This window comes from Citrus sinensis, chromosome 6 (assembly GCF_022201045.2).
Source record: "Citrus sinensis cultivar Valencia sweet orange chromosome 6, DVS_A1.0, whole genome shotgun sequence".
NCBI lineage: Eukaryota > Viridiplantae > Streptophyta > Magnoliopsida > Sapindales > Rutaceae > Citrus > Citrus sinensis.
Genome location: NC_068561.1, coordinates 14,250,982 through 14,323,070, shown reverse-complemented (window position 1 = coordinate 14,323,070; position 72,089 = coordinate 14,250,982). Strand labels below are relative to the sequence as shown.

At 32.5% G+C, this 72,089-nt stretch overlaps 2 protein-coding genes, 2 long non-coding RNA genes and 1 other non-coding gene across 9 annotated transcripts; 3 read left to right on the top strand and 2 right to left on the bottom strand.

Annotated features, from left to right (window-relative positions):
• Window positions 1-29,971: 29,971 nt before the first annotated feature.
• On the top strand, window positions 29,972-32,983 carry LOC102619220 (transcription factor AS1). Of its 2 annotated transcripts, XM_006480766.4 has the most exons (3): window positions 29,972-30,275; window positions 31,280-31,365; window positions 31,618-32,983. In XM_006480766.4, exon 3 carries the CDS (start codon window positions 31,668-31,670, stop codon window positions 32,718-32,720), a length of 1,053 nt encoding a protein of 350 aa, XP_006480829.1. In that variant the 5' UTR covers window positions 29,972-30,275; window positions 31,280-31,365; window positions 31,618-31,667; the 3' UTR covers window positions 32,721-32,983. The 2 variants fall into 2 exon arrangements, with proteins under 2 accessions (XP_006480829.1, XP_006480828.1); XM_006480765.4 differs by lacking the exon at window positions 31,280-31,365 and having other exon boundaries at window positions 29,974-30,275.
• Window positions 32,984-34,057: 1,074 nt separating this feature from the next.
• On the top strand, window positions 34,058-37,379 carry LOC112498598 (uncharacterized). 3 transcript variants are annotated; one of them, XR_008055608.1, is made up of 5 exons: window positions 34,058-34,427; window positions 35,523-35,645; window positions 36,415-36,488; window positions 37,011-37,078; window positions 37,193-37,379. It is a non-coding gene; the product is annotated as an uncharacterized LOC112498598 (long non-coding RNA). The 3 variants fall into 3 exon arrangements; XR_008055607.1 differs by having other exon boundaries at window positions 34,059-34,427; window positions 36,421-36,488; XR_003065923.2 differs by having other exon boundaries at window positions 34,061-34,427; window positions 36,421-36,488; window positions 37,011-37,040; window positions 37,193-37,346.
• A 101-nt stretch (window positions 37,380-37,480) lies between these two features.
• On the bottom strand, window positions 37,481-39,940 carry LOC107177403 (uncharacterized). The gene is made up of 2 exons (XR_001508488.3): window positions 39,193-39,940; window positions 37,481-37,914 (listed from the first exon to the last, which is right to left on the bottom strand). It is a non-coding gene; the product is annotated as an uncharacterized LOC107177403 (long non-coding RNA).
• A 2,542-nt stretch (window positions 39,941-42,482) lies between these two features.
• Window positions 42,483-47,752, bottom strand: LOC102618715 (uncharacterized). Of its 2 annotated transcripts, XM_006480764.4 has the most exons (9): window positions 47,594-47,737; window positions 47,164-47,227; window positions 46,361-46,433; window positions 46,197-46,267; window positions 44,652-44,806; window positions 43,226-43,384; window positions 43,022-43,138; window positions 42,822-42,946; window positions 42,483-42,666 (listed from the first exon to the last, which is right to left on the bottom strand). In XM_006480764.4, exons 5-9 carry the CDS (start codon window positions 44,796-44,798, stop codon window positions 42,657-42,659), a joined length of 558 nt encoding a protein of 185 aa, XP_006480827.1. In that variant the 5' UTR covers window positions 44,799-44,806; window positions 46,197-46,267; window positions 46,361-46,433; window positions 47,164-47,227; window positions 47,594-47,737; the 3' UTR covers window positions 42,483-42,656. The 2 variants fall into 2 exon arrangements, with proteins under 2 accessions (XP_006480827.1, XP_006480826.1); XM_006480763.4 differs by lacking the exon at window positions 47,164-47,227 and having other exon boundaries at window positions 47,594-47,752.
• A 19,894-nt stretch (window positions 47,753-67,646) lies between these two features.
• LOC112498711 (small nucleolar RNA R71) lies at window positions 67,647-67,753 on the top strand. The gene has a single exon (XR_003066129.1). It is a non-coding gene; the product is annotated as a small nucleolar RNA R71 (small nucleolar RNA).
• The last annotated feature ends 4,336 nt before the right edge of the window (window positions 67,754-72,089 follow it).

Below are 72,089 nucleotides of genomic sequence, written 5' to 3'. Positions count from 1 at the left end.
GGTGCCTCTTAGAAAAAGATTTATCATAGTGAAAGTGATTTAGGCGTGGGTTTTCCTGAAATTTTTCTGACTCAATTCTAATTAGAGCTATTTATTGATTAAATTTGTGGGGGTTTAAGGAATGAATGGATTTGCCCCGAGATGAAAGAGCGGTAGCTGTAAATTTATCTAGGCTTTCATCTTTGATAAATTGTAGTTTTCAGATAATGTATAAGCTTAAATGCTTAAAGATTGAGTACGAAAATTGAGGGATAAAAACTTTAAACTTATGTCTTCATCTTCCTCTACTAGGTTTTGGAAACTATTTGCATGAGTATATAATATTTGAGTAGAAATAACCATTAAAGATATTAAAAGAAATAAAGGTTTGTAAAATTAAATTATGTAAATTAGATAATAATATAAGCTAATTATCATGCGGGTGTATCTAAAAGCTATTTATCCTTTTAAGTAATTTCACTAAAAAGATAAAATGAGCATTAGCATCAAAATGATTAGTAAGGGTTATTGATATAAGATAAGAGGTTAAATATCACCGTTTTTTAACTTTACAAGCCATTAAGTCTAAGTTTTTATTGGATTAGATATCCAATAATATGCTTTGGACCAAGCAATGAAATCTTTATTTATTCAGCTTACTGGTTCATAAGTATTAATCAAAGAGGTGGACTATCGGCACCCTCACACTCAATAAATCTTTTAATACTCTTATATTCATATATACCATTTTAATATTTAAAAAATATGAATTTCTTATAACACCACCATAATGATAAAAATTACCTTATTTTAAACTATTTTTCATGAAATAATGTAACCCAGTCCCCAAGTCTATAATTTTCCTCTTCAAACCCCAAATCAACGGGATCTTCATTTCTCTTGCTCGCAATTTTTTTTTCTTTTTTATCACTGCTCTTATTTATTTATTTTTATTCTTGCTTTCTCACTCTTGTTTAAAATAAATTTATTATCGTTGTTATTATTTCTAATTTTCAACTCTTGAGAGGAACGAAAAATCCTTTATAATATAGCAATTTAATTTGTTGCTCACCTGAAAATAAGAGAAATAAAAAAACTTAATCAAAAGTGTTGTTGATACAAAAATTTTGGCTATGTAGGAAAAATTAAGAAAGAGTTGTTTTATTTAGGGAACGATCTGTCAGAGAGCTTGATGTAATTGGGATTGCCATTGTTAAAAGTAAAGAACTCGATAGTTGAAATCTTATATAACAATAACCTATCAGGGGTTGTCAGGGGTGTTATCAACATAAAGCTTTTGATGTTTAAGTAAGAGAATGGGAATGACATGATAACAAATAAATAATAAGAGAGAGAAGAAAAGAAAAAAAAAACATGGAGGATATTGTATCTCTACCTCCATTATACCTCTTTCTCCCTTATACCTTCAGGTGGGGGCAATTTTATATAAGAGAAATCTGTAAAAGTATAATTAAGTTAGGAAACTCATCTTATATCCTGCAGGATTTAAATTTTGTAATGTTATTTTGGACATGTTATTGTATGTAAGTCATTGGGCTCGAGAGCTCATTCGTTTATGTCATTGGGTAGGTTTGGTTAAAAATATGGGTATAACAAATATTAATTATTAGTTAAGATTAACCTTGATTAAAACTATTCCTAAATGTTTCGTTTCATAAATAGATTGCTGTCATCTTTTTTATTGCTACTAGTTAATGGCTTTTGAAACGTATTACAAAGGTTGCCCTTCATGGAATAATTTATTTTATTGCACTATAAATACTGATTAAAAATTCAATTAATGCTAATGAAAACTTACAGAAGCAATGAAAAGAGATAAATAATTACTTTAAAAAGTTCAAAAAAAACTTGTTAGATAATTGTACTTTTTTGTAATTTCGATGACGGTTAAAAGTAAAATAAGGATGGTAAAAACTTGGGTCTAGTCCAGGTTTGGATCTGGCTGGGATCGACTTAAATTGATTCAGCAACTACCTAAACCTGAGTTTATACCCTACTGTTGTTAATTTTACTTCAATTGCTATGGTGTCAATGTGCAAGTGTACACAGCAAGTAATAAAATGACGAGTATTCAAGATCGTTTCCACATGGATTGATGCTATCGGACTTGCTACAACAATTTCAACAGTGCAATCTATGTTCTAAATTAAATTAATACAACTGAGACTACCACATAACTTAGTAAAATAAAATATCAATAATTAAAAATGCAATGAATACAGTTTGCACGTTAAACACAAAGGTTAAATTAATATGAATGGAGTAATTGAGTGATTAAACTCTCTTGATGGTGTTGATTATTTTATTCATGTCAAGTTCAGTTGCTGCAGCATCTACTACAGTACTGGGCATAAACTAGTTTTATCCTCAGCGGTAGCATATTGGATGTTTTATATCTTAATACATTCTAACATTGACCAGTTGCTATGTCAAAATAAGATATAGCGTTACACGTTTAGATTCTCTTTACCCTACAGGGTGAATCCCTATATCTAGTTCATCACTAATCTTAGATTAAGCATGACCCTTTTAGGACTCAAGTTAAACTCAATCCAGAAAACTCAATTCAAGACCAAGTATTGCTATAATATGTTCCACTAAAATAGATCATTTTGTGGCTATTTCCTAACTTGTACCATTAAATGGGTGGTAAGTCAAAATAATAACTTTAAATGAATGCTATCAAAGAAAAATGTTATAGCAAACATGCGGCAACATCTATATTTAGTCAATTAACCATCGAGTAAGTTTAACACTCAACCACAAATAAATTTAGTTCATAATTTGTGAAAGATAAATAAACAACCAAGTTCTAGCCGTCGAATACATCTTCAATGATCAATGAATAACAAATAAACAAGAAAAGAAAGAGAAAGAACATATTCTAATCGATTCTGCAAGTTCTTCTACTGGTGCAACCTTGAATTCTGATCGAGAATTCTGTATCTTTGTTTTCTCTTTTCTGTTTTGATCTTACTTGAAGGCCTCCTCCTTTTTCTTTTCATGTATGCCTACTCCTTTTATATTCGCAAATTAGGGTAACTGAAAACTTTTAGGGCACGCATCTTCAAATTACGAAACTACAGATCACAATATTCTAAATATATTGCCCATATTTTTCTGTCAATGCTCGAGAGATGCTACAACAATGGCTACAACATCTTCATTGTTCCAGACTTACTCCAATTCTTCTATAGTCATGCTTGTTTGTCCTTTATAAGCTCATTGCAACAACATCCTTTCCATAAAATTCAAGTTTTCAATTACCTACAATTAAGCATATGTTTTAGGCATACAATTATTCAAGAATCACATAAACTTTATCAAATTCAAACTAAAATGAATGTAATGTAAACTATCATTAAAGTGCACTAAAACACATCAACTACTCTCTAAGTAGTCTTGATTTAAGTCTAAAGGTCTAATGATAACTCTCATTTCATAGAGTTATCACCTACATTTCCACACATGGGTAGATCAAGCGCAACACCTGTTGTGCAAATTTTATTGAACTCGCAAGTGCACGAATCTATTGTAGTATAGATTAATAGTGACGAGTGTCGATCCCACGAGGAGGTGAATTTTAATTATATTTAAAATTAATTTTGTATGAAGGTGGTTGGATTTGTGGTGAAAGTGACTTAGGTTATCCTAAAATTGGAATTGAAATGATATACTTGGGTATTTGGATCCGTATCAACATGCACCATGGGCTAAATATTTCTTATTAATGCCAATTAAATCATGAGGGGGGAATCCACACCTCATGAACCACACTCTAATCAATATGGTGCTAAGGGCTTATCGTGCCAAATAATAATAACCTTGTACTAGGGAGCCGGTGAAACTAGGGCGGTATCTAGACAAGTTTATTATTATTTGTCGACGAGAAGTCAAAACATCCACAAAAACTAGAGGGGAAGAGAAAATAAATTTACCAAATAAAGCCCATGACACATGTTGAGACTTCACCTTCAACCCAAACTTGAAAGAAAATTAACTACTCATAATTGAATTAGGGGCAAAATGAGAATTTATTAAAATACGTAGAAAATACAAGATAGAGAAGGAATTACAGAAAATGGAGTCCAAAAATGGATTCAGAGATATCCAATTAAGGGGGCAGAGCCCCCTTTTTATAGATACATTGAGTAAATCATTGCCATCGGATCAAAAACATTTCGGACGCTCAGGATTGCGCCACGTCATTTGTCAATAGTACGCGGTTTGACCACGCAGTTTGAACAGTAACACAGTTTGACCCGGCTTGAACAGTGATGCGGTTTAGTTAAAAATAATTCTGTGTAATGCATGTACCGTACGCGAGATTTTTAGTCCACTAATATGCTGCCACATCATCGATCAACAGTGCATAAGAATTTTAGTCCAACAGGATCGTGACACCTCATCAGTCAATGCCACATCATCGATTAGTGCTGAAATACAAGTTATGCAACTCAAGAGGGGGGGTGAATTGAGATTTTAAAATTATGCAATACAATTCGCACAACAATTTAATCTATTGCCTTAATCAAATAAAAAACAATAAATTCAATCAAGCACAATATTAAAAGAGTAAGGGAAGAGAAAACAAACACAAGGATTTTTACGTGGTTCGGCTATCCCCGCCTACGTCCATGCCTCCAAGCACACCCGGCTTGAGGATTTCACTATCCAAGCCTCCCAAGGCTTCAAATGTTTATAATTGACTTCCAAAGTGTCAATGGACCTTTACAACAAGAGATTATTTTCCCAATCTCTTCACCCCAAGTGTTTCTCACACTTATACACTCACAAATTGATGAGAAATGAAAATCACAATAATGAAACTCTCTTTCAGAGTAGATAACAAATTATAGCTCAATGATGATTCAATCAATGATGATTTATGAAATGGACGCTCAATATATGTTATATGATCTTGTTTTTCCTTGTATTAGATCTTAGAATGAAGTTTGAGTTGAGTTTTTATAATGAAAGCCCAAAAACTAGCAGTTATAGGCAAATTCCCATGCTCAAGCGGTTGACCGCTTGATTATCCGGCTAGCCGCTCAGGAACAGTAATGTTACCGTTATTTTTGAATTTTGCTACAGTAACACTGTTCACTGGAATTATACTTTGACCTAAAACTTTCTATAATTATATTATGGCCCAAAACGTCAGAAAACTTTACAAATAGGTCCAACTTCAGAACTTCCTCAAAATAAATTTCTTTCCCAAACTTTTTAAAATTATGATATGACCCCAAAGAGTTTATTATTTCGCACAAAGGTCCTTTTCAACATAATACCTATATTTCTCAAAGTTCTCAAAACCTTTCACTTTAGTCCAAAATATTCATAAATTATAGTATGGCCCAAAACATTTAAAATGTTTGTAAATACGTCCAACTCTGAAATTTAATACTTATTAAAATCAAAGATTTCAAATCTTAGCATTTAAGTCCAATTTACTCAAATCCACAAAATACTTTACTTTATAAAAATAAAACCTTTTAGTTTATGAAAAGTATTTAATTAAATTAATCTCTTAGGCTTCTCAAATGCTAAATCATGTATCAATTAAATCATACCGACTTTACAAGAATTTATCGCACTAATTTGTTCGTTGAGCTCTAGACTATTCTTGATGTCGCCGTTGTCCATTGAGTGTCTTCAATCTTGATTTCACTTGATTCACTTGCATAAATATTATCCTTAAAAAATTAGTGAAAATGTGAAATACAATATTTATTAAATCACTCAATACATATGTTTGTTATCATCAAAATTACATTATGTATAGCCCTTTAGGCTAACAAATGCCACGTCATCGATCTGTCTATGTGAACAGTGTCGTGAACAGTAACGTAGACAGTACCATACATGTGAACAGTGTCATTTTTCCTTTTATGCTCCTCCTAAGGTTTTTGACCGTCCTGAGTTCAAAAGTGATGTTCGTTTTGCCGTCTAATCTCTCGTTCATTATGAAATAACTATGATGCCCCTAAAATACATAAAATACTTAATTATAATACAACACACATAATTAAATGATAAAAAGTTTAAGTACATAAAAGTAAGGGTGTTAGTAAAACTTGAAGTGTAAAATGACGATTTTCTCCTTTATAAATATACATTTTCTAACACTCAACACACCCCCCAACCAGCTTATTGCTAGTCTCTAGCAAATAAAACGAAAACAAAATTCAAATCCAAAATGATTTTTTTTTTTAACAATCATGTTTATTCAATTAGACTAATGATAATAATCAAATAAAAGTATAAGCATTATCTCCAATCTAAAGAAACATCACACTCACGTCAACCATTCACATGAATCAGCCCAGTAAACTTTATCATAGCTACTTTCAAGAATGACATGTCAAACCCCAAAATCTCACTGGAAGTAGTGACACTCTCACAAAGAAATTAAACCCAATAAAAATAGTCACTCCAATGAATGGTAATTGAGAGAAAATAATAAAGAAGTGATATCATATGCTCTCACCAAGATGAAAGAAATATGCCCTCAGCTTAGAAATAATACAATCTCAAGTCAAATAAAAATAACAACTTTTTTTTAAGGGTTAACTCAAAAGAAATCTAGAGATCATGTATAAAATAATAAACTGCTAAGTTTTATAAAGAATGGGTAAAAGGGTTACTCTCCAAGAAAAATGATAGGCTCAAAAACTCACTTGGTACTTATTATGACATGTTCATTCCTTCAAGCAACTCATATTTGTCTCCGACATCAACATGTAGAGTAGCAAACATAGCGTAACATCACTTATGACCAAAGATAATACAAATACTAAAATTTGAAATTCATCATGTCATCCAATGTTAAAACAAATCACACAATTTTTTTTTCTTCTTTTTTTTAAACAACATTCTACCCCCCAACTTATTCTAAACATGAAAGGAAAATATGCATGCAGAAATGTGAAAATGATTTAGAAAAACTAATTAGAAAAGCTACACTTAAAATGATAGAAAAAGAATTTGTTTTTTAACTAAGAAGATGCGTCTCTAGAGGCACTACACTCCATATTCAGTCATCTTCGACTCAAAATATTTGAAAGTGTATATTTATAAAGGAGAAATTAGAAAGAAGAAGAAAAATGATTGTAAAAAAAATTAATAAAGAAAAAGAAAATATCTGAATTTTTGTTTTTTTTTAACAAAGAAGATGCATTTCTAGAGTGACTATACTCCATATTCAGCCATCTTCAACACAAAAAGTTAGCAACAGTTAGTTTCTACAATAAAAAATTAGTAAAAATTTAACCAAGATTCAACAATTGTCGACTATTCCCTCCGCCCAACTAGAACAAAACATTGTCCTCAATGTTTTAAAGGAAAGAAGTAGAGTTTAGAAGACATTACCTGGGTGGTGCAACATAAAAGAAAATATTTACAGGTGGAGAGTTAAATCTAATTTGTACTCCTTACTGCGACTACTGTTACCGTCATTATTTGGACGCTCCAACACAAAGGTCCAGAGGTCTGGCTCCGGTTTATAAGCTTGTAACACATCAAGTAGCTCATTAGCAGTGTGAGCACAAATAAAAAGCTTTTTCGCATTGGAATGAACAAAATAGTTTTTTATTGCATGGTTAAGAAATACGATAAAACAATCATAAAAATTATTGACATTTAACAAATCGATGAATTTCTGGTGAATGTGCAGATGGGCCCAAGGTGCTAGTGTGATATCATAAAAATTATTGACATTTAACAAATCAATGGGTTTCTGGTAAATGTGCAGATGGGCCCAAGATGCTAGTGTGATAAGTGTCTCTAGTGTTGCAAGATCTCTTGGAAGGAAAATAAAAGCATCAGCATGATTAAGCATTTCCATTATTCTTTCTTGCATACCTGAGACGACTAACTCTTCTCCAATCGGTGGGTCAGACAAATTGCCCAAAGATTTTAGGGCTCTTGGGATGATGCCTAACACTTGACTTCCTCTGACAAAAGTAGCTTCTGAGACCAATTTTGATAACCCTCGGTTACCTCCTCCATACACCAAGTGTAATTTTCTCTCTGCTATACTTCGACCAAGATCTATGGCTGCCTCAACGAACTCTTTCTGTTTGCCATAGTTAAATCCAGAAAGCACACAAATGTTCTTGAATTGTCTATTGGGAGTAGCTGCCATTGGAATATTTCTTAAAAATAATTTGTGAGTGCTTAACAAAAAGTCATATTTAAGAATCTTGGTGACAATGGGTCGCAACTGTGTATGAGGTGGCATGTTAGTATCAAATAACGCTTAAAGCACATGGATCGCAAGTTAAAAAGGAAACAGTAAAAAGAAAAAGAAACAATGATAAAATAGAATTATTAAAGACAATAATGGAAAGATAAAATAACAGTGAAATAAAAGAACAGTAAAGTAAAATGATATTTACAGGTAGTTGCAACTGTGGGTCACATCTTCCTCTGGTTTTACGTTCAGAAACGGCTTGAACACCCTCTATAGGTCGAGGATAGGCTTCCCATCTAGTTTTCTTATAAACTGGCAAACATGGTCGTTTATAGTCAGATTTCCTAGACTATATCGTGCATGCTCTTTCTGGAATAATGGCCATAACTGAAGAATCTCTCCTTGCACATATCCACTGGGATGCGTTTCAAGAGACAAAAGGATATCATCTAATGACTCCTTATTCTAGCCATTCCTAATGAATTGAATCTTATCTTTCCTATTATCAGACACTATTCCTAAAGAACATGGATTTTTGTTGCATCTCATTCTAATACATTTATAACAAGCAACAGAAATTCTTCGAGCTCTTCATTTTCTTGCATAATTTCCTTTACCACAACCATGTATGTATGCAATAAATTTTGGAGGTAACTCACCTGCCAATCGTACTTTAGCTTCGATTAACCAGCGGATATCAGTAGGTATATTATTCCTTATGAGCAATCGCATGCGTTCGGACTGAGCTTTATAGATTGTAAGGAGGGCATTCTGAGGAAGTGAAGTGAATTGATTGTAAAGCTTTGCTAGAATCTCGTTTCGGTCCATACATTCGCCTCAGAATATCAGTTATTATGGGAAATTGAAGTAACCGACTTGATTGTCACAGAGTACCGTTATCCGCCACTTCATCGGGATAACAAACTAAAGCACACAAACAGAAAAATAAATTAAAACACACAAAGAAAATTAAAATCGTCCTCTTATTGAATTTACCTCAAGCTCCAACTGGATGTTGTAGACACTTCTCTCAATGTCTCTGAGTTAGCTTTCTAAATCTTCAACATCGGATACTAACTCTGGTAGTTGTAGAGCCCAAATACGATGTATTTACAAAATCGAATCTACCTTTTGAGATGAGATTTAACACGTTGAAGTGGTTTAAGAATGTTAAGGAGGAACTGTTTAGCTATGTTACTCATGATTAACAATGATAAGAGAGAATTTAATGGTTAAACAAACACACTTATCCAAAAATAATTTTAATTAGCAAAAGAATAATAAAAAGAAAGAAAAAAATCAAATCACCGAAAAGAGAGAAAAAAAAACTCAATTCAAATCTGGTGGGTCACTCAAATTTATTTCGGTGTCTTCTCCATGTGGTTGGTACTCTAGATATGGCTTTAATCTTTGACCATTAACTTTAAACGTGACACTGTTCTTTCGGTCCTTAATTTCAATTGCCCAATGTGAAAAAATAGTATGAACAATAAAGGGACCAGACCATCGAAAGCGTAACTTACCTGGGAATAGGTGCAAGTGAGAATTAAATAAAACCACTTTCTGACCTGGAGTGAACGATTTTCTCATAATTTACTTGTCATGGAAGACTTTCATTCGTTGCTTGTAAATCTTGGCATTTTCGTATGCATCATTGCGAATTTCTTCAAGTTCTACCAGCTGTAATCTTCTTTATGAGCTGGCTTGCTGCATGTCAAAGTTGAATTTCTTGATGGCCCAATATGCACGATACTCGAGTTCTACAGGTAGGTGGCAAGCTTTTCCATACACTAGCCTGTAAGGTGACATCCCAATCGGGGTCTTGAAAGTCGTTCTATATGCCCATAATGCATCATCAAGTCTTAATGACTAATCTTTTCTGTCCGGCTTCACCGTCTTTTCTAATATGTGCTTTATTTCTTGATTGAAGATCTCAACTTAGCCACTGGTTTGCGGATGATATGGGGTCGTCACTTTGTGAGTGATGGAATACTTCGTCAAAAGAGTTTTGAATGCTTTGTTACAAAAGTGGGCACCACCATCACTGATTATTGCTCGAGGGAATCCAAAGCGTGAAACAATGTTGCTTTTCAAAAGTCATATCACCACCTTGTGATCATTGGTTCTACATAGAATTGCTTCTACCCATTTCGATATGTAGTCAACAGCAACCAATATGTATTGATGGCCAAAAGAATGGGGAAAGGGTCCCATGAAGTCGATACCTCATACCTCAAAAATCTCAACCACTAAAATTGGATTTAGTGGCATCATGTTCTTTCGTGTAATGCTCCCCATTCGTTGACACCTATCACATGAAGAACAAAAAGTGTAAGTGTCTCGAAATATAGTTGGCCAATATAAACCACATTGTAAAACTTTAGTAGCTGTTTTCTTAGCACTTAAATGGCTCCCTCAAGCTTGTTCATGGAAAAATGAAAGAATATTATGAATTTCACTTTCTGGGACACATCGTCTAACAATTTGATCTGCATAATACTTGAATAAATAAGGGTCATCCCAAAAAAAATTCTTTATTTCCGCAAAAAAAATTGGCCTTATCTTGCTTGGTCCAATGCTCTGGAAGTTGACATGTAACAATATAATTAACAATATCAGCATACCATAGTAATACTTCCACACTCATCAATTGTTCATCTGGGAATGACTTATTCAATGGTAATGATTCCATAATTGTGTCAAAATGGAGACGAGAGAAATGATCAGCCACAACATTCTCTGTGCCTTTCTTATCTTTAAATTCCAAGTCGAATTCCTACAAAAGTAACACCCAACGAATTAGTCTAGCTTTTGCATCTTTCTTTGTGAGAAGATATTTAAGAGCAATATGATCTGTGAATACAATTATTTTACAACCAATGAGATAAGATCGAAATTTTTCCAATGCAAACACTACTGCTAGCATTTCTTTTTCAGTAGTTGAATAGTTCAACTGTGCATCATTCAATGTCATACTAGCATAGTAAATAACATGAGAAATTCGATCAACTCTTTGTCCTAACACTGCTCCTACTGAATAATCAGATGCATCACACATGAGTTCAAATGGTAAGCTCCAGTTTGGGGGCTGAATGATGGGTGATGATGTCAACAACCGCTTTAATTTTTCAAATGCCACAAGACATAAATCATTAAAGACAAAAGGTACATCCTTAGCAAGTAGATTGCATAAGGGTCTAGAAACTTTACTAAAATCTTTTAATGAAACGTCTATAAAAACCAGTATGCCCAAGGAAATATCTTACTTCTCTGACTATTTTGGGTGGAGGAAGATTAGAAATGAAATCCACCTTGGCTTTGTCAACCTCAATACCTTTTATCGAAATGATGTGACCGAGAACAATACCTTGTTTTACCATAAAATGACACTTCTCCTAATTTAAGACTAAGTTCTTCTCGATACATCTCTGCAGTACTAGTGTTAGATAATGTAAACATTGATCAAACGAGTCACCAAAGACAGAAAAATCATCCATAAAGACTTCAAGGAATCGTTCACCCATATCAGAAAAAATGTTTAACATGCATAGTTGAAATGTAGCAGGTGCATTACATAATCCAAATGACATCCTCCTATATGCAAAAGTGCCAAAAGGGCAAGTGAAAGTGGTTTTCTCTTGATCTTTTAGTACTATAAGAATCTGATTATATTCTGAGTAACCATCTAGAAAGTAATAAAATTCATGGCCTGCCAATCTATCAAGCATTTGATCGATAAATGTTAAAGGAAAATGGTCTTTACGTGTGACAAAATTTAACTTTCTATAATCAATGCATACACGTCATCCTGTAGTTACTCTAATTCGTATTAATTCATTATCAGCATTGGTAACTACTGTGACTCCTGACTTTTTAGGGATAACTTGTACAGGACTGACTCATAAACTATCAGAAATTGGGTAAATGATACATGCATCTAATAGCTTAAGGACTTCAGTTCTAACAACTTCTTTCATATTAGTATTTAACCGACATTGCATTTCCTTAGTAGATTTAACATTTTCATCAAAGTGAATGAAATGTATGCAGTCTATTGGGTTTATACCTTTGATGTCTCCTATGGTCCATTCTAATGCTCCTTTGTTCTCTTTTAAAACATCCAACAACTTATATTTTTGTTCGTCATTGAGGGATGATGAGATGATTACCGGCAGAGTACTTTCTTCTCCCAAAAACGCATATTCCAATATGTTGGGTAATAGTTTGAGCTCGAGTTTCGGTGGTAATTCTGATTACTGTAACTCCTGACTTTTTAGGGACAACTTGTACAGGACTGACCCATAAACTATCAGAAATTTGGTAAATGATACATGCATCTAATAGCTTAAGGACTTCAGTTCTAACAACTTCTTTCATATTAGTATTTAACCGACATTGCATTTCCTTAGTAGATTTAACATTTTCATCAAAGTGAATGAAATGTATGCAGTCTATTAGGTTTATACCTTTGATGTCTCCTATGGTCCATTCTAATACTCCTTTGTTCTCTTTTAAAACATCCAACAACTTATATTTTTGTTCGTCATTGAGGGATGATGAGATGATTACCGGCAGAGTACTTTCTTCTCCCAAAAACGCATATTCCAATATGTTGGGTAATAGTTTGAGCTCGAGTTTCGGTGGTAATTCTGATTATGGGATGAGTTTCTTTTCTGATGGTGCTAGTTGTTCAACTCTTGATTTCCATTTATTAGTGTCCATGGATGGTGCTGAGTTAAGTAGAGTGTTGACCTTATCGATCGATCTGTCAATATCAAAATCCAAACCAAAGTGAGTTAAACATGTTTGTAAAGGGTCATCACTAAGGTTTGAAACAAAAGTATTATCAACTAATGCTTCTATTAAATCCATATAAATAATTCCATCATCTGCATTGTGAGGTTGTTTGGCAATGTTGAAGATGTACTGCATATTTCCAGTTCTGCATTGAATGTGAGCATCGGTAGTTGCCAAGAAAGGTCGGCCTAGGATAATGGGGATGTGCTTCCTTGAATCCTGTATTGGTTGAGTGTCAATTACAATGAAATCAACAGGAAAATAAAACTTGTCTACCTGGCTAAGCACGTCCTCCACAATACCACGAGGTATTTTTGTGGTCCAATCTGCAAGTTGTAACACCACTAGAGTTGGGTGTAATTCTCCCAGTTCAAGTTTCACAAAAACTGAGTAAGGTAACAGATTTACACTAGCTCCTAAATCCAACAAAACATTCTCAATTGTGTGGTTCCTTATACTACTGAGATAGTAGGAGAGTCTCGGTCTTTGTATTTTAGAGGAATTTTGTGTTGGAGTATAGAACTAACATTTTTGTTAAAAATGCATTCTTTTGAACATGAATATTTCTCTTTTTAGTACAAAGATCTTTAAGAAACTTGGCATAAGATGGAACTTGTTTTATAGCATCAAGTAAAGGGATGTTAACACTTACCTATTTGAAGATTTCAAGAATTTCACCTGTGGATTTTCCCTTCTTTCCTTTAGCTAACCTCTGAGGAAATGGAGCTTTGGGAACATATTCTCGTGGGTTGGTTTCTTCTTTCTCTTCCGATGGTGAGTCCTCAACATTCACAGGTACAATTTGATTTTCTTTTGTCACCGGCATCTTCACTTTGTTGTCGACTTCTTTTCTTTTTCGCAAGGTCATGACTGCTTTGACCTCTCCATGCTGTTGTGGTGAACTGATACTTGCTTCATGTACTCCTTTAGGATTAGGCACTGGTTGACTTTGAAACTTCCTTTTCTCAACAGTTATTGCCAAGGTCTGAACTGAAGAAGCAAGCTGTCCCACCATCTTCTCGAGGCTTGAAACTGATTGGGCTTGTGAGTTAAAGCCTGTTCTCATCTCATTTCGTAGTCCATCAATGGTGCGGTTCTGTTGCTCAATCATAGAGTAAGTAACATTTTTGAAATTCTGGAATGCATCCTCTCATGGTCTGGGTTGAGAGTAGTTCTGGTTCTTATTGTATGGTCTAAATGGTGGCTGAGAGGCTTGAAGAATTTGAGGAATTGGTTGCATTGGTGAAGCTGGAGCTATTGGTCCATTCTGTTGGAATCCTTGAGACCATGAAAAATTGGGGTGGTCTCTCCATCCAGGGTTGTATGTGTTGGAGTATGGGTTGTAATTCGATGGTTTTCTCATTACACCTATGGCTAGCTTGATCTGAGTATGAGTCATGGTCATGTGGCTCTGTTGATTTAGCAGTCGATAACGATGTTATTTGTGGAGCGAGACCTTCAACAATCTCCTTGGCTTCTTTGATTCCCGAAGTTGACTCGTCAATGTGAACCTCATTCACTCCTTTAATTCTTTTAGTATTCATGAGTGACCGACTCTGTTGTTGGGAATTATCCGCTTGTCGCTGGAAGAATTCCCAAATTTCTGATGCACTTTTTGACATTAACTCTCCTCCACTTGTTGCCATTAGCCATTCTTGCACATTCGGCAATAATCCCTCCAAAAAGTATTGTCATTGGTGTTATTTCTCGTACCCATGATATGGACACTTCAAGAGTAGCCCATTGAATCGCTCCCATGTTTCGAAAAACTGCTCATCCTCTCTCTAGGTAAACTCTGAGATTTTCCTGCGAATAACATTGGTTTTATGCACTGGAAAATATTTATTCAAAAATTTCGTTACCATTTGTTCCCATGATGTAATGCTATTAGTAGACAATGTTTTAAGCCATGAACGGGCTCTATCTTTTAAAGAAAATGGGAATAGTCTAAGTTTAACATCATCATCTGAAAAATTCTCATATCTAAATGTTTGACAAACAGTATGAAAATCATTCAAATGATTATATGGGTCCTCATTTTCTAGGCCATAGAATGTTGGGAGACAATTTAGCACACTAGATTTTAGTTCAAAACTCCTAGTAGCTACATTTGGGTATCTTATGCATGATGTGCTCAAATTAGTTAAGGGACTAAAGTAGTCCTTAAATGGCCTCTCCTGTGGTGCTTGTTGTTGTTGTAAATTTATTTTATTTTTAACGTATTTGTGTGTGCGCAATGTTTTTTCTAGTTCAAGGTTTATAGGTTCAAGATTAAGTAATAATGACCTACGACCATGCATGCAAAAAACAAAAATAAATGGGAACAAAAGGAATAAAAATAAAAAAAGAAAAAATTACGATACTAACCTTATTGCGCTATTACAACCTTACTATAAAAATACATAAAAATACGTGAAATAAATTAACTAAAAAATTAATAAGATAAACAAAAATCACAAAGAAGAAATAAAAAAAATAACTTGAAAATTAAATTACAGAATTTTAAAGAAGAGAAAAAGAAAAGAAATATTAACCTCTAAATGCAGATTCACTTATTTTCCCTTTTTTTTAATAAGAAAAAAATACAAGAAAATAAATAAAAGAAATTATTCACAAAAATTAATTCTACAAATTAAAATAACTTACCTCCCAGGCAACGGCGCCAAAAACTTATTGTGCAAATTTTATTAAACTCGCAAGTGCACAAATCTATTGTAGTATAGATCAATGGTGACGAGTATCGATCCCACGAGGAGGTGGATTTTAATTATATGTAGAATTAATTTTGTATGAAGGTGGTTGGATTTGTGGTGAAAGTGACTTAGATTATCCTAAAATTGGAATTGAAATGGCGAGAATAAATTGAAGAGAAATTTATTAAAATGACATACTTGGGTATCTGGATCCGTATCAACATGCACCATGGGCTAAATATTTCTTATTAATGCCAATTAAATCATGAGGGGGGAATCCACACCTCATGAACCACACTCTAATCAATATGGTGCTAAGGACTTATTGTGCCAAATAATAATAACCTTGTACTAGGGAGCCGGTGAAACCATGGCGGTATCTAGACAAGTTTATTATTATTTTTCGACGAGAAGTTAAAACATCCACAAAAACTAGAGGGGAAGAGAAAATAAATTTACCAAATAAAGCCCATGACACATGTTGAGACTTCACCTTCAACCCAAGCTTGAAAAAAAATTAGTTACTCATAATTGAACTAAGGGCAAAATGAGAATTTATTAAAATATGTAGAAAATACAAGATAGAGAAGGAATTATAGAAAATAGAGTCCAAAAATAGATTTAGAGATATCCAATTAGGGGGGCAGAGTCCCCTTTTTATAGATACATTGAGTAAATCATGACCACCGGATAAAAAACATTTCGGACGCTCAGGATTGCGCCACGTCATCCGTCAACAGTACGCGGTTTGAACAGTAACACAGTTTGACTCGGCTTAAACAGTGACGCGGTTTGGTTAAAAATAATCTTGTGTAATGCATGTACCGTATGCGAGATTTTTGGTCCACTGATATATTGCCACGTCATCGATTAACGGTGCATAAGAATTTTAGTCCAACAAGATCGTGACATCTCATCAGTCAATGCCACATCATCGGTCAATGCCACGTCATCGATCCGTCTATGAGAATAGGAACGTAGACAGTATCGTACATGTGAATAGTACCGTACATGTGAACAGTGTCATTTTTCCTTTTATGCTCCTTTTAAGGTTTTCGACTGTCCTGAGTTCAAACGTGATGTCCATTTTGCCGTCTGATCTCTCGTTCATTATGAAATAACTATAATGCCCCTAAAATACTTAATTATAATACAACACACATAATTAAATGACAAGAAGTTTAAGTACATGAAAGTAAGGGTGTTAGTAAAACTTGAAGTGTAAAATGACGATTTTCTCCTTTATAAATATACATTTTCTAACACTCAACAGCACCTCCAGGACAAAAGCTTTTGATCTAGGCTTCAACTATCTTGATAAGTGAATTAAAAAAAACAAGAAACTGAATCAATGTTGATCAATCTAACTGATTAAGATCAAACATGATGACATTACAAATTAAAATCAACTCTTCCTATTACATATGTTTATTATTATTAAAAATAATCATATGTACTTTCAAGAAAAACAAAAAGGATAATTGAATTAAATAAATCAAATAGATAACATCTAACAACAACAACAATAATTGTTGACGCTTGATTTTTTCCTACCTAAGGCCAAACCCAATGCAATAGATGGAGGTATACAATAACAAACAAAAGCAGTGAATGGGGCTAGAAAAGGGGGTTTCTGGCGATCCCACTTCGATACTTAAGTCATTAGTTGGAAAATTTGAGTTAAATCATAAAATATTAGAGTTCTAGTGAACTTACATCTCTTTTGAGAGAGAAGTTGGATATTTATACTATGTCACTTTTTTAGGTGAGTGGGTTCCCTTATTTAGGTAAGGGTGAGCAGTTATTGGCCTTATCTATTATGGGAATGAAGTGCTACATGGCGGTTATGACTTCATATCTTTTATTTTAGGAGGTTGTGGGATGGTGAGTAACTAACATAATTCAACCCTGGGGTGATGGAAGAAGAAAGTAGGGCATGTTTTTATAAGGGTTCGTGCTCTTCTTTTTGGATGTGTGTTGGCCTTGTAACCAACTTTCTTGCTCACTTTCTTTGTGTTCCCATGAACTTTACACACATGTCTGAACAGTCACCACGTTGAATAAAGTGAAATTAGATGATCTCAGGGAGGCCTCACCATTTAAAGGATCCTAACCCATATAATGGGTAATTACTGCTAAATGAGTAGGGTACAAATAAGCACAATAAATAGTAAATACTACATTACAAGGCATAAATTTGGCGTCCTTCACCAAATTTTCAATAGTTAATTTTTCTTTAGGCACTGCATTTGATTATTTTATAGCACTTTTCATTTTTGCCTAGCGATTTTGTCTCATGGAAATTTTGTATTAATGTTTCTTTCCTTCTTTGCTTAGCTCTCATGTGTGCGTACTTTGCTATGAAAACATTTTTCATCGATCATGTCATGAGGTTTTAGGATGAAACTTATAATTTACTGCATTTGGGGTTATAATTGAATTTTGATCTTCAATGTGGGCTTGCTTGATGCTAGATGTTTCTTAAAGGTATAATTTTGTGTAAGAAGAAATCATTAATTTACTAAAGAATATATGCTTTTTAAAAAGTAATATGTGTCATATAGTTAACATGGTAATTAATTTTGTATTTTCACGTAAACAATAAGTATAATATGCATATAACACTCCCTAAACTGTACAAGCGTATTATTTTATTTCAGCTGAGAGTACATGACTTAAGTGGTGATTTTTCCAACATGGTGTATAAAAAGTAAATATTTCAAAATAACTTCCAAGTTAGGTAGTAAGCATACAGATTTCTCAAGCTTGGATCTCATTAGGACTTATAAGTTTAGTCATGCTAGAGTTAGATTCTGTTGATTTCCACGTCGTTTTTTTTTAATATTAAAAGTTTTTGAGATTTGATATATTTGACGGGTTCCATTTCTAAGTCATGAACGATATATTGCAATATTCTCCCGTGATCTCATTTTTGTCTGACCTGTTGCAGGGTGGAAACTACGACTATTGATGTATGATGAAATTTGATGATGGAATTTCCCTCAATAAAGATGTATAAGCTCTGTTGTTGTAGTCTCAGCTTTGTAATGGAGGCAATCACTATGGACTTCTAGTTCTGAGTTTCAGGCGGAGCTTTTTTATCGTTCTCATCTACATTCTAGTTGCTTGTAATAACTATCCAATGCTTGGAGAAATCATTGTTCCTCGTTCTAGGAAGTATCTTATCTTAGTAGTAAACCATGTTGGTCTTTGCTTAGATAAGACACGTTATTTGTACCTGTGCTTTTTGTATCCTTTAATAGTGGAAGATTATTTTATCAAACAAATGTCAATGATATATAAAATATATGATTTTGATAATACTCACATTTGCATACCATATGCAACTTCGTGTTTTCTGCCCTCAATCAATGCTTGAAATTGAGTATAGTGAATATCGAGGCAAGTTAGAATGCTTTTAAGCGAACAAATAAGTTTTAATATTCCTTCTTTAATGCTCTCATGTTAGATGGACAATAACAATAACATATACTGCAATTGGAGATCTTAAAATTTCTAGCGTGAGATTTACTCTTATAGGTAATTAACCCCGTTGGGTTTTCCAAATGGTTAGGAGCTGAGTTCTTACTCCACTTCAATCAGTGGTTATAATCCCCTTATTCTTTTAACATCCATGAATTATTCACATTTGAAATTGTAAATGGCTTTACATGGACATTTTTTCACCCTTGAGTAGATAATTTGCTCTTCTAAAAGCTGGGCTTAACAACACATATGCAAAATAAATATTAGTGATAATGATTTCTTAACTACATTGTAGGTTAGCAATTTCTAACCCTTTTAGCCTTAGTTTGGCTACTATATTTTCACAACTTATGCTATATCAAGTATAGAACTATCACATTTTTACCACATAAGGTGTTAAGAAGTCACACTTCAACAAGTAAGGTGTTAAAATATCGCACTCCAGTAAGAAGCAAACTTTTTACTTGCTGAGAGTGCCTTAACATTTATCTCATAAATCTAACTTTTGAGCTGAACTTTTAAATTTAAGATGGCATGCATTATGCATTCGATAATGAGGTTATTGTAGTCCTTTATATATTAAGATTTTTCATGCAATGAAATTTCCTAACTTGAAGCAATAAAATATAGTTGGTGAGCATTGTAATGCATATTATTTTTGTAAATGAAAGGCATACCAATGATGGTTACTTTAATTCTTCTTTTTCAATTATCCTTTGATTAGTTGTGTATCTTTGAGGTATGCCTATGAACCAGCTAACCATGCATAGAATTTTGTTGACCACTAAGGAGGTTGTGATACTTAGCTTTCCAACGCAAAGCTTGGCTATGGGGTAAAGTTTCCCGATTGGTGTATTTTTAATTCTCCTTATAAAGTTAGGGTTGTCGAATTATGTGCTCTCGGATGGCTTCAGGTGTGTCTTTTACTTTCCTGAATATTTATGTTGAAATCTCTTATTGTCTTCAAACTTTTGCTTTTCCCGATTTGAGTGTTTATTTTATGCGTTTATGCACTGCTGAGTTTGTTTAGGCAAAGATATATTTCGGCCCTCTAGATTAGGAGTCTTTTCTCTTTAATCTTGTTGGAATTTGGTAAAGTTCAGGACGATTTATGTTTCAGAAGACATGATCAAGTCAAAAATGAATCGTTATGCCGAAATTGATAATTGATTTGATAGTAATTAATAATTGTATTGGTGTAAGCTCTCCTTCTAGTGACAACTGTTGCGCCTAATTTTTTTTTGCTTGGGGTCGAACCAAGTGCAACAGATGAAGGTATACCGCACACACAGTAACAAACAAAAACCAGTGAAATGGGGCTCGAAAAAGGGAGTTTCCAACGATCCCACTCTGATACTCAAGTTAACGGTTGGAGAATTTGTGTTAAATCATAAATTATTGAAGTTTTAGTGAACTTACTTCTCTTTGAGAGAGGAGTTGGGTATTTATACTATGCCACATTTTTATGTGAGTGGGTTCTCTTATTTAGGTGAGTGTGAGCAGTTATTTTTCTCATCCATTGTGCATATAATGTGTTTCAATGTGTTTAGTTATGTCAATGATTCGTGTCACTTAATGTTTTTATATTATTTTTTAATTTTATTTATTAAAATTAAAAAAAATTTCCAAGCACAGATTCGAATTTTAGTTTTTTTTATCAAGCTCGGACCGATGCCCGAGAAGAGTAACCAAAATCGATTTTTCTGTTAGCACATATAGAGTTTTACCCAAATCATATAGACTGAATTTTATCTAAATCTAGATCGAACATGTATTCTTACCAAGCCTAAATTAAAAAATAATTAGAAGGATTTTAAAAGATTTATGAAGTGGTGCCAATGGTCCACCTCTCACTCGAAAGATATAGCTAATGCACTTAAACAATTTGAACATTTTGATCATTGATAATTCAATCTGATTCTTCAATCAAACCAATTCGCCAGGATTTCGCGATTATGATAATGCAGACATTCAAGATTTTTACGTTTATATATCATTCATTAATTTATTTTTTATTTTTTATTTTTTATTTTTTTTGTAATTTATGTGGACATTATTGTGATTTCAAAAAGATCAATTTAAAGTGTCAACAATCAAACACCCCCAGACTTTAAAAAGGTCCCTGCAATTGGAGGGACCTATGCCTTTCTTTTCAGGGGGTCGCCTTGACACTTAGCAGCCTTATAAATTCAGAGGTTCAATGGATGTTTCCCTTTCACCGAACCAGGCTGGTTAAATGGTTAGGTTAGTAAACCAGAATGGCTCAGAGCCTGGTCAGATCAGACCCACCTGAGGTTCAGGCTCTACGAGAAGAGTCCAGAGCCACAGGGGTCCGATTTTTAAACCCAATTTTGTCCCCTCACGGCACCGATCCCCATAAAACCCTGCTAGGCTTCGGCTTTTCTTCTTTTTCATTTTTTGGAGGGTTTCTGAAAAACGGTGTCGTGTTAGTGTGACAGTGCATTGGGGGATTCCATAAAGGCTTTGTCTTTTCAGAGTGTCTGAAGATCAGAGTAGGAAGATTGAGGAAGAGGATCTCCCTCAATTTTAACAATTGCGTTGACGTGTCAAATCACCTTTTTTATTCCCAAAGATACCCCCATCTTGTGTGTTGTGATGTATCATTCTTTTCCACTTTTAGCTCGGCAATCCTTCGCTTCATTTTTTCTTTTAGCCATGGCTCTGATTCATAAACTCCCAACAAGACAGTCAATAAATGCAACTACGCGTCAGTGAAATCGCTGGGGTCAAATGCAATTTCCCTGTAGTTTCAGTGCTGTTGAGTTATTAACCAAAGAATAAATCAAAGAACCGAGGGCGTATGGGGAAAAAACTGATGTAACGTATCACTGACAACCTGTGAGGAGGAGCAGAAGGTCGCGTCTCAATCAGAGTCGTCTCCTTGTGCCGTGAAACGCGGACTACAGTCCCCCCACAACATCACCCCCTTACTTTGACAGTCATCCCCTGACTTCTGGGTCCCACCTCTTACGTGGCTGCCTTTCCCTGGGTAATCCCCCGCCTTATCATAGCTCCGAATTATTTACCTACGTCACGTCGCATCGCCTCTCCCTCTCTTCTTTGTGAATAAAAAGCCATTTTTTCCCCCTTTTATTTAATGAGTTTTCCATTTTAAACTTATTATTATTATTATTTTTGGGATTTCGAATAGCTGAGATCTGTACCTGTCAGGATGTGGGAATATTTACCCGCATTATCTAGACTACGGTTGGAAAATTGGATTAGATTGGATTAATTTGTAAGATTAAATTAGATTAGGTTAAATAAAATTAGATTAAACATAATTATATAGTTGTGTTTTTTGCTTGATACAGACATATAGTGTTGGCTAGGATTGTATTAAGTTTAATTTAATGGAACTAAAATAATTATTTAAATAATATATATTTTAAATTATATTATTATTTGGTAAAATTAATATTTAAATTTCAATATTTTTGTAATTGAATAATTTTTAATTTTAACATATTACATACTAGTTAAATTAATGCATGTTTGGTATGACTTATTTAACGGCTATAAGTGTTTATTTAATCCCATAAATTCTTATCATAATGTTTGTTATTGTTTGATTATTTTTCTAATAGAGCTTTTTAAATTTAAATAAGTTATTTTGTATGTACTAGTAAAAGTTTAAATTTTAGGCTTTTAGGAGTAGATGTTGAAAAACTATTTTTAAATGCTAAAATACCTAAAATATTCTTTACTTATTTAATAATTTTATTTTATTCTTTTCATAACATAACTTTAAAAAGTTTACCTATTAAAGTAATTTCATAAATTTTTAATAAAACCTCTTATTGACAACCAAATAAGTAAAGCTTTTTGAGTAAAAACTTTATTTACAAAAGCTTTACTAATAAAAATTCTACTTAAATAATATTTACTTAAAAAGTTGTACCAAACAGAGTCTTAAACTATTGAATAAAAATTTTGATTTAATCTTAATTTTAAAAAGTTAAAAATAAACTATTGAATAAAATTTTGATATTAGCAACAAATTTAGATGATAAGATATTTAATCATATCTAAACTCATGTGAAAATGGGGATTAATAGTCCTATACATGTTGAAATAAAGTTTGGCCAAATTTACTAGTCACAACCAAACATGTCTCTAGATTGGATTAAATTTTTTATCCTTCAAATTAATTTAACCCCACTTTTTATCCAACATTCAAATAAGTCCTTAGAGGCATGAAATCTTAAGTGCGACACTTTAATATATTTTAAATACCTTTTTATTTGTGGTGATTTAACATCATTTAAATCTATAATATTTGAATTTTTATTTGAATACGAATCGGTGAAAATCAATTTTAATGGAGATTCAAATGCACGTGTATCTATATCCACGTCAATAAATTCTTATACAAAATTCACATTAGTTGTTTTCTTTTATTCACTTGAAAAATAGGTTATATGAAATTGCCACATTAGATTATGTACACCGAAAGCCGCATCCAGAAATTCTTACGCAAAATTCACATCAGCCATTTTTTTCTCAATTCTCTTGAAAAACAGGTCATATAAAATGGCCACGTTGGTTTCTTCTATAATTTTTTTTACAAGAGTATAGTGGCATTGTTATTATTAAATTCTTTTTCCAGATTGCTAGTTATAATAGAATTATTTGCAATTGATATTAAGGGTAAAATGCCAAATATATATATATAATAAAAGACCAAAAATATGTCGTTTATATATATATATAAAATAAAAGACCAAAAATATGTCGTTTGCATTAAGTGTAAGCATTTCCGTTTTATGCAAACATTATAGACGCTGGGATAGACCTTAGTCTTCTATAGGGAGTGATTGACTGAGCAATTAACCACTGTGGTCCCCATAACCGTGACGTAATCGAATCAGAATTTTCTTGGGACACATCAACATCGCAGGTTTCCTAAATTTCCATGATCGAGCCTCAATTATTTTTTTTTCAATTTCAAATGGACGGTCTGATTTTATCGTGGGTAAGTTAAAATAGCATCATTATCACTTGCATCAGCATTTCTATCTAATGTCACATCTGCACGGGAATTCACCCAGTCAATGACAGCCCAACTTTCAATGACATTTGCTATTGTGCGCCGAAATTCTCACTTATTTATTTCGATTTGACTATCATTGACCGGTAATAATTATTTATTAAATCTTGGATTGATGACGTGATTATGTAAGTAATTACTAATTTGGCAAGAAGGTCAAGGTTACATTGGAAAATTAATGTAGGGGGATTGGCTAAGGGGACCACGAGTGCGTGGGCCAGAGAAATAAAATCGAGTCCAGAAGATGACACGTGCAAGATGTGTCCAACCTCCCAATAATGCAATTCACTTTGTAAGGCAGACCCCCTGATGTTCCAGGTGTATTATCTTCTGGTAAAATGTAAAATTACCAGGTCAAAAATTGACCGGGAGAAAATTTCTCAATTATTGGTGGCTCTGATTTACCAGTAGTTTTTGTTTAGGTAATTTTTAGGAACCTCCCTTGAGGTTTGACGTATTAACACTTAAATAAAAAATATGATTATAATTACACAGACCTCTCCTACCATCTGTACTAATTTTCTTGACCGTTAGTTGACTAGTGATAGGTCGAAACTACCCTTGTCTCTGCAAAAAGACTAAAAATGGAGGCATTTATTGGATGGCACTCAACTCTGCTCTACTCCTACAGTTGTTCCAAGGCTGAAAAAAGAAAAGTGGCCATTTCCTTTTCCCCCAGCGCCAGAACTCCGATTTTGATAGCAGCAAAAAAATAAAGTTTCGTGCACCCTGCAGAAGAACATACTTTATAAGCAGCAACTCTTGCCAATGGAACTCCCCCTCTGGCAGTGCCTTGTCCCACTCCGAAGAAACTAGCATCCTTTACTTCATTTCCAAAAGCTATAGAGCCTGCATGGGTTCCATGACCCTCGTAATCCCTAGCAATATTATCGTACACAAGTAATAAAATAAAACCCGCGACTTGCTATTTGAAAGCCGAAAAATCTGCATTTGATGCCGACGAGATCTGAGTTTGGTGCTGACGACCACCACGCCAACAGAGGCAGCTTTGCAGTTGATACCTGTAAGTGCACAAATTGGCCATTGACCATTGAGAGGGCATGGAATGGAAATTGTTCAAGCTTCTTTGCAGTTGTCGAATTCAGCATTTGGACTCCATTTGAGAGAACAAAAATCAGATTGCAGCTTTGGGTTAACAGAATTAATTTTTCCACAATACTAACAATAAGACACTTGGATCTTTTTCCATCCTCATCAGTTCTCTCCCTAATTACTACAACTTGCACTATAACTTGATGAATGAATAAAAAATTGTTGATCCAAGACCGTCTTGTTCATACGTGCTTCAGTTGATGAAAGAGAAAATGGTTTTGAGTGTTTCAGTGGATATATCTTCAAAGCAACTTTTTGTCTATTTTAATTTTAAATGCGCTTTTACTAGTTTACCCTCATATACTAACTATATATGAATACGAAACTGAGTATAAACGACAGGGGAGGTCTGTGTAATTATAGTTATATTTTCTATATAAGTGTTAATAGGCCAAACCTCAAGGAAGGTCCTTAAAAATTACCCTTTCTATTTATCCTCACAATGGGTTAAGCAGGTGTCCTATCTCTAATTTTGGCCGTACGGTAACTTCTCGGTTTAGAGAATGAAATCAAATTTAATATGGTTTGATTTATAACTTCTTCTGGTTTGATTTGTAAAATTGAACTTAAATAAATAAAAATACATTTAAAAAATTTAAATTAAAAACACTTCAAAATCGGGACTAAACTAAAATCCATCGATTTCTTAAAATCAAATAATATTTTTCACAAATAAAATCCCAAAATTAAAAATTTTGATTTAGTTTAATTTAGTTCGGATTGAACCAAAACCATAATCCACCTACGTATAGTGTGGGCGTAGTAGTTTTGTTTTTTTTTTCTCTTGGGTGAAAACGAGTAGCAGGGAGAACAAGAAAAATACGGATCCCGCGACATAATAATGACGGAGGGTGCGCACTTTAAGCGCTGAAATCGAGTAGTACGCCTCTTCTTCTCAAATTTGTATGCTTCATTAAAACAAATAAATCAACAAAGAGAGAAGTGGAAGTAGTAGTGTCAAATGTCTTTAAGCGAGGGTACACTTGAACTTGAGATACAGCGACTGTGTTGTGTATCTCTTACAGCCGCATTTTATTATTATTTTTAGGGAAATTTTTAACCTACTACTAAATAAATTAATATTTTACACTGCACACTAAAAACAAAATTATTTGTTACACCGCGTCCTTAATTCCATTAATTTTTCAGTTATTTATAATGACAAAAAGGCCCCTCTATATGAAAAAAAAATAAAATTTTTAGCTCATTTAATTTTTTTTAAAGTTTTTATTTCAATTACAATAAAAAAATTTCTTGTTACATGTACATTGTCACCACTATTATTTTTTCTTTAATTTTTTAAGATTTTTATTTCAATTGTAATAAAGAAAATTTCCATTAAAATTAAGTTAAGGAATAAACTTCTAATTTTACCCCTCCACCGTTAAATTTAACCGAGAAAATAACAGAATTGGGGGCACAACGTAACAAGTCAAATTTTTTGAAGATGCAGTGTAAAATATCAATTTATTTGAAGTAGGTTAAAAATTACCCTTATTTTTAATCGAGAATTTAAACGCCCACCAAAAACAATGATTTAAATTGGTAAATAGTAAAAATAATTATCATACAGCTACACTCATTTTAAGTAATATCAAACTGATCAATTTAAACTAGAAACCTATCAAAGACCCCTCAACTTTACATGGAAATAGTATTCTTTTTTTTTTTCATTAACATCGAAATATATTTAAAATATATGACTTCTATGCTAATGAGAATGACATTTAAATATATGTTAATAAAATTGATTATAGGTTAATTAAATCATTTTTGATTTTATATTAATTTTTTAATATTATAAATGAGTAGATTATTTCCCAACATTACATTATAAATTTTATGATATCTTGCACCAAAAAAAAAGTTATTGAAATTTTTTTTATGAATTTTTTGATAGTAAATTGCAGCCCGAATATCTAGACCCATATAATGAATAATTTTTTATTTCAAAATATTTGGAAAAAATCAATCTCATAACGTACATGGAGTGACCCAGACCTTTACCCACCAATACGAGGGCAATGTTTATCAAAATATTGAATAATCATCGAATGGTTATCTAGTTGACATAACAATATGTTATAATTACCCATAGCTATTATTGTTTTTATTATAATATTTATTAATACTAGTGACCAATACTAATATGTTATATGTATACTTAAAAATTATTTTTATATTAGACAAATATAAAGCGTCTAATGTTTGATTTTTTTTAAGCAATATTCACAAACAATCTCTTATGCAAATTAATTCACACAAACTTAATGGGAAGTTATTTACTTTATTTATTCTTTTATCTTATATTACTTTTACGGACATTTATTTACTATTTTCAATCACAACAATTTCTATAAACACTTATAATGGACACCTTTACATCTAATGTTAATCACAATTAAATTAATATCTATCACATTGTGGAATATGGATTCGAAGGAATGAAGAATTTAAATTGAAAATATGAAAATTTTAAAATTACCCTTGTCAATTTTCTATTGATTAGTTTGATTGTTATCATAGAGTATTTAAAATTTTATTTTATAATTTATATTATTGATAATCCTTTTTATGTTAATTAAAGTATTAAATACGAAAAAAATACAACAATTTACCGGTACACCGTCGGACTGCCGCTAGACTGTTGCTGCTGCTGCACAACTAGTGCCTGTAGCTTCACCATCGATGAAATGACAAATTTTTACGCCAAATAAATTTATCCATGATATTGCTCAGTAGTTTTTGAGCATTTCTGTGCAATTTATCGACCAAAATGAGGTGATCTTCAGGTTGTCAAGGGTTGTCGATAAATGATTCCAATCGCTTTGTTTTCATTTTTTTAAAAGTAAAATTTAAAATTCAAAACTAATTTAAGCAGATTAATGAAAATATTTTAATTAAACAAAACTTATTAAAAAGAAAATTAAATAAATTTTATTGGTTAAATTAATTGTAAAATAAAATTGTGTTAAAAAGTTTTAAACAAAAGATAATTAAAGTATAAATATAAGTATAATTTAAAATAATCAATTTATTAGTTGTTTATTTAATAGATTAAATTACATCAAAGCTTAGTTTTTCAATTAGGTGGAAATATTTGCACTTTAAAAATTATTTTGAACACACAGTTTTATAAAAAATTTGTATCACAAAAATGCCATTGGTTAATTTACCATTTGAGACAGTAAAAATAAATAATAACATTAGTAATAAATGGATAAAAAAATTTATGAGAATTGAAAAAATTATTATTGATATGATTGATCTATGATAATAAATAAGTACGGCTAATTCAAATTATAAAATGGACATAACATCCATAAAGATAAAAAAAAATTAATTATAAATAAAATTAAGTTTAAAAAATCTTCTAAAGTCAAGTGATTCAAAAAAAAAGTCTCAATAAAAATAGATTAATTAAGTTTTCTGTCAAAAAAAAAAAAGATTAACTAAGTTTGTACTCTTTGTATATTTATCATAATCTAAATAAAGATGAAAAAGATTGGAGATCATAATAATATTTTTCATTATTTTTAGGAAATTGATATTTTATAATATAAAAGGAGTTTCAAATATGTTTCACCCTCTCAATATTATTGTTATTTTTAAAATAAGAATAAAAAATTGAAACATCAACATAAAATGTTGAAATTTGACAAAAAAAAGGGGAAAACATGGAAACTAAAATTGATGGTTAATTAGTTAGAATTTTAGAGCGTATATATAAGAAAATTTAACTAAAACTAAAGACTTATTTATAATAGAATCTGACAAAAAAAATAAGAACATAAAACTCAAAACTAGTTGTGAATTAGTTAAAAATGTTAAATATAAAATGAAAAAGTTTAACCATAATTAGATACTTATCCATGATGTGGAATTTTAAAAGAAAAATAGAATTGAAACCCAAAATTGATCATTAAATTAGTTGAAACTTAAGTTTTATCTAAAACTAGAGAACGTATCTATAATATGGAAATTTGTTCAATAAATAAGAACATGAAACCCACAACTAGTGGTTAAGCTCGTTGGAATTTGACAAAAAATAGGAACATAAAATTCAATACTAGTGATTAATTAATTAGAGCATTAAAACCAAAAAAAGAGAAATTTTAACTAAAATTATAGGCTTATCTATAACGCTAGAATTTAATTAAAAAATAAAAATTTGAAACCTATATAAAACAAGTGATTGATTAGTTGAAATTTTGGAACTCATGAAGGAAAAAAATTTAACAAAAATAAGATGTTGATGGAACTAACTTGAAACAACCGCCCAACATATTGACATTTAACTAGAAGTATAAGAAATTGATTATTTTGAAATTTTGTTCACAATTTATCATATTATGTTTAAAATAAAATTTATGAAAATATTTTTGTACCATTCAACATTTTTTTATAATAATTATTTATATTTAATTTTATGTTTTGTTTAATAATTATTTAGGTAGTAAAAGCCGCTGCATGAGAGACGGCCGCTGCACTGGAGGATGGCCCGCGTATAAAGTTCCGGCTAAGCTGACGAAATAACATTCCCTAAACCACGTCATCTCTTATTTTTCCCCTTTTTTTTTTGGTGGCCTTTTCTTCCTTGCCATTCGCGTGCACTCTTTTTACTCCCCTTTGTCAGATTTCCTTGTTTTAATATTCACTCTTGTCTCATTGTCCGTTACACTGTTACCTCCTTAAAAAAAAAAAAAATTTTACTGGTTCTTATTTATTTGCATTTTGGTCCTGCCTTTATTGCCTACTCTGGGTTTTGTTTGTGCTCTACTTTTCCTGCTCTCAGCAGTTTCGTTTGTTTGTTTGTTTTTTCTTTCTTTCTCTCTTGCTTTCTGTTTCATTGAAGAAGCTAAGGTTGCCGGATGTGCAAAGAAGAACAAGTTGGGTTTTTTAACACTTGAAGTTAAGAAATGTAAGCTTTGTTTTTCTATAATGTTTCTTTGGTTTGTGATATACTGTTATATATAAGTTTTGTGCTTAAAGAATTCTTTTTTCTTTTTCGAAAAATGTCTATGTTTGGTTGCTAGAAAAATGTAAAAATTTTGAGATTCTTTTGGGTTTGATTCTCACCCATATTCGTGGTTGTTGTGTGATTATGGAAACTGGGCTTTTTTTTTTTTTTTTTTTTTCAGTTAGAGTAAAAAAGTCACATCTATCATTACTTTCAGGGAAAGCTTTTTTTTTTTCTACAAATTCTTACTTAATGCTTTTTATTTTTGATTTCGGATTTTTGATTTCTTTAAACAACTCTTTGGAAAAGTTGTCGTGATTTATGCATCATGGTGCTGTACCGTACCTGGATTTGATTATTACAAAATTCTTGAAAGCACGTGTTTTTTTTCTTGTGGGATTATTAATTAATTCAGCAACCAAAGATATTACTTTCGGGGTTTGTTAAATGTTACCAGTTTTTAGATCTAGCCCTGGAATCATGTTGTATGAAAGAGATCCTTTTTGCAATTCTGGAATGACCTCTTATCAGTTTGTTTCTGATTCGATGAAGTTGAGTTTAATTGATACCATGTTGTTTCGGTATATGGACCAATATTGATTCGAACATGTACAGAAAGTCATAATGCGCATCTGCATTTTCATTTACTGTCTCTAATCTATGTAGCCTTAATTTTGTGCTAGACTCTTTGAAACAGAGGATCTTCTTTCTCATCTGAACTTGTTTCTAAATTTCCTTCTATGGCTTTGGTGGATTTTAAGTTTCTTATTGGATTAGTTGGAATTTTAATATTAAACTCGAGCCAATTGCTTGACGTGCTGTTTTGTCGCAGTGTGACGAAAATAGTTTATTTCTCTACATCATTTGTTACTTGTTTTAACAATTTGATTGAAAGATAACTAGCATTTGAGGCTGTTCTGGTGTTGCTGATTAACTTTCTGCATGTTTGTTCACAAATGATTGAGGTCTGAGAATCATTTCTCAGCTGTAATGGAGATCATTTGACTAGGTACAGGGAGCATGGCATGGCATTTGTCCCTTCAATTTTAAGGTTTTACGTCTTGGCTGGATCCTTTTTCTCATTAAGGAGTCCATTGCAAAAATAATATTGTTTGTTCATTTAGCTTATTACACATTAACATTTTGTTACTTCTCTTTCTGTTTTTCACTGCTACTAAGTTAATTGTATTCGATTGTTGGGTGAACTTATTTTCTTCAAGTCTTTTCTGTAGGGTTATGTATATATTAATGGTTGTAGACTACTCACATAACAGTAATATCTTGATCTTTGACTATATTTCAGATACAGTATGAAGAATTTTACGCAATGGACAGTGTTGTTTACTCCTGGAAATGAAGGAGAGACAGCGTTGGAGAGCTGAAGAGGATGCTTTATTACGTGCATATGTGAAACAATATGGCCCGAAGGAGTGGAGTTTTGTATCACAGCGCATGAACACACCCCTAAACAGGGATGCAAAATCTTGCTTAGAAAGGTGGAAGAACTACCTCAAACCAGGCATCAAGAAAGGATCCCTTACTGACGAGGAGCAGAATCTTGTCATCCATCTCCAAGCAAAACACGGCAACAAGTGGAAGAAAATTGCAGCTGAAGTCCCCGGTCGAACTGCTAAGAGACTGGGCAAGTGGTGGGAAGTGTTCAAAGAGAAGCAGCAGAGAGAACAAAAGGATTCCATAAGAATAGTTGATCCAATTGATGAGCACAAGTACGATCAGATTCTAGAGACTTTTGCAGAGAAGCTAGTGAACAACCATTCATTTGTCATGGCCACTTCTAACGGAGGTTTTCTTCATACTGACCCAGCTACCCCTCCAAATCTGCTTCCCCCATGGCTTTCAAATTCGAGTTCCAATATCAGGCCACCATCTCCTTCTGTAACCCTGAGTCTTTCTCCCTCAACAGTTGCAGCAGCTCCTCCAATCCCATGGCTGCAGCCTGAGAGAGGGTCAGATAACACCCTTGTTCTAGGAAATATGCCGCCACATGGCTCTGTCCCTATATGTGGAGAGAACCTGCTGGTATCTGAGCTGATGGAGTGCTGTAGAGAGTTGGAAGAAGGGCACCGTGCTTGGGCAGCACATAAGAAAGAAGCAGCATGGAGATTGAGAAGGGTAGAGTTGCAGCTGGAATCAGAGAAAGCATGCCGGAGGAGGGAGAAAATGGAGGAGATAGAGGCTAAGATGAAAGCTCTTAGGGATGAGCAGAGGGCTACTTTGGATAGGATCGAAGCAGAATACAGGGAACAGATTGCTGGACTAAGAAGGGATGCTGAAGCCAAGGAGCAGAAACTGGCTGAGCAATGGTCTGCAAAGCACTTGCGTCTTACCAAGTTTCTTGAGCAGATGGGGTGCAGGCCGAGGCTCTCTGAGTCCAATGGCCGTTGAGGACATCAGTAATACACAATTGGCAATGCTGTACGTGGTCTGGCCTTTTGGTTTGAATTTTGTGTCGTTAAAGTAATCTTCTATGTCTGAACAGGTTCCCACTGGCAGTATGCCTGGAATTCTGCTATAGATATTTATCTATAATTACTGTAATGGTGTTTACTACTTGCTTGAACTGGTTGAAATGCAAGCTCGATGGTGTTACCTAAACCTGTTCTATTTTGCCTTCTACTGCAAGAAATATACAGGTAGCGTCATGAATATATTGCCAATTTCCTTATTATTATTATTTTTGTTTTAAAATTCAGTTATTATTATTTTTGCTTTAAAATGCAATTCTCTTCTGTGAATTAATTAGAAAACCATTAGTCCAATTCATCAGCTTTAGCTAGGTTTTGATTGGAATGCTGTAGTGACTCTAGTTATCTTGTTCCGGCAGAGATATGAATTGCTAAGAGTCTGCTTTTCGGTTTAGAATCATTCAAAAGATTTTATTTTATTTGAGAAAAGCTTTTACCCAGATGGTCCAGTGACCTTCTTTACTTTCATTCATCCTAACTCGTGGATCTGGGGCTCTTTAGCTTTCTGTATGCCTCAGAATTTAAGTAGAGGCAAAGAACAGCTACATTATTAAGATTAGGGAACATTCTTAAGAGGAGGAAAATGGTCGTGAAAATCCTTAAATTTTTAATATATGAATATAGTAATTAAAAAATTGATTTAAAAATATTTTTAATAAATATAAATATAATAATTTATCTAGTATATTAAAATAATATTAAATATTTAAAAATTTTAAATATGTAAATTATTATATTTATTTTAATAATATATTGTATTTATTATAAAGATTTTTCTATAATTCTTTGGGTTAAATAGATCGTAATAAAATATATGATGTATTAATAATATTAATATTATTATATTACATAATATCTAAAATAATTTAAAATTTAATATTATGTTTCTATTTATTATAAAATATTATTTAATAAAATAAATATATATGCAACAAATTGTTGGATATTTTACAACAAATTATTAAATAATATTATTAATAAAGTTCTTTTTCTTAATATTATTATTAATCAAGTTCATAATATTATTTTAAAATTGTAATAATATATTATTTATATAATAAGAAAAAGATTATTATAATATATATGCCGAGAAGCTTCAACAACATTTGTAAAATATTATAATTATTAAAATATTATTATTAATCAAGTTCTTTTTCTTTGGTTTATATTTGCATGTATGGTATACAATATTTAGTTGAGTGCTACTAAATAGCCATAAGGAAGAAAGGACAACAGAAACGGTGGCATGTGCTACTGTTTCATGCGTCCTTCTCTGTTCTCTCTCCTTTTGTGACCCATAACAACTATTAGGCAAAACCCTAACATGTTAGAGGGATCCCAACTATTAAAGCAAATATATAAAAGAATGAGCCAAAAGTAATGCAAATAAATAAATAAAAAAGCGCCCATTTAGTAGCATTCTTATCACCAAGCACGAACGTGATATCTGCATTTGTCCTTCTCTCCTTTGCTTTACTATACGTTCGCAAGTATGTAGCTAGCTACTGGTGTCTACTTGATTGTGCCTCCATTCTCGGTGCCGACGACTAGATCTGCATTCAGGGCCGACGACCACACTAACAAGAGAGGCATCTTTGCAGATGATGAAATTGTTGCTAGTTACTTGGTAACTTTGTCTCTCCTATCGTATTCAAATAAAATTAGTTTCTGGATATGATTTATTTAAATTGTTAGATTTTTTTTTTAAATTTAAGTCGTTAGAAAGTAATGGATAAAATTTTTACTGGACAAAAATCTTATAAAAATTTTTAATTACTTATTCTTAATACAAATGTCAATTATTTTTTAGAAATTGAGAATTTAGAAAATGAGCATCCATTTGAAGAGTTACAAGAAATAGGAGCCAACAATACAGTTGAAAATATGCAATAAAAAAAATGAGTAAACTCTTGGGTTGTTATTTGATAGTTATAAAGAAATGTTTGCATTTTACAAAGCCTATCGTAAACAAGAGGGGTTTCTCGCGAAAGTGCATACTATTAAGAAAAGGGAGTGATGGAATAAATTTACTAATACGTTGAAGTTGAAACTTAAATGTAAAAGGTTGTGATGCTAAAATTGGAGATTGTCTAAATAAAAATAAAGATGGAAAATGGGTTCTTTGAATTTTAAACCTTCAACACAACTATGGATTGAGTAAAAAAAGAGCTAGGTAATTCCCTTGCAACCATAGAATTAGTGCAAGTGCAAAAAAGCGAATTGAAATGAATGATTGTATAGAAATTAAAATTGCCCAAAATTTTAATTTTACCGTTGTTGAAGCCGCGCGGCATGAAAATGTCTCATTCTTATAAAAAAAAACAATTGTAGAAATCGTGTTGACAAAGCAAGGCAATTACAACTTGGAGAAAAAGATACTTACCGATTTTAAAGTACTTCCAGAAAAAGCAAGTAGAATGTAAAGGCTTTTTTCAGCATTGATTTGGATGAACAGAATCAATTAAAGAATGTATTTTGGGCAAAAGTTCAAGGAGTAGGGTAGCTTATAAATATTCTGGAAATGTCATCACATTTGACATTACATATCTTATCAAAAAGTATGACATGTTATTCGCTCCCTTTGTCGAAGTTAATTATCATGGCCAATTTACTTTGTTAGGATGCAGATTGATTTCACATGAGGATGCAAAAATATTTATGTGGTTATTTGAGGTGTGGCTATCATATATGTCTGATTCTCCTCCCCTTGGTATCATTACAGACCAAGACAAACCAATGCAAAAGGAAATTGAAAATATTTTTCTTACCACTAGGCATCGATGGTGTTTATGGCATATAATGAAGAAGATACCTGAGAAGTTAGGGGCTTTTAAAGAAAGTGAAGGTATTATTTCTTTGTTGTTTTCGGTAGTTTATGATTCGCTGAGCTCTACTGCATTTGAGGAAGCTTGGCATGACATGTTTACATAATATGATTTATGAGATAATGATTGGTTAAATGATTTATACAATAAAAGGCATCATTGGGTTTCATGCTATTTGAAAGACGATTTTGGGCAAGAATGTCAACAATCCAGCGAAGTAGAAGTATGTATGCATTTTTTGATGGTTTAGTTGACTCCAAAATAAATTTAAAGCAGTTTGTGAAATAATATGAAAATGCATTGAGAAGGAAAACTAAATTAGAATAGCAAGCAGATTCCAAGTGTTTCAGTAAAAGAACTATATGTGTAACAAAATATGAGATGGAGAAGCAAGTTGAAAAGGAGTACACCATTTTCAAATTTAAAGAATTCAAACAATAATTAACTGTACTGATGTGTTGTGATATATTGGATTATGTGGAGATCAATATATAAAATCATTTAATCATATAGGTAAAGAAAATAATATTTGAGATTATTTCTGAAGAAGTTGAGTGTGAAGTTAGCTATATCTGTGCAAGGTTTCAGTTTAGGGGGATTCATTGCAGATATGCCCTTGATGTATTAATACGTAACTCCTACTGAATTACTTCTAAAAATATACATTTTATCAAGGTGTAGGAATATATGTGAGGAGATGTTATAGTAGGGTGAAAGTTAGTTATGGTATGCAGAATTTGTCCATACATTAAGAAAGATATGACAAGATATTTACTACTTTCACTGAAGTTGCAGATATGACAAGTTGTAGCAACAACAAGCAAATTCATTGTGGATGTGTGGAAAAAACTATTACTGGCAAAGTAAGTTGTAAGAGCAACAATGTTGAAATTGTAATGAATGATCCAGTAATGACACATCATAAAGACCGTTCACCTTATCTAAAGAAATAATCTTCAATTCTTAAGAAATCTGCACAAAAGAACAAGGCTGCATAAAAAAAAAGGCGTGTTTTAATGAGAATACACTTTTTTTTTTAATTTCATTTGTTTTTAGTTTAATTGTCTTTCATAATTTTTCAAGATTTATAAGAAAATGCTTCATCGCGTTATCATGTGTCTAATAAAATCTAAACATAAGAGAGCAACATTGCCATGATAAATTTTGTGAATTTATATTTTAATTTTTTTTTATTTTGAGGATACGTAACTAAGTATAAGGTTGAGTATATGGAGGCATATGGAGACATTAGAAGAAAGAAGTATTGTTCATGGAAATCTCAACCAAATGACACTATAGGCTACTACAATATGAGAATTAAATTTTTTAAGTATCAGTTTTAAAATTTTAATATGGATCTTACATATATTTTATTATTTGATTAGGTACCTCTATATCATCCCAAATTGGTGGAGGTAATATTTATTAGTCATTTCCTTATTATTGCCATACAGTAAGTTGCTGTTAACAATGTGTTAATTTATACTTATATTTTAATATTTTTGAAATGTAATATGATGTTTATTCTTGTGTATTATAGTAATCAGTCCCACTATATGCTTTGCAGTCTTATTATTCCTCTCCTTTGATGACCTATGAAGGATCTCAAAATGGGAATTTCAAACAATTACTACATCAACATTGTAATGAAGATAAGGATCAATGTGACTGATGTTTAACTTGTATTTTGTTAAGTCTTTTTTCTCTATCATTTTTTTAAATTTGGTTTTAAATTTTTGAAATTGTAGTGATGGATTAATGAAAAATGTTATTTTTGTAATGACATAAATCATTGATGGTTTGAGGGCTATAAATATAGTCGCAATTTTAGATAAAGAACTTATGACACAAATCATAATGGAAATAGCAATCATTTTATTTATACACAACAAGGGGTACAATCTTTTCATTTATGCAAAATATAGATTGCAATCATTATTCCTAAAGTATAACATACAATGGATAAAATAGGCAGAATACTACAATCATTTCCGGTTTTATCAATTTGTACAGATTTGTCACATGTAAGCACTTAAGTTTGCACCCCTTTTTTCATATGTTTCCATGATAGATTTTGTAGTTTCTAACGTATTAGGTCTCTTTGGCAGTTTTTCATACATTTGTTTATACTCATTGTATGTTGTTTTAGCATCCAATAAAGATTCATAAGATTGATAAACATTACTTCTGAATCCATTTACTTGCTTTTGGCATTCAGGCCAAGTATCATATATGCTCGACTTTCATCCTTTGAAAGCAACATAGTAGGTTTGAGTAGGCATTTGGTTTCTGCATTAAAAAAAAAAATTAAAATCAAATAGTATGCAACAAACCAAAATAGATATATTAATTGATATTTGCACTCCTAATCATAAACAATAACATCAGTAAAAACATGTAACATATATGGAAAATGCAAAACTGATGTATTACATTGTAAGAAGTAACTTGATAGGAATGTGGAACTAAGGAGTGAGATAGAACATGATCGTAGCCCATAAAGATTAAAGCCAGAGCATGTATAAAACAAATCATCATAAATTATTTCTTATTATGTATAAATTTAAAGAGCTGGATAGTCACATATTCTTCTATTTCTAATCATTTGGAAATTTAATATGAACTTGTTATTTATTTTATTCACAACATTTAAATTAAACATGTTACAAGTAATGGAATCTACACAGTAAAGGGAAGATGGGTTGATTGTCATGCAAAACTACCTTACAATTGCAACATGTGAACACTATCAAACTTAAAGTTATAAAAATTCATAGACCCATGCATCCGATTTTCTCAAATTCATTATCACGTGATTTGAACATTTCAATGAAAACAAAATTAAAAAAAAGATATTGCATATGTTAGTAATAAGACCCATATTTCATGACAAATCTAGTATACAAATCAATTATTGATCAAGGAAGTTAAAAGAAGGAGTGTGGTCTGTTGTGGAAAGAAGAACAAAGAAGAGAAAGAGGATTTGCAAAGCACACCTACAATTTATTGCTTTATTAAAGCCTCCCTAATTTCATCAAATAATGGATCAGTAGGATCAAGAATGTAAGTACGGCACCATCGAGGATTACCATCTATAGTGTTGTAAAAATAGTGTTCCTATAGGAACAAGAAAATTGAAAACTTAAGTTATGGATAAACCATATATGGAAAAGGGAAAAACACCAACAAGGGAATAAAGAACAAATCTCCATATGATCTAGTTTGACGCATCATAAATGATGAAAATAAATCAACATAATAATAATTGATGTCCATCTAAGTCATACATTTTAACACGGATATTCTGTTTGAAGACTGTATGAAATAATACAATAGTAAGATGAATTATATTTATAAATCAAGAAAAATGAAATACCGGTCTCCAAGTTCGGTAATATTTACTAAAGGAAAAATATTATTTAACTATATATCAGATTTTACTTAACTATTTATACCTCAATGATTCCAAAAATTATCATAAATCAGAGAATTTAAATTTTTTATTTTTAATTATTTGACAAAAGATTGATTATGTTCGAGTGAGAGAGAAAGAGAGTTAAATGGGACCTTTGGCTATGATAGTTTTGGCATGGTGACTGTGGCTCTATTGGCTACGTGATGCATTGGCATGGTGGTAGTGGCTCTATTGGCTCCATTATAGGTTGGTGTGGTAGTGGTAGCTCTGTTGACGGCAAGGTTGTGGCTTTTGTTCTTTTTTTTTTTTTTTCTATTTTGGATAAGAGATCGTTAGCCCTCTGATCGGAAAATGGTCGGTTTTCTTTTCAATAGAACGAATGTGGATGTACAGAGCTTTGGGCGGTGGCTCTGGTAAATGGAGAGGATAATGTTTAGCGATAAGAAGAGATTTCCTTATTTTTTGCGTTCTTTTTCAATTATTATTTTGATATTTCTCGTGGGCCAAACAGAAGAAAGAGAAGGATGCATGGAACAGCAACACATGCTGCCATTTCTGTCGTCTTCTTTCTTCCTTTTGGCTAGTTAGCATTTTCCTATTTAGTTAGGTAAGTTGTATTTTTTTTGTTTATAGATTTTTTCAAGTGGAGAAGCATTCATTGAATTGACACGAGATGTTGGAAAGAGAAATAGACTTGTTATTGCGATAAACAAATCTTATGTAACTGTAAATAGTAGAAAACTAAGGATAATTTTCACATGTGAAGGAGTGGTGCTTACATGCATAGACATCCTTGAGGTCACAAGTCAAAACAGCTAAAGGCAACCCGAGCAAAGAAACGTAAGTGTCCATTTAAACTAGAAGGTCAAAAAATGACAAATACTAATGACTGGGCATTGATAGTGATATATGGGCTCCATAACCATTCTGCTACACATTATCTTTAAGGTCAGTCATTTGTTAGTAGTTTTCTAATCTTAATAAAGTGTAGAGCAATTTATTGGTTAATATGTCGAAGAACAATGTCAGACCAATAGATACATTCTATGTTTTAAATAATAGAAATTTGCATAATGCAACTACAGCACAAACAATCTAAAAAAATTAAAATATAAGGTGAAAGAATAAGTTGGGCGTTCGTAAATGCAACTTAGTCATGAGAAAATCGGCTAAGTACTAATATATTGAGTGGCATAGAAGTGATATCGATTCAGACTGTATTGGATATTTATTTTTAACACACCCCTCTACAATAGAATTATTGCGAGCTTTCTCGCGAGCAGCTTTCTCGATTGCACTTGCACATACAAAATCAATAGATATAATTTGCTATTGCCAGAGATAGTTGGTGTTACATTAACTGACTTGAAATTTTCAGTTTGCTGCGTATATCTTGAATTAGAGCTGGAGGATAACTATATCTAGGTATTGGAGAGACTGAAGTGTTATTATGAAAGAGAATAAGTTAAAAAGTGTTATTGTGATAAATAGAAGTCTAGCTTTAATGAATGCTAAAAAAAAAAAAAAAAAAAAAATTCCAAGTGCAAGCACCCTTCTTTGTAGATAGCAAGCATAAAAAAAATGTATTGACTAATTGTAAGAATTTATTTGAATCTACCAGTGGTATATGCATTAGAGGAAGATTTTATACAACAGTTAAATGTACGGAGACATGAGAGTAACTTTACTGAAAACAAGGAATGAAAATATCACCACGCACTTACTTTATATGAATTTTATTTTTGGCCACCTTAGATTTCATATAATTTTGTTATGACCTATTAAACTTTATAGTTCATCTATTATAATCTCACTATTGACTACTCACCTCTTCAATTTCGTAAATCTTATGTCATCACTATGTCAAATTTATGGTTTCATTTTGGTCCATTCAAACTAAAATAATGGTTCTGACACTCGTCCTACATAATTGCTTGAGATGGCCAATGGGTTGTGTTGTGCCGGTCCGACCTATCAAAAAAAGACCCATGTGTGCTTATTCTCGTGTTGTGCCATGCCCACTATGTGTTTTATGCCGTACTTATATTTTTTTTATTTAGGCCCAACCCAGCACACGTGCCGTGCCCACACATGTCATGCCGTGGGCCGTGCCTAAAAAAAAAAAACCCAATAGGCTTTTTTTTTATTTTTTTAAGAGCTCATCCCAAGTTGTTGGTGTATTTTTTCAAGTTTTTGTACTTTTGTAGGTTCATGTGCTTTTATTCAAATTTGATAAAATAAAATATTCAGAACTCAAGTCAATATTCAATACTAATAAACTAATAATAGTAAGAGAATGCAATATTAATTATTAAGTTTGACCATATGGTATTATAATTCTTTTTTAATACTTAACAACAACAATAATAATAAATTTTTCTTAAGGGTTAACTTAATTGTTAACTTGAACTTATATAGAGTCATAAATTATAGTTCATAATAATATTAATAGATATTTATAAATCGGAATATTTATAATTTTACTTATTAAAATCATAACATCAATTATTTATTCAATAAATTATAAACATAAATCAATTATAGTATTTTTTAATGAAGAATTAAATGAATTTAGAAAAATTGCACTAATAAAATATATTAAAAAATTCAATTTCAAGTTATTTATAAAATTATAAAATTTTAAGTTTATTTTCATTAAAAAATTAAATGTGCTTATTGCGAGTTTTTTCTCGTGCAATTCTTTAGTCCATCTCTAATCGTGCTGTGTTTTTAAGGCTGTGTGCCTAAAATTCTAAGCTTGGCCCAACCCATGCGCGTACCGTACCATGCCGCATGCCCCACTAAAACGTGCTCATATCGTGCCATACTGTACGGACTTGTATCGTACCCATATCGTGTCATGTACCGTTCGGCCCATTGACCATATCTAATATTTGCCTACTCAGACTTAACAATTAACAGTGTTCAGATAGCCGTACAGGAGGTGGCAGGCCAAATGAATCGTCTTTCCTTTAGATGATTTTGTTGTTCGGTTTCTAAATTTACGAAGAAATCTGAATTAGAGCAGAGCTTTCCACACCCCTTCAAAATCCTTATAAAGCCTCATTTTTTGTATTTATAGTTATGTTGTCACACAAAATTACACAAGAAAATTATGAATTTAGCCAAAAAAAATTATTTTTTTTCACCTGCAAACTATAAACCTTCCCATCTTTAAAACCTAATTTGGTAAATAATTAAATTTTGAAATAAACTCAAAATAATTTCGAGACTATCAAGTTATAAATTACCTAATTTTATTATCAAAAAGTATGTTTAGAATTTAATTAACTGTATTATTGTAACTTCAGCAAATGTAGGTGTTATAAAAATAACTATTAGGATAACTGTTTTATGGGGTGTTAGGAGCTCTCTTTGAACTCCATCGGCCTTTGATCAGAGCCACAACTGACTAACGCCCAGTTTCAATGGTAAGACAGCATGATCAATATGTACACAGCAGCATTAGAAAAGTTTATAATGCAAAAATAAAATTATTCTGTCTAATAAAAGGGAACTTATAACCAATTGTACACACCCCATCTCCACACAAACAAAATTTAAAAAATTTCTCTTGCAAGGCTGGTATGGTTTTTGCTCTTTCATGATGACGAACTCAGTACAAGCTGCAAAAACACAATTAAAAAAAAAAAGAGTATATCACACACCAAGATTTATCTCATTAACACATTGGAAACAAAAAGAAATGACAAGAAAAAAAAAATGATTTATGGTAAGTTAAGCTGTTAAGGGCATCAGTGAAAATCACAAGCCAAATTACCTTATTTTATTGAGATCTAGATTCCTCGGCTTACCAGTCTCGGCATCAGCGAAACCCCATGTGATTTCTCTTCTTTTCCTGGTATCTATACTCCTCTTCTTCCTAGGAAGGTTGCTACCAGAATCCTGCATGCATGCATAAATAGTTAAGCAACAAATTAAATAGAAACCAAAACTGAGCTTATTGATTTTGACTCTCACATTGGTGGGGTCAATAGCCGGTGGAGACTCAAGCTCCTGATGATCATTTCTACTGATTTCTCCTCTTTGCTTGGCAGCAATACTCCTCTTTTTCTTAGGTATATTGCTCCCACAATCCTGCATACGAGCATAAACACAGTAAAAAATTAAACAACAAATTAAATATAAGCCAAAACCAAGATTTGATTTAGCAGGTTCACTCACACAAGCAAGATCAACTACTGGCGGTGTCTCAGGATTATGCCTATGATTTTCTGGTAATGCCGGAGTAGTCAGCTGAATTTTTTTTTGCTTTGACTCCAAGTGCTTGTCAACTTCTTTAATTGACCTAAATTGCTTATTAGTACCTGGTTCATAATAAAACTGCACATTTGAAACACTTACAGTCAGTCAAACTGGCACCTACATATACCTTCATCCCATATGCTTTCGATATGTAATTATGTAGGAATTGGATCTGTTAATTGAAAGCACAATCAAAAAAATAATAATAACCTTACCATAATCATTTTTTGATAACAAAAATATGCCCACAGAATTAATTTTGGACCAACAATGGAGAAAAATTGAAGAAATAATCTCTTAGTTACATGGAAAATCCTCAATAATAAACATGAAAGTACCTACAAACTCTGTGTGTGTGTGTTTTCTGTTTTCTCTTTTTGAACAAAACGTCTTACCAGGACTCTATTAAAATAAAAACAAACTACCACATACACTCAGGGAGGACATAGTGAGCCTTACCTTAACAATCTGCAAGAAATAGAAAAAAAAAATCTCAAAACAATAAAGCCGGACTTAAACAGAAGAAAAACAAAAAACTGAATCTTATTAAAAAAACAATATACTGGGAAAATCAGTACATCATTGGAAAGCAGCTTAACAACTGGCAAAGGCATACCCCATAAATTTACTTTAGTAGGGGCAATTTCCAATTTAGCCAAACAACAACTGTTGTATACACAACAATCTAACCACCTGTATAATACTAAAGAAATCCAAAGTTAAAAGAGAAAAAATAACCTGGATCAGATAAAAACATTTTGAGAAACATAATGTGATCTAACCTAAAAAAATCTCAAGAAAATTCCAGGGTCATGCATATAGCTACTTCTATAGAGGTTAATTTCGGGTTATCCCCTCGTAAAATGGATATCTTTAGAATAACCCGAACTGTTGTAAACTTCAACTTACCCCCATTTCTGTTAAGAAGGCAAAATTTTTTTCATATATATATATAATGGGAAAATTTTGGATTACGCTATTGTGGAATAACAATCTTCAAAATACACCCAAACTGTTGTATAACTCTGGTTAACCCCTCTTTCTGTTTAGAAGACAAAAATTTTTCACCAACCCACCCCCACTTTTCCCTTTACATTTTGAACAAAAATACGGTAATTTGAAGTTTACAATAGTTTGGAGGATATCTTGAAGATTGTCATTTCACAAGGGAATAATCCAAAATGTACCCACTATATATATAAGACCCATATATAAAGGAAGCTCAGATTTCTCACCACAATCCTAGCAATATGAACAAAATGCAAAGCAAAATTTTATTCTTTATAACAACTTTCAAAGCAATGAAAAGCCAAATAGATCAAAAGAAATCGAATGATGAAACAACCTGGTCAATTTTCCCAATATACTTGACACTGGTTCTTGGCCGCTGCTCATAATACCATCCATCTGGTAAACCAATTTTTTTGCCATCTAAGAATGGACCTTTAGCCTTTCTGCCCCTTCTTCGAGTTGAACTGCCAGCTTCCTCCATTTTCGCTTCTGCAAATTCAAAGAAAACCCACAAGCACAATACAGTTCAATAGAAATCTGAATTAAAAAGGTGGTATTGAAGAGATGACAGAGAGAGCGAGAATCTTTCTTTGTGTCAGATACATGCAACAAGATGCATGTTGACACGTAGTGTTTGCAGACGAAAGAAACGGCTTTGCAGAATTTGGACAGAAGAAATAATTGTTGTTCTTTCCTATTGGATTTTGCATATATTAATTATTTTACCCAAAATAGTGTAGGCTCTTATCTTAGACAACTTAGGCGGTTGCCGAGGGACCCACATAAAAAAAAGGCTCAAAAAATAAAATGTTTATAATTTATATATTAAAAGATGTTAATATTTGTTTTGCATCTAAAAAACAAACATATTTTCCTAATCAATAACCTTACATGTATGTACAAAATTTGAAAATAATTATAATAATTTTTTTTATAGAAATTATGTTATAATTTGAAAATAAACTGTTTCCTGAGTTGTTATCATTTCCCAAGCAAACTACCTTAATTATTTATCTTTTTTAAACAAATTCCACATAATCATTCTAAAACTCTATTAACAGCCATGATTTTGGTTTTAATGAAAATAACACTTTTCTTTTTTCCTATTCCTTGAGATTACAGTAATTTTTTTTTTTAAATTTATGTTTCTTGAAATCCGCTATTTCAGTAAGTAAATTTTCGTATAAAAGACCTGTAGACGTTAGCATCACAATCTTTCCTGTTATTCTAACTATTCTCTTATTAACTAGCAAACTGTTATTCCAGCTATTCTTTTATTAATTAGCAAACTATTGTTATTTGTATCTGAAGTTTTATTTTATTACAAATAGTGTGTTCGTCTTTGTTTCTAGTTTAATAATTTTCCATCTCAAAAACTAGTTAGAAGATTTTTATAAGATGAATAAATTCTATATCAATAATTTATGAGATCAATAAATTTTAAAGAAATAATTTTATGATGAAGGCCTACAAAAAAAAAAAAAAAAATCTCTACACACCAAAACTTACAGGAGCTGTAACCAAACTTACAGGGGAAATTGATCAAAACCCCCTCTTTTTTGCATCAAGAAGAGCAGAAAGATACACTAAGACTCCACCAAAGTTAAATAATTTTTATGATGAAGTAAGCCAAGTGTTTAATTTTTCTATAAACCTCATAAAAGTTAAATTTCTACTATGTGCTTCAGAAAATACAAAGATTTCTATGCATTAAAATCAGTTTCTTGAATGCACATGGAGGGCCAAAATTCACACTAGGACTATTAAACCAACAAGTTTCCCAAAATGCTAGCAGATCATACTTAGATCTGCTAAAAATTAATACAATACAAAACCAGTAGGTGGGAGGCCAAGTCTACAAAGAATAGCCATTAGTTACCTTATGGTTCATCAAACCCTCCTTCCACATTATCCGGTAGAAGACAAACAATTTAAAAAATCTCACCAAACCTGAAAAAGTGATAATTCAAGCACTTATCTTACAAGAAAGAAAAATCTAGTGTGGATGTTGTTGCATAAAATAAAACTGTTTCCCTATGTCACCTGGCTTGTGGTCGTTCCAACAATTAATAAAACAATCACCATCCATTGCCAATTTGAGAGTTTCTGTAATAGCCTGAAGCATTGAATAAAATAAAACTCTTGTTAATTAACAGCCAAGTGAACATTATCATGAATCAGATATATGATTAAAGGAACGGAAAATAAGCTTAGCTTCCTCACTGATATCACTCATATCACTACCTCCAAATCCATCCACCTCAGAAAAGGTAGATTCTTTATAAGGTGGTTTCATTGAAAAAAACTTATGGAAAAAATTCAAAACAAACAATATCAACATCTGAAAACAAGAACGATAGATAATAAATTACAGCATTCCTTTGTTCAAGAAAATTCAAAGAAAAAGAATAAAGATAAAAATCTACTAGATTTTATTTGGTCATCGACTTAATTTTACCACAACCAGATCATTAAAACATCCACACCTGAGCGCACAGAAAATATACATATTTAGCATCATAATATCCTCACAAAAGAGTTTTGTGGTCAATAAGCTCCTGAGCAACCCGAAAAATGAAAACAACATTTCGCGCTCTCTTTGGCTTACAAGAAACCCATAAAACGAATTGAAACAAGATCACCAATAAAACTAAAGCTATGTGATGGCATTCTTTCACGTCATGAATAAGAAGAATTCTAGAAAACATTAGAGATAATACAATCAATTAATGCATGAATGACATGTATAGTTGAATCTTATATAACTACCACTTGGATGCTGATTTTTCAAATTCAATGCACACATGCCATAATATCATTTATTTGTTGTATGACTGACATGGTACCTCAAACACTATCGTATAATGTGATTTTCTCTAAGATTTTATATTTCGATTTTCTTTTCATTTCCTGCATCATCATTGAAAATAAAAACAGAAATGTAAGTATACTAATACATAAACAACTAACTACCAAGAGTATAAATTATTAATCCAAAGCCACAAAGGCATAACACTCAAATCTTTGCAATTTTTTTTTTCCATTTTCTAGGCAACCAAACAGATAATTAACACAAAAACAATAAACACAAACAAAACCTCAGTTTATCTCTCAGTAATCAAACAGACCAAATAACTAAAAAATAAAAAGGTAATCATCAAATTTTTTCACCAAAATCAAGCTAGCCTACTGGAATTGAAACTGAAATCTTAGATATATGAGAAATCAACCAAAAATTGGAACAATAAAAATTAAGAGCGAATGAAAAATGCATACCGTGCAAGTGGTTGTTCAAGCATCATGCTTCCGACTAGAGACTTTTCCCGTCGCCGGAAATATTCACATCGCCGACAATGGCTTCTGTTTAGAAAGCGAACGGGAAATTTGCCAAGGAGCGGATCGGGGCAGGAATTTACCAGTCGGTATTTATCTGGTTACACCCCCATTTTATTTTGTGATGTGTAAGGACTGAAATACCCTTATATAAAATATGGAATCTCTAATTTACAGGGCCTAGAATTGGTAAAATTTGACACAATTCAATTACTCCACACGAATAAATAGGTATGAATCATTAAATTTGACACGATTATTAAATGGACCGGGTCTCGATACATTTTTTTTTGTGTAGGGTTATAGTTAGAGTTCTTGACCAATTTACCCGACTAACGACACAATTATATTTTCTTTTTTTAAATTAATTTCTAAATTTTTGATACTAAAAATCAAGTATTGAATATGATTATCTCTTTTTATTTTTTTTGAAGGATAGATATATACTTAGTGTTTTATTTATAAAATTTTATATAGATTTAGAATTTTAATAGTGTAAGTCTGTAGAATATTGAAACACAGGTATATTTTATGATATTGATATACAATATTATTTACATATATAATTAAAAATTTATAGTATAAATGTGTGATATTTTAGGATATGTGTATATATGTGTGTATAACATTTATTAAATATGTAGCTATTAAACTAGTTATTGAGCAACTTATTTATTTTCTGCGTCGGATTTAAATCTTAATATTTTAACATAATTATTAAATGAAACGTATTTGAGTCGACCTAAATTTAACACGGTACGAAACTAACACGACACGAACACGACCCAACAACTCATTTTACCAACTCTAAGTCAGAACCCCATTGAATACTCAACACAAGTTCTACTTATTACTGTCATTGTATTTCCTCTTCGGAGGCCGTGATATACTTTCAGCAAAATTACCCTTGTCAGTCTTTCAAACTAAATAGAGAAAATACCCTTATTCATCCTCATAATTTCTTTCTTATCAGCTGGCGGCATTCTCAGCAAGACAGCAACTGCCGTATCTTTCTCGATTGCAAATTTTTAACTAAAATCGGCTCATTTTTTTTCTGTTGTTCTTAAATACAGTAATTCTATGAATGACTTCTTGAAGATTTTATTGAGTTAAAAAAAGAAACTGTTTATAAAATAGTTTAATGAAATTATGAACGACAGGTGTTCGATAAAATGCCTCTTTGGGTTTTGAATACAACAATAAGTGCTTTTTGTTGATTTTTTTTTCTAATTTCTGACGGATAGCATGTTTTTGATGGGTATATATTAAATATTAAATTTAAGATTGGAGCAAAGTTCAGCTTTTTTAATTCGTTTGGTTTATACAATGCAATATGCATTGACTTGCATTTTATGCAGAGCATGAGTCACGAGAGGCCTGGTTGTCTAGGGAAGACGATAATTTTGTAAACAACAATGTTGGCCTTGTATGATTCACTCCTTCATTTAGTATTGGATGCTTACTTGACCATTCTATAAAATTGTAATATTGTCTTGTATAATTTGGATGCTGTTAAGCTTAGTATTAACATTATGGGCTACATTTTCATTTAATGTGGAGCTGTGAAAATTCAGGTCTTTAATGTGTTTTCAGTCCATTTCAAAAGAGGGAAATATGGGATCGGTTGTTAATATAGTAGCTGAATACAAAGTGTACTTTTTGTCAAATTGCTCGACTTTAATCGTGTAATTAATACCATACTTCTTCATTTAGTAAAATTGGATGCTTACTGGACCATTCTATAAATTTGTAATATTGACTTGTATAACTTGGATGTTGTACCGTGATTTTTTGGTGTTTTATAGCTGCACGCGTTTTGGAAGAGAACTTGCAGACATGCCTTGTCGAATAGGCGGCATTCAGCTGGGTTGGCATAGCATAGAGAAGCAGAACATAAAATGGAATGTGTTAAGTCTTTCATCAAAATCATTATTTCTTCATTTTGTTTGAAATGGTGTTAGAGTCAAAAGATGATATAAATTAATGGAAACCAGTTAATCGCAATGATCCTACTTCGTACTTTGTTATTTGGAAATACATTGTGAAGATACATTTTGGAAAAGTTGTCATTTGATGTAATTAACAACCGAATGTGGTTGTCTTTTGATTGTTCTCTGATAATTGTACAAGATATTTTTTAAAACTATTTTTCCATATTATTACAAATTAAAATTGATGGTGAATTTGGAGCATTATCTTACCCTTCCCTTTTCTTTTTAGATTTTACATCATAAATATTTCACAAGAAATTTTTGGTCATATACAAATCATAGAGTATTATGTCCAATTTCTAGACTGCAGTCGAGTAAATTGATAAATACACAATTGAAGTTGAGTTAAAAAAAAAAAATTAATGTGTTGTTGGAATCTAAATATATCAAACAACATCCAATATAGATGTGAAGCAGATACAATTTTACTTGTCGTGAATACTTTGTAAACTGATTTTAATAATCATTCATTTGCTTCAAACTGTCAACCCTTGTCTCATAAATAGGGATGACAAAATAACCCAAACCCGGATAAACCTAGATGATTCGGGTCGGGTTCAACTGATACTGCATTTAAATAATATGCGGATCTAGTATCAATTTTTTGGAACTTGAACATATCTAGGTTCGGTTCCGGGTTTAGCTGAATTCGTATGTCCAGAACTTGGACTCGGATATATTTATTTACATTTTAGGCTTTTAGCTCAACACGACTGCCACTATTTCCTCTGTTTTTCATCTCCTAAATTACCAATTCACAGTCGCCACCATTTTCTCTCATTTTCATCTCCCGAATTCATCAATTTAAATCATTATCAATCATCAATTTAGGGATGGCAAAATCTGGATTTGGGTCCGGGTTTAGCCTTCCCGATTCCGGACTAGGACACCATTTCTTTTTCTCGGACCCAGATTAAAACCTGATTTTTTTGCACCCGGGTCCGGGCCGGGTTCAACCCCGAAAAATCAGGGTTTTCGGATTCTGGGTTTTGAACTCGATCAATGAATTAGTTTTTAAAATTCTTAAAAATAAAATCTTAATACATTTCCAAGCAATAACACATCGAGATTGTAGGTCATTCATAAACAATACAAATTTCTAAGCAATAACACATCTAATGATATAAATCCATAAATTTCAATGTTTCAAGTAATAAAATAGCCACAAATATAAATTGATAACACAAGTCTACAATTCAAAGTTCAAATTTCAAACCACAAATCTAAAGTCTAAACTTTTCTCCACCATTTTCTATTCTTCTTCACTTGACTCACTGTTGCTCACAGCTCACCCATCAAACTTTCATCAATCAATTGTTTTACAGCAAGTATTGCTTCCTCTGGAATTCCATCTAAAAGACATGCATAAATCATAAACATAAGAAACAAAACAGCTAGTTAATGATAAATTGATACTATAACAAATTAAATTATTTTGTCTAATAAATAAAATTTCCATACCTTTTAGGTTTTAGTAAAGCCAAAACCAATTTTGAGTACACACCAACGCCTCCACTGTAGATGGATGAAGTCTATTGCGATGAGAACTCAAATGTCTACCTCTAGTGCTAAAAGCGGACTCAGAAGCAACTATTGATACAAGAATGACCAAAAAGTCTCTCGCAATCTTTGCAAGTATGAGATATTTGCCTTGATTATTCTTTCACCATGACAAAATATCCAATTGACTAGTTGAAGGTAAAGTACTTTCCTCAAGATAAAACTCCAATTCTGTTTTGAAAAGATTATTCTGTGAGTTCTGATTTCTAAATGATTCCCACTCATTAGCCATCTCATCTAAGTCCAACATAATAGAATCCTCTGTTGTAGCATATTGAGAACTAGCTGAACTATTAACCCCTCAGTTTGTATATGATGAATACTTTACTTCATACTCATGCACTAAATAAAAAAATAATTTGTGCACTCTTTCAATTTTGGATTTAGCTCTTTCTCTATAGATTTTGGGAAATAAAAAGTTAATTAACAACATTTTACTTCTAGGATCTAACAAAGTCCCCACGGCAAGAACTCCATGAATAACATCCTAGTATTGTCATACTTTGGGATCATCTTAGTGGCCATATTTTTTTAGCCCCTCAATTGATGATTGTAACCATGCATTCATTGACAATATAATTTTACAAATCTTCCCAAAAAATAAATTAGATGTCGGATATTATGTCCCTAACAAAAGTTCTGTCAACTTATAAAAAAGTCTTCAAATACTCACACATAAGCTTTGAAAAATTCCACTCCAACTCACTAGGCAAAGATGTATAATTTCTATCACGTTTATTTAAACAAATAAATACATCTTTATACAATAAAGCCGTACTAAGTATCAAATAAGTGAAATTCCACTAGTTTTACAATCAAGTGCTAAGTTCTTAGTTTCTTTAACACCTAATTATTTTTTGGTAGCCTCAAAATTTTTAACTTTAGCAAATGTTGCTGTCCAGTAATGGACACTCTCTCTAATTTTTTCAACTTCTTTTTGAATCACAGATAAACCATCCTTAACTATCAAGTTCAATATATGAGCACAACAACGCATGTGAAAGAATTTGCCACCCATAACCATTGAACTAGTTGAAAATTTCCCTAACAACAAATCAATCATAGAATCATTTGCAGAACAATTATCAATAGTTAGAGGAGACAACTTTTTATTTATATTCCACTCCATCAAACACTCATACAACTCATTACACATAACTTCACCACTATGTGGAGCTGGCACATATATAAATCTAAAAATGTAAAAAAAATAATCAAAATATTATATAATGCAAACATTCATTTATGTTGAAATGAAAAAAAAGTCTCGAGATTATTACCTCATAATACGACTTCGCAACACCCATGAGCTATCAATGTAATGTGCCGTAACAACCATGTATCTTTTTTTTGTTACTAGCAGTCCACATATCTGTTGTAATTGCAATCCTACTCTCACAAGCTTTCAAAAATACTCATTGCCTTTGTCTTCTTAATATCATAAAGCTTCAAAATTTCAGTTTTGATAGTGTTTATACTAATAGTCTAAATTGATTGTTGGAAAAGCTTCAACAATTCGTAAAACTCAATATATTCAACAAAAGATAACAGAAGCTCATGCAATACAATCATTCTAGCTATAAAAACCTTCACTGTTGCCATATCCCACTTTGGTTTAGTACTATAATTACTAAGAATAGTGGTGCTATTTGCTTTAGAAGAAAGAGAAAAGTGCATTTGCTGTACATTCTTGAATAACCTTATAGGACAACGTTTAGTATGATTAATCAAGTGATTAGTGCCACGAGAATAGTGTCCTGGCATAACTAACCCATAATAATTACAAATCGCTTGAATTTTCTTGCCTAACTTAACTTTCTTAAAATGATTCCAAGCATCGGAAACTAATCTACTTGAATTGCTCCTTTCACTGTCAGCACCTCATTTTTTTAATAGCAGTATTACCCCTACGATCACGGCCACTCCCACTCCCTTGCTCTATTGTTGTTGAATCTAGTTATAATTCAGCAGCTGTCTCATTATTTTCTATTGCCATATTCGTCTCGACCCTTACACCCACACTTTCATCAGTCTTAGAGATGTCCAAATCAACTCTTTGTTCATTTTCCATTACGAATTTGACACCTTACAAGAATTATGTCAAAACAAATTAAACTAACCCACCATTCCTCCAATTTCTTTCATTTTATGTGTTATTTTTAACTGTAACAACCTTCTAACATTTTAAAGTTACCATTTCCAAATATTAACAGCAACAATAAAAAATATTTAAAGCATAAATCAAATAACAAAGCATAACACAACACAAATCACATATTAGAGCAAACATAGCACAAATCAAATAAGCGTCAGTCATAACAAAGTATAAAAACATCAAAACGAAAGGCCAAAACCTCACAATTCACGTTGGTGTGTCAATGGTGCTCACGCAGCCGATGATGAAGGTGCGCTATCACAGCTCAAAAAATGGCAGCCGATGATGATGATGATGAATAGAGGAGCTGTAAGCCTGCGATGGTAGTGAACTTGAGAGTACGAGTTGCGACGGTTGCAAACCCAAACTTGTGACGGCAACAGCCTGGATTGTATTTGGCACTTTGCCTGCAGCAGGCGGCAGCTGCGATATGTGACTATGGATAAATTAAATTAGGGTTTTTTTTCATGTTTGTATTTGTATTAATTAATAAATATAATTAAAAACTAATATTAAAATAAGATATCTAGGTCTAAGTTCTGGATATACGAGTTAACTTAAGCTTGGAACCGGACCCGGATATATCCGAGTCACTAAAATTTATTCCGGATCCAGATTTTTTTACACTTTGGTACGGGTTCAACTTGGCTCGGATTATCCGGGTTCGTCTGGGTCTGGGTTAAACTGCCATCCCTAATCATTATCATCAAAATCATCATCGAAGGCTTGAATTTCAATGTAACTCCTAAACTCACTCACGATCACGACTGGCTACAGATAATCACGCACATGAAGTGATGAATTGGGATTCACAAACGTAGATGAAACAGTGACCAGCGGCACAAACTTGTTGGATTTTCATTCGCCGTCATCATTTATGTTCTATTTGGTATAATTTTAACTTTTGTTTGATGATGACAAGCTGACAATCACAAAATCTGGGTTTTGTTTTGTAGTTTTGCTTTACTGTTTTGTTATATTCTTTAATCAATTTCTTCCATTTGATTTAAATATTGCTCCTATTTTGATATTGAAGCAATCGGTGATGGAAAAAAGTTATAAAGTTGAATATTGATAGTGCCTTACCTTTGTTTTTCCATTCAGAAACAAGCCTAAAAACGGTGCCCATTTGGGTTCAAAATCCGGATTCTAAAAACCCATATTTTTCAAGGTTGAACCCGGTCCACACCCGTAGTTTAAAAATCTAGGTTTATTTCTGGATCCGGTATAACACATTGTCATCAAGGTCCGGAATCGAAATGCACGAACTTAGACTCCGACCCAAATTTTGCCATCCCTACTCACAAACCTCTGACTACTGCCCTTTTAAAGCAAAGTAACAAAAATGCGCTCTTAACCTTGAGAAAAATGTCCTAATATTTTTTTTGGCACCCTTTTTTCGCTCTTCCATAAAGGGAAAAACCTCATTAAAATGTACTTTATCTGAAACCTCTCCTTCCTCTTGAGGAACAACATGATAAATTGCATTTGTAAATTCATAGTATATACAAAACAAAATAATTACACTTAATAAAAGAAACTCATAAAGGGAAAAACCTCATTAAAATGTACTTTATCCTAGAAAATCCTTTAACTTGCTGATTGCACTCTTTTTAATAATGGGATGTCGAAGAGTATAGACCAATACGTGTAACTTGACCACTTATATATATAACTTTCCTATTATCATTAGGTATTCTTATTTCTGCCTATTGTAAAAATAGAAATTATCCTTCAGTATCTAAACATTAAAGGCCCACGCCTTGTTAGATGTATTAAAGCCCAAATTATTGAAAACTTTAATAAATCACTTTTAATTAAGCTTAACCTTATATAACAATTTACAATACATAATTATTTACATATAAGCCTAACATTGGATTAAGGATCCAACAAATTGGATTAAAATCCAACAATCTACTACTTGGGCTATTTGTGTAACCTTATAACCATGTTTTACAAAAATAACCTTATGAGCTCAGTGTTACTGTCATTAACAAAATGTATCTATAACCAATCTGATCCATAAATCATACTAACATATGGCCAAAACGGCCTTTGTTACAACAATCATAAATCGACCCATTAGCTGTCACTATACTAATACAATTGAATGACATGGATTGTGATATGCATCTACACCGTGGAAATTTCTTGCAATATAATTTTAATATGCCTATTTCCAACTAGTCTACCTTAAATCTTAGTGAGATCAAATCATACCAAAATTAGAGTGTGAATAATCAAAACTTTATTTCTACAGAAATAACCTTATTCATTGCTGAAATAACTGAAGAATATCTATATCATAAGAACATCTAAAATCATGAACACCCACTAAAATCGAATATCCTTTAGTGATACCACACCCATATGAGCAGTGTGCTCATAAAACATTTTGAATGACAATCCCTTAGTAAGTGGATCCGTAATTATGGAGTTTGTTCCAATGTGCTCTATAGATAACTAGCCACTATGAACTCTTTCTTTAACAACTAGGAACTTGATGTCTAATGCTTCGATTTTGTCGAGCTCTTGTTGTTATTAGAGTACAATATTGTCGACTTACTATCACAAAATAATTTGAGTTTCAATACCATCTACTATGCGCAACCCTGTAATAAATTCTATAGTTATATTTCATGATTGGACACTTCATAACATGCTATAAACTTTGCTACCATTGTAGAAGAGGCTATAAAAGAGTATTTAGCACTCTTTCAGGAGATAGCACCCACAATTAGTAGATAGATATAACATAATGTGGATTTTATACTATCTTAGCATCCAGAAAAATCAGCGTCATATGCTTAATGATCTTAAGTTGATCTGACCTTTGATATCTGAACATGTAGTTTTTTTTTCTTTGTAAGTACCACAAGACTTGTTTGACTGCTTTTCAATAGTCTATTCCTGGATTACTTAAACATCTAGCCAACATCGTAGTAATGTACACAATATCTGGTCACGTACATGAAATATTAATTAGGCAACCCCAAAAATGGGGGTGAATTGAGATTTTAAAAAATTTAAGCAATTAAAACTTTAATGCAATTTAAACAAAGCAACCAAATTCAAAATAAACAAATTAATGTGCAATGAAAATAAAGAGATAAGGTAAGAGAGAGCAAACACGCGATTTTTATGTGGTTCGGCTAATCATGCCTACGTCCACGCCTCCAAGCTCACCAAGCTTGAGGATATCACTAAACAAGCCTCCAAGGCTTTAACGATTCTTACAATTGACTTCTAAGGTGTCAATAGACGTTTACAACAAGAGATTATCCCCAATCTCTTAACCCAAGTGCGTCCCAACACTTACAATTACTCAACTTGTTTTACAAAAATGATTACAAATAAATTTCTCTCACTAAATGTGTTTTATTACAAATGAAAGCTCAATGTGAGAATGAATTAAATGAATACACAAATTTTATGCTTAGATTGCAGAGGATTGCTCAATGATAACAATGGTTGTCTCTCTTCTTTTGAATTTGATTGAAGCAATTTTATAGTTGGAGTAGAAAACTAGTTGTTATTGAGTTTTTGTTGATAACCGACTTGCCGTTTTGTGTTAACCGGATTGACTTTTGATGTTACCGTTCTATTCAAAGATTTGAATTTTTAAACATCTGATTTGTCGCTTTTCATTTTTTTGGTTAACCGTTTTTACTCTAGAGAGCTTTTGCTTAATAACCCGTTTGCTACTTTGGTGAATCCGATTAACCGCTTGCTACAGTGAAACGGCTATTTTTCAAAATTATATTTTTACCTTAAAACTTTATAAAATCATACTATGGCCCAAATCTTTATAGAACTTTGCAAATAGGTCCATTTTTAGAATTTTAAAATAATGCTTGTTGATTTCAAAGTTTTCAAAACTTTTCAATTTAAACCATAAACTTGAAAAAAATCAATTTCACAAAATATTTTCTTGCTTAAAAAAACATAATGTGTAATTCTTTGTTTATCCAAAACATGTGATTTGTTATCATCAAAATTATCTTTTTATAGCCATATAGGCTAACAGTATAAACCTGAGTATACATCAGACTTCTTACTACTGATGTATATGGAATCTTTTATATTTTCTTTACTTTAAAATTATTCTTAGAATACTGATTGAGACTACTTGTCTAATTTAGCCATACAGATATTACATGGTTTACAATCTTGCATGCCATATCTCTTGAGAACCTTTTTGATATAGCTCATTTGTGATAATCAAAGATACTTCGAGAGAGATCTTGGTATATCTATATGCCTAATACAAAAGATACGTCACCAAGAACATTCATCTTAAAATTCTTAGCTAAGAATCTCTTGGTATCGTGCAATAAGCCTATATCATTACTGGCAAGCAAAATGTAATTGACGTATAAAATCAAAAAAATATGCTTACTCCTATAGAACTTATAGTATATGCAATCGTCGACCAAATTCATCTCAAAATTAAATGAGATGATCACTTGATGAAATGTGCAATATAGTCGGGATAGTTGGTTAAGCTCTTAGATGGATTTCTTAAGTTCGCAAACTATATTCTTCGGGTTACCTGACACAAAATTTTTTGGTTGCATCAAATAGATCATCTCATCAATATCACTATTAAGAAACACTATCTTCACATCCATTTGATGTAACCCAAGATTGAAATGCACCAGTAATGTCATTACTATTTTGAAAGAGTTTTTCAAAGAAACTAGAGAGAAAGTCTCTTTATTGTTGATTCATTATTTCTATATAAAGCTCATTCTGATAAGATAAATCTTATACCTTCTATATTGCCTTTTGAATCCCTCTTAGTTTTAAATCGCCACTTGTAACTAATATGTTTTCCACTTTTTGGTAATGGTATAAAATCTTATACGTCATCAACTTTATCTCCTCATTCATAGCATCAATCCACTTTTGAGAGTTAAAATTTGCCATAACTTGATGGAAATTGGTTAGATCATCTTCCATCACGCCAATGTCTATTTCATGTTCTTCGAAAAATATAATGTAGTCATTTGGTACTGTACTTCTCCTTTCTTTAGTGGATCTCTCTAATGGCACAGGTTCTTGAGGTGATAGAGTTTATTCTTTTGTAAAAATTTCTTGTATAAAGTTCTCCAACATTGTTTTTATTTATTATGTCTTTAATAAAGTCAGGATGATTCCTTGATCCATGCCAATAACTCCTGTAAGAATATTAACTCATGTGAGAATATTAACATATTCTTTTTAAAAAAGAAAGTCCCTAACTTTATCTCCTCCTTCCGAACTCAACATCGTTAAAGAACCAAACATTTCTCGACTAAAAAATTAACTTAGTCGTGAGATCATAGAACTTGTACCCCTTAAATATTTCAAAATATCTAATAAAATATCAGCTACTCGTCCTTGAGTCCAGTTTCTTTTATTAGGCCTATAAGGCTTTGCCTCACCTGGACATCCCTAAAGATGCAAGTGCTTTAGACTAGGCTTCTTACATGTCCAAAGTTCAAAAGGGGTTTTGGCGGTCGCTTTGGTTGGAACTTGACAACAACACTAACACTTCAATCACACAATCATGCAATAACAACTTAGCTCTGTTATCAAATTTGCAAGTGCTTTAGACTAGGCTTCTTACTTGTCTAAAGTTCATAAGAGGTTTTGGCGGTCGCTTTGGTTGGAACTTGCCAACAATAATAACACTTTAATCACACAATCATGCAACAGCTTAACTATGTTATCAATTTGCAAGGATTCTTCAACCTTCATATCACACTTTTAATCATGAAAAATTGTCATAGTAGTTCAGTTGTAGACTTAAGCCTTACTCTGTCCAAAGTGTGTGTGTGTGTGTCACTTTGATAAAATTCTAGAGGTACTGCAGCATTGCACATACATTATATATAACTTAGAGGTAAAACATAAGTACATTCACATACGGAAATAAGATCAAACTATGTTATAGTAATTTTTTTTTTCACTTCAAATTCTCTTTAATGTATCATTGATTTTTCATGTGAATGTCTATCTCTTGTAATGAAGACACCCAATTACTTAACCAATGCACAGATCAGAGTTACTGTAGCAATAACATGTAAAATGCTATAACATAGTCTTATCTATAGACACCTTTAACTCAAGACTGAACATGGGACTCATGAACAAACTTGACTACTCAATATAGTCTTTTTTTTATAGATGCTACAACAATGCTTATAGCTCTTGTTGCCTTTTGACTCAAGTTTGCATATGGGTTACATACTCAAGCTTGATTACTCAACAATTTAAGCCATTGGAGTAGAGTTTATTTAATAACAAGCACAGTTTAGCAAAAATTTTCCTCCAAACTTAAGATATTTTCTACCTTTTTTGGTTTTCTTGGCTCTACTATAGCATTCTCATGAAACTCAACTAAAGTCTAAATGTTGAGACAAAATTTCAACTTTCATCTATAAACTATCCCTACTTGGCAGTCACAAATACTAGATGACACTCAATTTATCTTCATTAGGTTTTTCAATCTATACATAAATATTGGATAATAGAGCTACCCATAACACGCAACACAAACACATGCACTCACAAGCACATTACGCCATAACACAACCCCTCAAAACTTGAGAGGCGCTGTGTTCTTACAAGCACACAAAATAAAACAAGACAAACATGCGTACATTAGCAAGAAAGAAATGTAAAATGAACAAGCTAAGATAAATAAATAAAAGAAAAGTTTCAGAGGTTGGAAAATTAAATGGGACTGGTAGGGGATACACCCATATTAACTTCTTCTTAGTTGCACTTCGTAAACATTCCTTAGGTGAACCTTGTGTTATAGCAGCTGACTACTTCTTTTTTTTACTCTAAGTTAGACGGATTAGTGGGTTTCCGACAGGTTCAATAGCTGTGGGCTGAGTTGGTCTTGTTCGCTTGTGCTCTGGCTCTTCTCGTGTTGTAGCACCTCTAGAAGTTTGTGCCTCTTTGCATTTACTGGATGCCCTAGGAGTTGTGGCAGGAGATTTGGTTAGAGTTTGTTGTGTAATAGCTAGAGCAGGTTTTGCTGCAGCAAGTTCCTCAGCAGTGATGCTGGCAATAAGGTCTCTCAGGCTACTTATTGTTTATTCTGTTCTAGCAATTTTGCTAATATCTTGCTCTATAGCTGCATCAACATCCTCTTCCCAATCTGATTCTGACTCTTTTTCTTTCAAAATCTTCTCGTTTCTTTTGCGAGAGGGAGTCACCATTGGGGTTCTGCCTCTCTTTCCTATTTTTCTTCCCCTTCTCAGTCTTTTGTTTCTGTCTCAACATCGTCTGCTTCTTTTTGCTCTAGCTATTGATTTTCCTCAGACTCTCCTCTTTTTTTTTCTTGCAGTATCTTCACTTTCTTCTACTGCAGCTGCTTCCTCTGCCTCTCTTTCCTATTTTTCCATCTGGGCTTGGACACATGCCTACACTGCCTTGCTAAGCGCTGAAGTATATTCTCGACCCCAATAGCCTTTTCTGTCCTCACTATAGTAGAGTGTTTTAGAGTTGCTACAGCTGTAGACTCTCCGGCAATTCTTTTCACTATTCTAGTTGTGATGGCCCCTTAATTCTTTACCTATGCATCACCTGCCTTAAACTTCACCCCTGAGGCCTCATATATACCTGTGATCAAGGAATGGAATGCCAAGGCTGTTGATTTTTGTTTTCTTGTTACAAAGTCTCAAATTTTTTTTTTATGATTTTGCCTATATCTATGGTTAACCTTTTTACTATGGCATATAGGAGTATTAGTCGGTCCTATGAAACCATAGTGGTGTGGGTGGTAGACATTAACCTAGATTTTAAGAATTTGACCCAAACTTTAGCTATGTGTTTCAAATTGATTCTGTTAATCAAACGACCTTCTTCATTCATCTATGGACTACCCGGGATAGTTAAGGTTTTGAATACTTCCCCCCATTTCTTAACGATCTTTTTCTCAACAATTTGGGTATATTCACATTCAATAACAGTGGGTAAATCATAAAAGACTTTAATAACCTTAGAGTCTAAAAAAACTTGGACTTGCCTCACAAAAATATTGCGTTGATCCTGCTGCAGCACGTTGGAGTAGAATTCTTTAACAACCGGGATGATTGGGTCTTGAAGGTGAGAATAAAATTTTAGCCATTCTTGCCTTGCTACAATATTATGAATGCTGCCCATTACACCTGTGGGTTGCTTGGGGAATATGAAACCCTTTTCCTCCTAAATCTTCCTTGGCTCTATAAATTCTTCAAATTTGTCCTCGGCTTTGTAGTTATAGAAGCGGGAATGATTCTTTAATCGAGCAGCTGTCTTCTTGTACCTCGTCATTACTAAAGCAGACAGAACAGAGTTGTATGGTACCTAAAAAGAGAAATAAATCATAAAAAGAATTGTAGTTAGTGATAAGAGTGATCGATGGTAGTGGGAAAGAAGGGGAAAAATTGTGATGAGAGTGAAAAATCGCTACAATAATAGTTGGCGAAAATATAGAAAAAAGGAAAGTAATTAATAGAATAAGTATTGAAAGAATATTTAAAATTAAAAAAATCCAAATTTAAAAAGGAAAGGATATTGGTCTCGAGAATTTAGGGATTGCACAATCCTTCCTTATCTGTAACTCTGATCTGCTGACGTCATCCGGACAAAACTCTTAACGGTAAGAAAAATTTCCATGACTGTGTCACTGCAATGGTAAAAAATCACTGCTACAACAATTAATTTGGTGCTACAGCAACTGCGATAAAGTCCCCTGTTGGATGAAAACTATTTTCTAGCTGTCATATTGTATGTAGTGCTGCAACAACTTATGTCAGTTTCTTAGCACAATATGTTTTTTTATATATGTGCTGCATTAAAATAAAAGAAAGAAAAGAAATTAAATAATCAATACAAAATGACAAAAATCTTAAAAAAAAGCATGTAAAATTAGACTTAATGAAAAATTAAAATAACTCCTCTAATCATTGGGTTGCCTCCCAATTAGCGCTTGATTTTAAGTCCTTTAGCCTGAAAATCCTTGATAGCTCATATTGGATCCTTCAGGAACAGGTCATCCCTTGGGTGATTCACAGTAGCTCCCATGTATTGCTTTACTGTGTGCCCATTAACCTTGAATTCTTGACTTGTTCTTTCATCTAAGAGTTTAACGGCCTCATGAGAATATACTTTGACAAGGTTAAAAGGTCTTGTCCATCTAGATTTCAATTTTCCAGGAAAGAGCTTCAATATTGAGTTATAAAGCAAGACTTGAGTGCCTGGAATGATTCCCTTTGCTGGATTCTTTGGTCATACCAGTGCTTGGTCTTCTCCTTATAGATTCACACATTTTCATAAGAGAATAACTTGAACTCCTCTAGCTCACAAAGTTGTAATTTACTTTACTTCGCTACAACAATCATGTCTATGTTCAATTGCTTGACTACCCAATATGATTTGTGCTCTAACTCTAGTGGCAAGTGACACGCATTTCTATAAACAATTATGTATAGTGACTTGCCAATCGGAGTTTTATAGGTTATTCTATAAGCGCATAAATAGTCATTTAATTTAAGTGACCAATCCTTTTTGTTGGGACTTACAACTTTCTCTAAAATCTTCTTTATCTCTCCGTTGGATATCTCTGTTTATCCACTTGTTTGCTGATGATATGTTGTATCAACCTTATGCTTGATTCCATACTTGGCCAATGTTGCAGCAAATGTTCGGTTGCAAAAATGTGTTCCTTCATCATTACTAATGGCTCTTGGAGGGCTAAATCTTGAGAAAATATTCTTATTAAGGAACGTCACTACTGCCTTGGCATCATTAGTTGGTAATGCTGCAGCTTCTACCCATTTAGAGACATAGTCTACAACCACTAGGATGTATAGGTTGTTGAAAGAGGGTGAGAATAGTCCCATAAAATCTATCCCCAATATATAAAAAAGCTCAACTTCCAAAATGTTAGTGAGCGACATCTTATATTTTTTAAAGATGTTTCTTGCCCTTTGACACCTGTCATAATATTTAACAAACTCATAAGTGTCTTTAAAAATAGAGGGCCGGTAATTGTAGGATTATTGCTGCTGTCTTATGCCCTCTAAAGTGTCATTTATATGCTGCAGTATGACAAGATTGTAAAATGTCTGAAATTTCTTCATCTGGTATGCATCTTCTAATCACATGGCCTGAACGCATCTTGTACAAGTAAGGCTTATCCTATTGATAACTCTTTACATCATGAAGAAACCTCTTTTTATCCTGGTAACTTAAATCTGGTGGTAATAGTCCATTCACAAAATAGTTAGTAAAATCTGCATACCATGGGAATCCTGCTTGCTGTAGCATCAATAATTGCTCATCAGGAAATATTTTTGTGATCTCTTGCTTGGTCACAGTGCTTTCATCTGCTTCCAACCATGAAAAATGATCTGCTACTTGATTCTCAGTGCCTTTTCTGTTATTGATCTCCAAGTCAAACTCTTGTAACAACATGATCCACCTAATTAACTTGGTTTGGCATCCTTATTTGAAACCAAATACTTTGTAGTTGAGTGATCTGTGTAAACAGTCATTTTAGTGCCAACCAAATAAGTTTTGAATTTATCAAATTAAAAAATAATTGTTAGTAACCCTTTTTCAATGGTAGTATAATTTAACTGTGCATTAGCTAATGTCTTGCTAGCATAATAAATGAAGTGAAACATCTTACCTTTCCTTTGCCCTATCATTGCTCCAAAAGAATGATCGCTGGCATCACACATCAATTTAAAATACATACTTTAATCTAGTGCTATAACAACTAATGCTGTAACAAGGACTTTTTTCAACTCAACAAAAGCCTTTAAACAATTATCATCAAACTTAAAAGGTTTGTCATGCTCCAACAACATGTATAATGGTTTAGCTATTTTTGAGAAATCTTTAATGAACCTTTTATAGAATCCCGCATGTTCTCGGAAACTCTTAATGCCCTTTACTGAAGTAGGTGGTGGAAATTTATCGATCACCATTATTTTTGCCTTGTCCACCTCTATTCCTTTTCTAGAGACTCTATGGCCTAAGACTATCCCTTCTTGTACTATAAAATGACATTTTTTTTCAATTTAGCACTAAGCTAGTCTCCTCACATCTTTTAATTACATTTTCTAATTTATATAAACAATCATCATATGATTCCTCAAAAACCGAGAAGTCATCCATGAATACCTCAAGTGTTTGCTCAACCATAACTGAAAAATGGACATCCTACACCTTTGAAAAGTTGTTGGAGCATTGCATAGCCCTAAAGGCATCATTCTGAAAGCAAATGTGCCATAAGGACAAGTGAATGTTGTCTTCTCCTGATCCTCTGATGCTATAGTAATATGGTTGTAGCCTGTGTATCCATCCAAGAAACAATAATACTCTTTTTAAGCAAGTCTGTCTAGCATCTGGTCTATGAAAGACAATGAAAAGTGGTCATTCATTGTAGCTTTGTTTAGCTTCCTATAATACATGAAAACTCTCTATCTAGTTATTGTTCTTGTGGGAATAAGCTGGTTCTTTTCATTTGTTACAACAGTCACTCAACCTTTCTTCGGAACGCATTGAACTTGACTTACCCATGAGTTGTCTGATATTGAGTAAATAATTCTAATATCGAGCCACGTAATGATCTCTTTTTTCACAACTTCCTTCATGATGAGGTTTAATATTCTTTGTTTCTCTACCGAGTTGCTGTAATAGTTTTCTAGTAAAATCTTGTGCATGTATATGACATTCCTTTTATATCTGTCATGGTCTATTAATAGCCTTCTTGTATCTTTCTTATGCATCCACCACACACTTCTTTTGATCTGCATTCAAAGAAGATGAAATGACTACCAGAAGGGTGTTATTGTCACAAAGATAAACATATTTTATATGTGAAGGTAAAAGTTTTAATTCTAAAATAGGAAATGACTTAATAGAAGGAACAGACGGTTTCATTTCCCTATTTGAGAGGTCTAAAGATTCAAAATGTTTGTCAGCCCTCATGAGTTGCTTCTCTCCAAACCATGTTATGTTAGCTGCTTCAAGATCTTCATCTTCAAGTTCTTCAAATGTTACAACATTGATTTCCTCCTTACTGCAGCAACTATTTAAACTCTATATCACAACAATGTAACACCCTAAGCAAATCCCACATCCGTAAAACATGAGAGAGATATTGGGTTTATAAGAAGTGATCCATATTTTAATTGGCAAGACGCGTTTTGGGGTGTATGGGCGCCCGAGGAATAAAACAATATGAGCCTTGTTAATGCTTAAAGCATACAATATCTTGCCAGGTCTGGGTTGGGTCAAGAAAGATGGTATTAGATCAGGTTTGTGTGTTCTCTTGAGCGATGATGGGGCAAATCTCAGCGAGTACGCTGAGTCCCTAAAATGGGTGTATGTAACACCCTAGGCAAATCCCACATTGACAAAGCGTGGGAGAGATGTTAAGTTTATAAGAGGTGATCTATACCTTAATTGGCAAGATGACTTTTGGAGTGTATAGGCTCCCCATGAACAAAACCATGAGGGCCTTATTAAGGCCTAAAGCAGATAATATCTTGTATAGTCTGAGTTGGGTCATAACACAGTAAAGTCCACAACACTGATTAAATTGTAATCTTTAACCCCATCTGGACTTTTCATTACATCCAACATATTGAATGTAACTTGCTGATAATTCACTCGCATATTCAACTTTCATTTTTCCTAGAATGATTGACATTTCTTTATCTGCCTCAAAGTCCATCACTATGAAATCCAATGGAAAAATAAATTTATCCACCTTTACTAACACGTCTTCTATCTTACCTTCTAGATAAACGTGAGATCTATCAGCAAGTTGCAAAGTCACTGTTGTTTACCTTACTTCTCCAACTCCCAATTGCTTGAACATTGATAAAGACATGAGATTGATGCTAAGCCTTAGATCATAAAGTGTCTTACCACTGTATTTAGTTCCAATGGAGCATGAAATTGTGAAGCTCCTTAGATCCTTCAACTTCTAAGGTATTTTGTTACAGGCATTTGACTGCACTCTTGTGTTAGAGCAACTATTTCAAATTGTCTAAGCCTCCTTTTCTTTGTCAGAATATCTTTCAAGAACTTCACATAATTTGGCATTTGTTCGAGAGATTCTATAAAAAAAGAATATTGATATGTAGCTGCTTCAAAACTTCCAGGAACTTGCTGAATTGTTTATCTTACTTTTTCTTTTGAAATCTTTATAGAAAGGGTGATGGATGTCTAAACTGCTGTGCTGTAGTAAGTTGTGCAGACTGCTTCTCTTTTGCCAAGTTCTGAACTGATGTGGTTAGTATTGCAACATCTTCACAACAAGTGCTGGATCATTACTTTTTGCTAATGTTATAGCTTACCTATTTACATTAGTGGGCTAAAAAGTGGATTGTTGTGGTTCTTTTTCAATTTGAGTTTCTTGTTGAGTTAAAACGGGTTCCACTCCTCTTTTTGGTGCACCAACATAAATATGAACATCCTTTCCAGATTTTAAGTTAATCACCTGGCAATACTCTTTTCATTCTCTTCTCAAACCATTTGTGCTGCTGGGTAAACAGCCCTGAGGTTTGTTACTTAATGATGCCGTGAGCCATCCAATTTGATTCTCTAAATTTCTTAAAGACACGGCTTGACTTTGGAGAACCGCTTTATTCTTCACAATGTATTCCTTAAACAAAGCTTCAAGAGAGCTGAATTGACGGTTGCTGGTGTTTCTTTGCCCTTGATTTTGCTGGTGAAATCAAAGTGGTTGAGCTGGCCTGTTTTGTCCGCTGGATGCTGCATCATGTTGATTCTGATTGCTCCACAAGAAGTTTGGGTACTGTCTCCATCCAGGGTTGTAAGTGTTTGAATATAGATTATTCTGGTTCTGTCTGTTGAAATTGCCCACATAATTGACTGAGACTGGATTTTCAGGACAATTGTCAAATAAATGTCCCTCTCCACAATAAACGCAAGATACTTCAGAAACTTGGTTGACAGTTATTGGAGCAGTAGTCATAGTCTTCACCATGTTTGTTAATGAGGTTACTCGGGCTGACAATGCTGTTAAGATATTTACATTATAGACTCCTATTGTTCCTCTTACTGCAGCTTGCCTGGTCGATGGCCACTGATAATTATTGTTGGCTATCCTCTAAAAAATTTTATAATCTTTATTGTAAGAACTTAGATAATAAGGGCCAATTTACTGAAGTGTCCAACATTAATCTAGTGCTTGGGTGGAGACCATTATAGAAGGTTTCTAATTGTATGCATTAAATACAAGTTTTCTAATTGTATGCAGTAAGGAGTATCATGATGGGGACATTTCCTGAGTAACTCCTTAAATCTTTCCCATGCATCATACAAACTCCCATCTTCAAGTTGATGGAAAGATGTGATCTCATTCCTTAATTTTGCAATCTTGGTCAGTGGAAAGTATTTCATAAAACATTTGTCAACCAAGTCATTCCATGTGGTGATGGAGTCAGTGGTAAAAGATTCAACCATGCCCTTTCTCAATCTCTTAAAGAAAATAGGAAAAGTTTGAGCCTCAATGCTTCCTATGATGCTTCAGCACTCTTGAAAACATCACTTACTTTAAAAAAAAACAACTTAAGGTGTAAATAAGGATTTTCGGATGGTATTAGCCTAAAGGACTAAAGAGAACGTAATTTTGATGATAACAAACATATGTCTTAGGTGATTTGAAAAATATTGTATTTCACATTTAACTAATTCTTGAAGTATAACATCTATGATTAAGTGAATCACGTGAAATCAAGTTCAAGCTCTCAACAGACAATAGCATGATCAAGAATAAAGTTTAGAGCTCAACAGATTCATTATTACAACAATTCTTGTAAAGTTGGTAAGATTTAATATATGCATGGTTTAGCATTTGAGAAACTCAAGATTTTGATTAAATCACACTTTTCATAAACCAAAGGTTTAATAATTATAAGCCAAGTATTTTATGCAATTAATTTCTCTCTTCCATTTCAAGCCTTTTTTAGCTCACCTTTGATTAAATTACGACCATATATTGCATTAATTCATCTCTAGGATCAATTTTATTGGCTCAAACACTTCCATTTCACACAAAATCTTGAAAATTCAAATTTGGGTATTTAAGTTTGTTCTTGTTTTCAACAATGGTTTGTAATGAAAAATCCAAGGGAAAAGATGTAGCCAAGAAGTGCAAGGAACATCATGGAGACAATCCAGAGTTCATATTAACCCATTTTCAACATCCACCTCTTCAGAAATGTTTTCATAAAAAGTTTATGTCGAGCCACCTTCACAGTGTCTTTTATCTCTTGTTTTATTTTGGTTCCCTGTTCTATTATGCACTACATTTTCATATGCATTGTTTTTTTAATTGTAGATTAAGAATGATTGTTGTTTGATATTTGGATGCTTTATATTTGGATGATGTTTTCTAGATTCTTTGAATGTTATAACTCTTTGGTTAATTACATGCTTAATTTTTTATATGTTTCTTGATTAATCATTGAGTGGTTATTTTTTGTCTAGGCATGAATTTATAGTAATTTTGATGATGAAGGGGGAGAAGTCATGCATTTTGGATCAGAGATAGGTAATATGTATTTTGATCTTGAAGTATTTGTGCATGGTTTTGAAACATTAAGGGGGAGTTTACAAATTGTTATAGACCATATATTCAAGGGGAGTTTGTTTTAAATTTGTTTTGTATATTGAGTCATGTATGCCATGTATTAAGGGAGAGTATAAATGTCAAAATACATGAGATGTTTGTCATTATAAAAAAAATGGAGATTATTAACCTAAAATGTTACAAATAATGTAATTTTGATGGTAACAAACATATGTCTTAAGTGATTTGAAAAATATTATATTTCACATTTCACTAGTTCTTGAAGGAAAATATTTATGATGAAGTGAATCTCGTGAAATCAAGTTCAAGACTCTCAACAGACAACGACGCAATCAAGAATAAAGTTTAGAGCTCAACAGACTCATTATTGCAATAATTCTTCTAAAGCTAGTAAGGTTTAATATATGCATGATTTAGCATTTGAGAAGCTCAAGATTTTGTTTAATAAATCACATTTTTCATACATCAAAGGTTTAGCAATTAATTATAATTGCTAAACCTAAGTATTTTATGCAATTAGTTATTTTTCAAGATGTGGACTAAAATGAAAAAGTTTTGCAATCTTTGATTTTAATAAGTATTATTTTGAAATCTGGATTTAGACCTATTCGCAAACCATTGAAATGTTTTGGGCCATATTCTAATTTATAAATATTTTGGGGCTAAAATGTAAATATTAAAAATAGACAAAGAGGTAGTGGCTAACTGCCTGAAGGCTAGCGGATAGCCGCCTAAGGAAAATTCATATTGTTAAATTTTGGACTAAATTGGAAAGGTTTTGAGAACTTTGAAATTTATAAGTATTATGTTAAATTTTGGAAAGGACTTCTTTGAAAAATATTATTAGCTTTGGGTCATATATAATTTTAGAAAATTTTGGAATAACAAGTATTATTTAAAAATTCTGAATTTGGGTATGGGTGAAAAATTTTATGACGTTTTAGACCATAGTACAATTATAGAAAGATTTGGGCAAAATTGTAATTTTATTAAACAGTGTTGCTTTACAAAATTCAAATTTTTATGATAACTTTCACTGAACTGAATCGGGGAGCCAGCTAATTAAGCGGCTAGCAGCTTGCTTGCTGGAATTTTCCTATAATGGCTAGTTTTTAGGCTAAATCTATATAAATTCAAATCAAACTTCAATTTTAACACTTTTGCTAGGAAAAACAAGTGTAAACAACATATTTTGAGCTTTTAATTAGCAAATCATCATAGATTAAATCTTCATTGAGCTATTATTTGTATATCCACTCTAAAAGAGAGTTGTTTGTTGTAATCTTCATTTCTTTATCAAATTTGTGAGAGTTTGAGTGTGAGAAACAATTAGGTTAAGAGATTGGGGGATAATCTCTTGTTGTAAAGGTCCATTGACACCTTGAAAGTCAATTGTAAACATTTGAAACCTTGGAAGGCTTGGATAGTGAAATCCTCAAGCTTGGTTGGCTTGTAGGCGAAGATTGCCGAACCATGCAAAAATCATTGTGTTTGCTCTCTTTTCCCTTACTCTTTTTATTATTGTGCTTTATTAAATTTATTATTTTTTATTTCATTAAGGCAATAAATTGAATTATTGTGTGGTTTGTTTAGTTTAAGTTTTAAAATCTCAATTCACCCTCTCTTAGGTTGCGTAACTAGCATTTCAGATGGCAGCCCATTAAATTGCCCCACTGTTTGAATGATAACTCTATTAAATGAGAGTTATCATGACACTTTTAAACTTCAAATCAAGATTACTTAGAGAGTAAATGATGTGTTTTGTTGCATTTTAATAATAGTTTGCATCAACATCCATTTTAGTTTAATTTTAATGAAGTTTTTTTGAATTCGAATAATTATGTGCTTAAATCTTATGCATAATTGTAGGTAATTGGAAGCTCGAATTTCAAGGAAAGGATGCTGTTGCAATGAGCTTGCAAAAGGAACAAAAGAATATGGCTGCAGAATATTTAAAGCAAGTCTGGAACAGTGAAGATGTTGTAGTCATTGCTATAGCAACCTTGAAGCATTGATAGAAAAGATTTCGCGCGAGACACTTAATAGATTGCAATCTGGAGTTTCCTAATCTGGAAGATACGTGCCTTAGACTTTCGATTACTCTAATTTTCAACTATAAAAGAGGCACACACAAAAAGAAAAGAAGAGACCATCAACCAAGAACAAAATCCGAAAATAAATAAGAGAAAAAGAGAATTAAATTAAGTTCTAAACTAAGGGTTGCAACAAAGAGAATTTACAGAAATCAATCGGGAACTCAGTCCTTCTTATTCATCTCTTGTTTTCTTGTTTTTTATTTATTCACGGGGATATATTTGATGACTGAAACTCATTTAGTTATTGTTCTTTCGCAAATTATGAACTAATTTAATTGTGATTGAATGCTAAGCAATCTTAATAGTTCCTTGATTGAATTTATATGTGTTGCTGCATGTTTGCTATAACATTTTGTTTTGGTAATATTTATTTATATTCATTATTTCGGCTGTACACTCATTTAATGATACAAGTTAAGAAAGAGTCATAAAAGGGTATATTCTAGTGGAACATATCAGAGCAATACTTGGTTTTAGATTGGGTTTCCTGAGTTGAGTTTACCTTGTCTAAAAGGGTCATTCCTAATCTAGAATTAGTGATAAACTAGACATAGAGATTCACTTTATAGGGTAATTAGAAGCTAAGCATGTAATGTTATATCTTATGTTGGCATAACAATTGGTCACTGTTAGGTTACATATAGATATAAGACATCCAACATGCGACAGCTGAGGATATATACGGATTTTACCCAGTACTGTAGCAATGCTGTAGCAACCGAGCCTAAGATTTGAAGAAATAGTTAAAACCATTAAGAGAGTTTAATAACTCAACTACTTCATTCCCATTAGTTTTACTCTTGTGTTTGACGTGAGAATTTTATTTATTGCATTTTAAAATTTAGTTAATTGTTTAGTTTCATCAATTTTTTTATTTTAATTTAGAACAACCACTGCACTATTATAGATTGTTGTAGCAAATTTGATAACATCAATCCCTATTGAGAGGATCTTAAATATTCATCATTATATTACTTGTTGTGACACTTGCACATTGACACCAATAGCATTTGAATTT

What these genes read in the sequence shown, in the direction of transcription:
- LOC102618715 (XM_006480763.4), bottom strand. Translation starts at nt 44,798, where the DNA reads ATGGAGGAAGCTGGCAGTTCAACTCGAAGAAGGGGCAGAAAGGCTAAA. An exon ending in CAGTAGTTGATCTTGCTTGT is followed by an intron (nt 43,139 to 43,225) that starts GTGAGTGAACCT and finishes GCTCGTATGCAG; the next exon opens with GATTGTGGGAGCAATATACC. An exon ending in CGGCTATTGACCCCACCAAT is followed by an intron (nt 42,947 to 43,021) that starts GTGAGAGTCAAA and finishes GCATGCATGCAG; the next exon opens with GATTCTGGTAGCAACCTTCC.
- LOC102619220 (XM_006480766.4), top strand. Translation starts at nt 31,668, where the DNA reads ATGAAGGAGAGACAGCGTTGGAGAGCTGAAGAGGATGCTTTATTACGT.